We start from the raw sequence: 60,948 nt of genomic DNA, 5'->3' as shown, positions 1-60,948 counted from the left end.
GGGTCACAAAGCAGGGGTGATCGATCCAAGGGAACCCAGCCCACCAGGCTCCTGGACAACGTACACTTGCTAGGGAGCTGCTGGACAACACCACAGCGCTGCCCACCCCGTCTGAGTGTAGTCTGAGTCGGGGCACCTGTTTGGAAAGAAGTGCCAGTGGGATAGTGGGAGAAAATAACCTTTCATTTTGGCTTCTGCGGCTGCCAGCAGAGCCATCGCCAAGGCTTACACAATTGGGGAACCTCAAAACAAGGAAAGGGGGTACAGGAGCAGACTTATTGCAATCAACATTTACACCGGACCAAAGGGGAAGCACATTCAGTTATAGAAATTGGGTATGCAAACGAAACTGCCATGCCTTCTTTACCTTTTGGTACAGCCCGAGCCTCCTTCTAGATGCCAATTTCAGTATTCAACAGCCTTTCACAAGCACGTTACATGAAAAAACACCCCAAAAGTCAGTGGTACACAACAAGCATTCCAGGAGTAGGGAATGTTCCTCGCTGAGGCCTTGGCTCCCAGTCCATTGTGCCACATGATTCCTGGCTCCATCCTCTCAGAGGTCTTATTTTTCCATCATCTTCCTTTGTAGTTTCTGAAGAGATTATTGGAAAATATGTCCTTTTTGCTGACTGAGCAGTCTTCTCAACTTGTTGCCCACCTGGCCAGAGTTCTTTTTACTTCCCAGTCTCAGTGTCTTTTAGCCCGAGCTGTTGATGCTTTGTCAATAAAGCTTTCTCAAGAAATGTGTGGGTTTCTTATTTATTTTACTCCATGTATCAAAAGCCATGACCACAATTCTTTTTGACATATGCTCTCCCTCCAGCTCAGGCATAATTATTTAGACACATCACAGTTCTGTAAGATCACAACCCTAATCTTTCTAGGAACACTTTTGTCCAACTGAGAGGATATACTTGGCACCACCTTAATGCTTTTAGTGCTCTTAATAAAATGCATTAAAGCTATGAGAGCATTAAAGCTTGATTTGGTCTTAGACTATGTCTTACTGGAAGGCTCTGGATTTTGGCTTTTTCCTAAAATGATATAACAATGGCCTTACCTTTGTTTTGAAGAGGATGGTTTCATTTTTCCAACTACTCCATTTCTGAGCTATGTATATTGCCTCTAAATTCTAATTACAAACCACTAAGTTATCTTCTAAACTCAGATTTTTTTTTGTAGCATCTTATCAAAATCAGCCTGTGCCAAATAGCTCATGCATTCAACATTTTGCATTGAAATAGCTTATGCCCAACTCTACAATATCTCTGCTGCCTGCTAGGTTATCATGAGGCTGTTTTTCCTGTCCTTGCTATTTTCCCTGCTGACTAACAGCTTCCTTGCCACCCACTGCTTCATCATGAAGCCATTACATGTATTTTAGTATTTTTGTCACTTCAGGAGCCCCTTCTACATATCAATTTTAGTATTTATTAGTCTTATTCACAATAACATTGCATAATAAGCCACCCCCAAAACTGATGACACAACGATAAGCATTTGTTCTCATGCCCGTGGGTTTGCAGGTTGAATGGGAATCAGCTGATCTAGGTTGGGCTTGCCTGGGTGGGTCGGCTACAAGCTGCACGTCTAACTGGCCTTGGTTCCTCTTGGGGAGCTGGGCTCGGTTGAGCCATGTTCCAGGCTGAGGCCCCGGCTGAAGGACAGCAGCTTACAGGGTAAGCACATCTCATAGTAATGGTGGAAGTATGCAGAGCAAACCCAACTCTGCAAGTAGATCTCAACCCCCTGCTTGCATCACATCTGCTAACATCCTATTGGCCAAAACAAGTCACATGGTGTGCCAGTTTCAATGTATTGACTCGCCTCTCTAAGCTCACCCTTTCATTTTGGCTCTGGGATAACAGACTGATTCTTTCACTATTTCTCCTTTAAGAGAGCACAATGTTAACAGTTGTCAGTAGAGGGCGCTGGAGGGATGTTGCACAAAAGAGGGGGCTTCTCTCCCAGTTCTAGCTGCACGTTCTTGCCATCCTCCCTGGCTTCTGCTGTGTGCTTGGTCTGCCGTGCAGGTGTGTGAGGACACATGGTGATGCCCTGCCCCAGGCACACACCCGGAGAAGGAAGCCCCTTTGTGGCCTTGCAGCCCCACTGGAGTGCTGACCACCTCCATGCTCTCTACCCCAACTCCCACGTGTCAGCCTGGGCTTGCCTCTGCCAAGACCTGGTTCCCATGCCCTCCAGGTGTGGACACTGCACACTCCAGTCCTCACACTTCCAAGTGGCTCACCTGTGTCCCTGAAGGCTGCTTTTGCCTGGCAACTGTGAACAGGTCTGGGTGGGACAACCGGCAGGTGAGCAGCAACCACACCTCCCTGATGAGGTCTGAATCCTAGCTTTGGGGAAGGGTCACCCTCCTAAGTTTGTTCTTGCTTGGGGCCCTCACTTCAGAGGTTCCTTTAGAGTTTTCTTTGAACCTTTGTAATTACTCTCCTTTTATAGCACAATGATTATTTATATTAAACTTCCCCTGTTAAAATGTGGTTTCTGTCTCCTGATTGGCCCAGACTGATACGTATGGCCCAGCCCAGAGCAAAGGGGTGGCTCTGCACCCACTAAAGACATTGCTGTTTAGTAGAATGTAGTATCAAGGCCATTTATCTGTATTTGGCAATAAAGCAAGTTGCCATAGGGGGCACCCGGATTTGAACCGGGGACCTGTTGATCTGCAGTCAAATGCTCTACCCCTGAGCTACACCCCCTTGCATAGTAAAAAGTCCTCCTTACCTTACTTCACCTGTGTAACCCAAACATTCCATAGTGTACAGTAAGTTCTATTCATTCCTGGTTGGCTGATGAAACTGGCAGACCCATCGCAGACTGACTGGAGATCCCTCTCTGGCCATGATTTCACCTGTCCATTCCCCAAAGACCCCCTCCCTTTTCTCATAGACATGTTTTCACTCTAGCTCCTGTAGGGCAGCACCAGGTTTGAGAACCTGAGTCCCCAGATCCTGCCTTCCTTCCCTCCTCCCTCAGCTCTGCCCCATCCTCCCAGCCTCACCCCCTCCTCCTCCTCCTTGCTTCACCCCTTCCTTCTCCTCCCTCCTGGCTTCTTCACATCTTTCACTCTGCACTCCTGCCTCCTCTGCCTGGCCTAGTCCCTGCCGGGCTATCTCCTAGGGTCTTGGCTGAACCCAGGAGAGTCAGCACTAGAGTAGCAGAAACCCCTGAATCCTGGGAAAACAATCCAGGAACTAGGGTGAGGCCCACAGCCTCCTACCACCAGCCCATGGTCTGTGGTCAGAGGTCCTTCTTTCCCTCTGCCCCACAGCAGGGGAGTCCACGTGCCCATTTCTCTCCGCAGATCTTCATTCACATGGTGAGGACACACACCAGTCCTTCCTGAAAGGCAGCAGGCCCTAAAGACACCAAGGATTTGGAGGAAGGACAGTGTTCTCAGGGGTATGTTACATGGCATCCAAGACCCGTGATATTCACATTAGGGAGACCACAGAGGGCACTGAGCTACGCAATGGAAGACCAAGGCAAAAGGGGAGGCGGATTCTTTTCTCATTCCTGTGCAGTTTGCTTATCTCATTACTTTGTTATGCAGGGAACATATTTCACTTTAAAAATATAATCTAAATTCTAAATAAGTACTTATTCCAGTGAGAACCAATCGCTGCCCCCTCCGTCATGTTTCCAACATAATCAACCTGCTACCATGCTGCTGGCTGCTTGTCCAGCCTGTAAAACAACACCTTTTTATTAGGAGATGCGATAGTTTGTATGGAAGACAATACAGTAATTAATAAATAATAATTCAAGAATAAACTGTTTCAAATATTCACAGCTATAAACCTACTTTCCCCCCACCCTGTATATTACAGGAGAATAAGCACATCAACTCAGTAGGTAAGGATAAAGTTGATAAAATTCAATACCGAATCATGATTTTTTAAAAAACTCATAGCAAGTTAAGAATAGAAATAAATTTCCTTAACTCGATACGTAGGACCCACCATGAACCTCCAGCAAATACAATACATGAGAAGCAGTCCTGTTAGATTCAGAAACATGGAGGCCTATCACCACCCTTACTACTCAATATTGTATGGAGGGTCCTAGTCTCTATAAGAAAACAAGAAAATGAAAGTCCACCATCCAGAGATGAGGGGTCAGTGCTGACATGTACACATAAGGAACTGGTGGACATTGAAATTGGGTCTCTAAAGAACTGTTGGTCCAGAAAGAAACTCACTACAGACTGATTCATTTGCCTTCAGCATAACTATTATGCTCGTCTCACATTCAGTTCTTATAAGTATATCTCTAGTGACACATGATCTCGCTCTCTAGGGGAAATGATGAACAACATAGACTGAGAACAAGAACAGAACCAGAAACAAGGAGGCATTGATCAGACTATCGGGCCTCAGAGGGAGGATAGGGGAGGGTGGGGGGAGGGGGGAGAGATCAACCAAAGGACTTGTGTGCATGCATACGAGCCTATCCAATGGCTAAGTTCAACAGGGGGTTGAGGCATCCGTGGGGAGGGGTGTGGGATGGGAATGGGGGGATGAGGACAAATATGTGACACCTTACAATAAAGAAATTTAAAAAAAAAGAAAATGAAAAGACAGGAAGGAAGGATTGAAAAGAGACATACTGTCCTTATTGGTAGATACTATGATTGCCAATACTAAACGTAGAGAAAAATCATTAGAACCAAGATAGTTCAGCTAGATTGCTCAATGCAAAATCAAAATACAAAAATGAATGTCATTCCTCATAAACCAGCAGTAACCAGCTAGATAATGAATTAGGGTAAAAATCCTCTTAATAACAAAAACAAAAATCATAAGGTAACTAGAAATAAAGTAACCTAAGTTCTTTATTGACAAAATTATAAAATAATTTTGCTGAAGGCTATAAAGGAAACCTGAATTAATGGAGATGATTCCATAGTCATGGATGGGGAACTCAATATTGTAAGAATGCCAATACTCTTCAATTCAATCACGTGGTTCACTGTAATTTCAGCAAAGGTTGAAAAGGACTCTATTAGATCTTGAAAAAACAGAGGTTTAAGACCAGCGGTGACAATTTAAGATATGAAAACAAGGTCGGCCATGTTCTGCCACATGGCGAGACTCACAAAGTGAATGTAATTAAACTAGTGAGCATAGGAATAGATAGACAAATGAACGGAACAGGACATGTGGCCCATGCATATGTGGGAACTTGGTATATGAAAAGGGAAACTGTGATGATTAATTTTATGTGTCCACTTGAATGGAAGAAGGGATGCCCAGAGAGCTGGTAAAACATTCCTTCCAAGTGTGCCTGTGAGGGTGTTTCCGGAAGAGAGTAGCATAAAGAAGATGGACCTCACCAATGTGGGTGGGCGTCATCTGACCTGTTGAGGGGCCCAGAAGAAGAGAGGCTGAGGAAGGGTGAATCTGCTCTCTGTTGAGCTGGGACATATCCATTTTCTCCTGCCATGGGACATTAAGTGCTAAGTTTATGCTTGTGGTCCCAGCATAAATATGAATAGCATTTCCTTTCACCCTCAAAAGTTTCCTGGATGATAAATATATGTTCCCCCTATATATATTGAAAATGGAGTCACAAACTAGTGGGCAAAGTACCAAATTATTCAACATATGGTGCTGAAATAACTGGTTTTCCATATTGAAAATATTTTTGAACCCTCACCAAACAGAATGGTGGATTCCAGATGAATTAAAGACCTTAATATGAAAAATTTAAAACTATTTGAATTAAAAATACGAGTCTTTATATTCTCAGGGAAGGGAAGGATTTCTTAACACAAGAGGCACAAACAACATTTAGATTGATTTGTCTCCATCAGGATAAAAAGTAAAATGTTATTTTAAATGTGGTAACTAACAGTTGTCTCTCAATGATGAGAGATGTGTACACCTGAGATATTTTACTTGAGCCCTGCCTCTCAGTGTCATAGAAGAAATGCTTTATCTTCTCTTTCATTTCCAAAACTCATGCAAGCACTCCTAACAGCCAATACACGTCAGTGTGGAAATGCAGAATTATGGATTTGCTCCACATTTCTTTGGCCCGGATACTAAAATAATGTATATTTCGTGGCTGCCACTTATCAATGACAATTTTTGCTATTTCCTTCCACAGTGATTAAGAAACCTAATTTTCCTCCAACTGAAGCAGCATGTGGATTAGCGTTCAGCAGGAGCAGGCTCTGCTGTGTGGCACTGCCCATCCTTGCTGCATACAGTTGGGGGAGGCTGAGCCAACCCCGACACTCCCTTCCTCACATCTACATGGCTCATGAAATACAAGTTAATAAAATGGAATGTGTCTTCTCCCTTGGCAGAACTTGTCAGTGGTGAACAGAATAAAGATCTGTGCACACATATGCCAAGGGCTGATTTGCACTCTGCACACCAATAATTTCACCCAGAATTCATCGAGTGAGAAGGATCTGACTTAGCAGGTCTCTATGGAGAGGGAGAGACTGCAGACAGAGAGAGCTTGAAGGAGGTCTGATGACCACCCTGAGTGGGGCGGGAGTGAGAATGGAAGGGCTTTTCTTTAAGAAAGAAAGGATGATAGGGGGAGGAGATCTGGAGTGTGGATGGGTAAAGCCATGGAAACCTTTGGGAATGTGGGGCATTGAGGAAGCTGAGGCCAAGGGTAGGGGTTAATTTCTTTTTTTTTTAATTTTTTTTATTTTTTAAAATATATTTTATTGATTTATTACAGTGAGGAAGAGAGAGGGTAGAGAGTTAGAAACATTGAGAGAGAAACATCGACCAGCTGGGGATGTGCCCGCAACCAAGGTACAGCCCTTGACCGGAATCGAACCTGGACCTTTCAGTCCGCAGGCCGACGCTCTATCCACTGAGTCAAGCCAGTTTCGGCTCTTTCTTTCTTTCTTTTTTTTTTTTAGGGGTTAATTTCTTTATTGTTCTATCCCAGGGTATAGCACAGCCTGGTGCGTGAGAAATACTTGAGTGCTAGTTACAAAAATGAACGAGGTAAGGGCCATAGGCTCCGGGTTTTTTGAAGGCAAACTCAGGTGCTTCCTCTGTGTGAGTGAGGCGTGAAGGGAGAAGCTTATGGGTGAATCTGGAGGCTGGTGCAGGGAACTGGATGGTCTGGCACCTACTGGTGTTGCTGGAGATTTCTCCCTGCTCCACTATAACACTTCTCCCTTCAGTGACTGCACATCTGGGTCCCCTCAATTCAGTATTTCCTCCCAGGTAAGAGCTAGAAAAAACACTGATGACTTTCACTTCTGTACAGGAATGTGAAAGAGGAATAGGTGAAAACTAACTTTACGAGGCAATACTGTGTGCCAGGGATGTTACCAGTTACTTTGCTATCATTTCCCACTGATTTCCATGGGTTAATTTCACCTTGTGGGATGATCCACACTCACTGCTTCAGTTAGTCCCGCTGTGATGGCCATGTCTATATATGCCCCCAGCCACCTCAGTTCCACACCCACACTCCCCTCCTCCTCCTCCTCTTCCTCCTTTGTGTCAGTGAGTGGTACTGTCAGCTCTCCAAATCCCCAAGCCAGACACCTGAGCGTGAACGCAGCCCACCCTTACTCTCACATCTGATCAGTCACCCCAGGCCAGGCCCTGTGTCCTGTATATAGATGTCTTGGTCAACACTCCTAACACCTGGCCAAGCTCTGCTCTCCCCCATCCCTGTTCCCTCTCATACTCATCCCTCCTCTGGGGTGATCCCCCTCCAGCCAGGCCCACTCCTTCAGCCTCAGCTCACCTGTCCCTCACCTTTCCTTTGTGCTCTAGCAGGCCCCCCAACCCATCAGACAGAAGTTAGTTGTCTACTGGTTTGTCTGCCTACTAGGCTGTAAGATGCTTAAGGGCAGAGCTGGTATTATTCACCCTGTATCCTCACAACACAGTGCAGCTTCTAGCTCGTGGTAAATGCTCAAAGGTGTCTGTTTCATGAGCCTGTGCCCACTTAATCTCAGTCTGCACTGAATCTCAGCTTCTGCTCAGTGCCCCACAGTGCCCAGCAGGCCTTAAGAAAGGGAAGTTGAACAGAAGCTCTAAGAAACCTCCAAAAACCAAGGATATTCAAATGCACCTCTGAAGGAAAACATGTTCCAACCTGGATACTCTCCTTTGCGGGGACAAAGATGCCCTCTAGTCTTCTGTTTCCCTTCCTGTAACATTGGAATAACAATATAAACCCTCCAAGCTGGAGTTTTCTGAGACAAACTGGGCTTTTCAATTTACATTGGGCTGCTCTAGATGCAAAAGGTCCATGGATCCCCTTGACTCACTTGAACAAAGTTGTTCCACATTGGGGAGCAGGCAAAAGGCTTCTTGAGTTTTAGCTTCCTAAATGGTAAAATGGAAAGAGGACTAACTGAGGAGGAAGAAACCACCCCCATGATCCCAGGCAGGCCCTGGCCTTTGGTGGAGCCGGGGCCATGCAGAAGGGACAATGGTGAACAGGCACCTTCGGTGGAGCCCCCAGACACCAGTGTGAGTGTCTGGTCCCAGGTGTGTGAAGGTCTAGAGCAGTGGCTCTCCAGGTATGGCCCCGGACCAGCAGCATCAGCATTACCGGAAAACTTGTTCATCAGAAACTTTTAGGGTGCGACTGTCATCTTTGTTTTCGTAAGCCCTCCAGATGAATGTTAGGGTTCTGATGCACCATGAAATTAAGGATCACTCGTCTACCGCGGAGTTCAGAGTATGAGCAGTTGACTGTGGTTCTTGGTTTCAATCCTGGCTCTCCCCACCAGCTCGGGCTAGTCCTGAGACTGGTGCTAGAATTCTCAGCCTATCCCCTACTTGGGTATTTCAGTACTGGAGTCTTCCAGCAGGTGGCGAAAAAGGAAGCAGATGTAGATCCATGACAGGTGTTTCTCAAAGTGGGGTTTCCTGACCCTCCATAAGGAGCTTGTTCCAGATCATGTTTGACAAGTTCCCAATATGATTCCTGAGTACAGGAAATCTGAGGACAGGCCCCTTCCAGCTATGATTGTCAGAGCTCTTCCAGAAAGGGCAGGCGGGCGGCTACAGCAAGGGGAGCCTGGTGCTTGCTTTGTATCCGGAAGATGAATTGCAGTGAGGCAGGCTTGGTAGCTTTCAGGAGGCCCAACCTGAGTGAACTCTGGTGGCAGAATTTTATAGGACTATTGGGCATGACTGCATAGGTGGAAGGTATTACTTAGGTGTGTGTCTGTAGCTCAAGTGTGGAGTATTTGACTGCAGACCAAGAGGCCCCTGGTTCAAATTCAAATACCCCCTACTAGCTCTCACTTTTGCTCACGAGAGCTGATGTTGAAGATTTAACATCTTTCCCCAGTCCAGCCTTAGGATACTGAGCCCTCTCAAATCTGGAAAAAAGTCAGGGGTAACTTAAAACCCTGTCACTGAACACCACAGTCCAAGAATGATAGGCTGCTCCAACTCTGACTTTTTATTTCACTTATCACAGGTCTTGTTCTTCATAGGCTAGTTTAGGCTCACTTTTTCTTCTTCTTAATCCTTACCCAAGGATATTTTTCCATTGATTTTTTTTTTTTTAAAGAAAGCGTGGAAGAAAGAGGGAGAGAGAGAGAAGTGGATTGGTTGTCCTGCACAAGCCCTGACCAGGGACCGGGCTGGGGAGGAGCCTGCAACCGAGGTACGTGCCCTTGACTGAAACAGAACCAGGACTCTTCCGTCTGCAGGCTGACGATCTAACCACTGAGCAAACCAGCTAGGGCAGGTTCACTTTTTCTATATTTTTCCCCCCAAGGTTAAAATGAAGTTGTTGTTGTTTAAAAAACTGTTTGTGAAATAGCTATTTTATCCCCATTTCTACATGTTTTCACTGCCCCAAATCAGTGGTGTGCTGGTAAATGTTTAACAACCAGCTCTTGGGGGACGGGCATTGCTGATGTTTAATCTTTCCCAATTTCATGGTGTAAATAATCCCACCATGGCCCATTTTAAGCTACAAACCATAAAGTCATTGAATATGGAGTTGGGAAGATAATGCTCCCAAGTGACTCCCCGGTGCAAGCCAGCTCAAGCACACCACTGTCTCCAATCCATCTCCCTCACTCAGTCCTATCCAGAAAAGTCACCCAAGATACAATGACGCGCGGTCAATGCTGTGGTGAGCGAGGGAGCGGGGCGACGGGTGAGGATGCGCCAAGGTCTGGCAGCCACTACCGCCCGCCTACAACCGCATCCTGCGCCGCCCGCCCACGGCCCCTCTCCACCCCTGAAGGACCCGCTCTCCTCCCTCGCCCCCGCCAACGCCACCCCGGGGGGCTTCGGCCAAGGTCGGTTTAAGAGATGGGCCCTCTGGGAGAGGCGGGTCACGTTTCATCCGAGCGTCCTCACCTGGCACAGAGGATGCGCTCAGTAAATGTTGGATGCAAGAATGGATGGATGGACGGACGGATGGAAGCATACACGCAGGCAAGCCCACCATAAACTGGCCACCAGGCGGGTCCAAGCACCCAGCCCCTCCTGGCAGCTTCGCAGGGTGCGGGGTGCGGCAGTGAGGGGTTCAACCAGGCCGCCCGGGCCGCGGCGCCCTCTGGGAAGTGTAGTTCGCGCCTGCGCCCCGCAAGCCGCCGAGGCCGGGGTCTCCGGGCGGAAGCGGGACCACCCCTCCTGGGAAGCGAGGTTTGGGGCCGGCCGGGCGCGCCCTCTCCCGCCCCTCCTTCGGGTCCGCCCCGCCCGGTCCCGCCTTCTCCCGCGCCGACCCCTGGACCTCGGCCGCCCGCGTCGCAGAGAGTCGCGCCGCAACCTGCGGGCGGGGGGAGCGGGCGCCGGGGACCGCGGCCGGAAGCTGGAGCGGGGGCTGCGGCCAGGATGGCGCACCAGGTAAGGCGCGCGGGGACCCCGCGGGGAGGACGGACGGACGGACTGACGCACGCCTGAGCGGGTTGGCTGGCGGGGCAGGGCGCGGCCCCCGGGGCGGGGGGAGAGCCTGGGACCCTCCAACTTTGGGATCGGGCTGTACGGGCCGCGCGGGCCCGTGCGCAGGGTTGCGTGCGCTGTGTCCCTCCTCCGGCCACCCCAACCCACTCCCCGCCTTCAGTATACTCGTACGAGGGCTTCTCTCCCCCTTTGCCAAGTCGGCCCTTTGGGTTAACCATCGCTCTCCCTCGGCTTGGCTAGTTTTAATTAATTATGTTATCCTGGGAGCGGTAGGCATGAAGGCCTCAGGGGAATTAATACATCTGATACTTTTATTCTTGGTAGGGTGTTGGACGCACACCTCTCCCAGCCCCCCATCTGCCTTGGGGTGCGGCGGGGGAGACAGGAAACTAGGTTCATGCCCACCACTCCCAGGTTTTGTCCTCTAGGTAAGGTGTGTAGGCCGGGGAGAGCCTGGGTACAGTTCGGACGAGGGTGTGCAGGTACTTGGAAAACGTGATACCGGTGGGGAGTCCCCACACGTTCTTCGGCGTCTTTTGGAGCTAGTTCTGTAATTGGGATGGCTCACGAGCTTGGACCAGAATCAAGCAACAGTAGACTCCATTGTTGGGGTGGGGATTGGGTTGGAGCAGGCTGTGTCCAGGCAGAGCAGTCACTGTGCCAGGACCTTGGTGTCATCAATGCCTCACTAGCTCTTGGTAGGAAGGATCAGCCAGGCCTGTTGGACGTGTGGGGAGCAGGGGCAGCCTCTCTTGCCAGTTCTGGCTGTCTAGTTAGTAGCACTCTTACTCAGATATGCCCACTGGCCGCATTCTAGGGCCTCCTCATTCCAGAGTTTCCTCTTCTGTAAAATGAGAGGTTGGACCGCTGATCTTTCAGACCTGATGTTCTGGGATGTGTGTGTGCTTACATTGTGTAGCTTCATAGAGATGGTGGCCAGTAGTGGCCTTGGGGAGGAATAGGGTGAGCCTCCTGTCTTCCTGTCCAGTGCCAATCCCCAAAGCCCAGGGGCCTGTGAGCCCAGCCTACAGGTGAGGGGCAGCAGGGTGCAGGGTCTGATCTGGGAGCCCAAGCCTGAGGCATGCTGGGAGAATGGGTCAGGCTGAGAAGGACAGTGAAAGATGGATGCGTCTGATGGGTATTAACCCCGCGGTTTTCATGCTGGGCTAGTAACACCATGGAAGGAGTGTTTCAGGGGGACCAGCATGGCAGCAGTGAGCTAGTAGGCTGCTTAGTTACAGCAATCCTGGGTCAGCCGAGAAAGCTTTTCTCCCATTGGTTGAGGGAGGGTGGTGGTCTGAGAGCCACAAAGGGGATGACGTAGGACCCGGGGAGGGTGGTGGGTCCAGATTGTAAGCCAGAGGTGGGTTTCCCTCTCTTGAAGGTATTTGTGGCCTGCACATTTTCACACTCATTCTTTTTTTTTTTTTTTTAATATATTTTTATCGATTTCAGAGAGGAAGGGAGAGAGGTAGAAACATTGATGAGAGAGAATCACCGACCGGCCGCCTCCCGCTCGCCCCCTCGTGGAGATCGAGCCCATGACCCTTCATCCTCAGGCCGAGCTCTGTCCACTGAGCCAAACTGGCCAGGGCTTCACACTCATTCTTGCTCATTCCCTCACATACACACACTCCTCACTCTTCCTCTGCTTTTTTTGGGCAGGGGGACGCCACTGATGGGACTGCCTACCCTGGCCACAGTCAGTTTCATTCCTATTTTGTAAGAACTTAGTCATAGAAGAGTTTGTTTTGTGGTGAAAGGCCTGGGAACCATGTCTTCCAGGTGTCTAGAAGAGCTGGGTATATTAGCCAGGAGATAAACAGGCACGTGGAGTGTGTGGAAGAATCCGTTCATTCTGTGTAGCTGGAGATGGCAGGTTGTGATCTGCAGGTGGGTGTTATGCAGGCAGATTTGGCTGCAGTAACACTACAAATAGCACTTACAAGTTCCAGCATTTGTTCTGGGCACTTTTCCTGTATCAATCTACTTCGTCTTCACAGCATCCCTACAACGTAGGTTGTTATGATCCCAGTCTTATAGATGAATTTGGCGAGATGCCATAGCTAATATGAAGCAAAGCAGGGATTGGAATGCCAGCAGCCTGGTCGAGCCCTAACCCCCATGCTCTACCTTGTCTAAGTCCAGAACTTCTTAACTGCCAGATCAGACTAGCAATAGGACCAGCTGTTGGGAGTGTGATAGCACCCGTTACTGAAGGCACTGAAGTAGAAATTGATGAGCCACCCAGTTTTGGGTGGAAATTGGCATGAACTGTTCACTGCTCCTTAAAGGTCCACAGCAGTTGTCTGTGATTTCTAGTTCACCAACATGCTACCTTGGACAGCTGGTGCCTGGGGAGAAGGGAGGGACCAGGGGGCCTGTTTACCAGCATAGTTTCATATTCAGGGAGCCAGGCAGGTTCCATCCAGTCTCCAGCCTGTGATTGGACTGCATGTCAGAATCCCCTGGGATATTTGAAAATGTTGATTTCTGAACCCTGAAAGCACTAAATCGTGATTTAGTAGATCTAGGATGCGTGGGTAAATCAGCCCGATTAAAAGGAAACTGTGAAGCACATCCTTTGAACCTGAAAGCCCTTTTGTTCTGTCAGTTGTTATGTTGTAAGAGCTTCTGATGAGAGAAGCTGAGGATACAGAGTATTTTCCACCTGGTTTACTAAACAGATGCTGTCTGCTGGCTTGAACTAGCTCTCCGGCAGAACTACCGCTTGGCTCTGCTTGGGCCTTACGCCCCGTTCCCCCCTCCAGCCGGGTCATGCCATTTAGCAGTGGCTACAGGAGCATTTGTTGTAGTTAGGACTCGTACCCTCTCCCCATCACCAACTTGAACAAATCTGTTTCTTTTTTTTGTTTTTTTTTATTTATTTTATTTAATTTTCATTATTTATTTATTTATTTAATTTATCTTTTTTAAATTTTTTTATTGAGGTATTATATGTGTACATATCTTACCATTACCCCCCCCACCCCACGCCCACACATGCCCTCCCTCCCCAGAGTTTTGCGTCCATTGTTTATGCTTATATGCATGCATACAAGTCCTTCGTTTGATTTCACAACTCCCCCACCTCTCCCTAACTTTCCCCCTGTAATTTGAAAGACTGTTTGATGCTTTACTGTCTCTGTATCTATCTTTTTGTTCATCACTTTATAATGATCTTTACTATCCCTAAATGAGTGAGACATGTGGTATTTTTCTTTCATTGACTGGCTTATTTCCTTAGCATAATGTTCTCCAATTCCATCCAGGTTGCTGCAAATGATGAGATTCCTTCTTTTTTATGGCAGCATAGTATTCCATTGTGTAGATGTACCACAGTTTTCCAATCCAAATCTGTTTCAATGTTCAGCTTTTATTACGAGGTTACTGGGAATGGGACTGTCTGATACAGATACCCCCATGTCTATCCCTACAGACTTTACTGGGTAATAATAATTTTAAAAATTGGATGCTAGATGCTAGTTTCTTAAGGTTTACTGATCTTATTATTATTGGACTAGAGATCCAATGCACGAAATTCGTGCACTGGTAAGGTTCCTAGGGGCTGCTGGCGGGCTGGGGCCTCCCTCCCTTTCCCCGGCCAGCCCCGCCTCCTGGTCGAACTCCCGGGCGACCTCCCTGTCGAGGGGACAATTTGCATACTACACTTTTATTACATAGGATGTAGTCACAGTCAAGCACAGGGAAGGGACACCAAAATTTCAGTCCAGAGGCCTGAGCCCTAGACTTGGCCCTGAAGCTGTCTATTCACTCTGCATGCTGCTTCACTCCTCCTCACTTTGGAACCTCTGCCCCTCACACAGGATAAGTGTGTCACCAGCATAGGGCTGTTTTGTATCAACCAGGAGATCTGAAATGCTCTGAAACATGTAAGGATCATGCCTCTGCTGATCTGTGAGCCCCTCGAGAACAGAGCCTCTTTGTGACATATGCCACTTAGCAGCCAGCAGGGTGCCTTTAGTGTGTGGGTGTTAAAGTTAGAGAGGGCAGAGGAGAGAGGCAGATGGAGTGGAGAGGCTGGCTGGGTGGCTGGGGCACCTGGTACATGGAGATGGGTGTGTCGGGGCAGTCGTACATGCCTGCAATCCCAGCTCTTATCGTCAGATAGGTGTCCAGGCTGGCCGCTGTTCACAGCATGGCATGTGTTACCTAGAGAGGAGCCCAGGTCAGCTAATATCCCTGGTCCAGGGAGTGGCCTTGATAGAAAGGAGGACCCTCCATAACTCAGTATGTTCAGCATGTTCTTCCCTGGATCTAACTCGGACTTGCCGAGTCAGCTCTGTGTTGAGCTACCAGAAGTTGGAGAAGAAATGAGCATCCAAGGCCGTCCTGACTTGATTCTTCTTACTGGCCTCCGGACTGTGTGTCTGGGTGGAACTTGTTTTGCGGGGGCAGAGCCTGATGTTGATCATTACACCCCTAGGTTATGGTTCTCAGGGGAATTGACTTTTACTAACCAAACTCACAGAGGACAGATAGATAAATCAACTAGGCCAGTTCCTTAACACATTACAGATGGATCACGAGAATTCTCACTTCATATTACACAGTGTTTTACAAAGTATCATACTTTGAAAAGATATTAGCTTGTAAGAACATGTAATAAATAACTTCAACATGCAATGGGTATTTAATTTTAAAGCGTGCCTTTAACATTTATGTAAAACGTTTTTGTACTTGTTCAGTAGAAACTTATTTGGCCACTGGGTAAAGCCAGCAATACAACGACTGGTCCTCATTAATGTATAGTAATTTCCCCTTATCCACGGTTTTGCTTTTTGAGGATTCAGTTGCCCAGCCTCTGGTGGCCCCGACGTTCCTTGGCTTGTGGTTGCATCAATCCAATCTCTGCCTCTGTTGTCACATGGCCTTCTCTGTGTGTCTCTTCTTATAAGGACGCCAGTCAGACTGGGTTAAGGTCCTAACTTAATCCAGTATGACCTTATTTTAACTAATTACATCTGTAATGACCCTTTTTCCAAATAAGGCCACATTCACAGCAGAGCGTTTTGGGGACACAGTCGACACCCATCTGATTGCTGTTGCTCCTTTGCCTGCTCCCGTGTGCCAGATGCCCACCACATGCCTGCTGCTCCCCACTCCTTTGTGTGTACCTGACCTTGATGGGATGGAGCCAGCCAACTCCCCCGAGATTGTGCCCACAGGTGTCCATCGCCTTCCAGGACCTGGCCGTGCGGTTCTCTGAGGAGGAGTGGCAGCTCCTCGGGGAGAGGCAGAGGGAGCTCTACAGGGATGTGATGCAGGAGAACTACCAGGCGCTGGTCTCCCTGGGTAAGGAGCTGGCAGTGCCCTGGGGCCTTTCTGGGGAGGTGTAGCAAGAGCCTGAGCTGAAAGTGGAAGGGGGCTAGATCCAGCGCCCCAGGCCGAGGCCTTAACCTTCCTTTACAAAAGAAACACTGTTTGAGGTGGTGTTCTGAGAGCCTCAGCTGAGCTGGGGCCCTCACTGATACTTTACGCCATTGTTGCTCCTGTGGACTGCACCAAGGTTCTGGGTATGCTTTGGTGGGGGTGCTAAAAGGCTGGCAAAACACTGAGCAAGGTGGTTTCGTAGGTCCTAACACTCTTTGGTTCTTGGGGTTTGGGTGGTCACATGAACACATGGGTAAACAGATGCATGGATGCACGGGCATCAGGGCCGCCTGCATGCTTGGGCTTAGGGGGCGAAGGCAAGCTTCCATTCCAGGGGAACTGTCCCTCTTCTTTCTCAGGGACAGCTGACCTGCTCCCCCTCTCTGCCTTCCTGTCTCCCGCGGAGCCTGGAGGAGCCATGAGCTGTAGCAAAGCTGGTGAGGAACAGGAGCCTCCTAAGGGAGGTGCCCTAGGTGAGTAATCTTGGTAGACGAAGGCCAGGCCCCTTTGGGTATCCTGGTCCCCCTGGGCAGCTTGGGCCCGAGTGGACTCTCTTGTCCCTCCCACCATGTGGTCCTTAGCTCCCATCTCCACTTCTCATGAGACACCGTGACATCAATCCTCTCCTCCCCTCTCCACCTTGACCTTTCACCCCTCATCCCTCTGGGCTGGGAGCTTGGAACACTTGCCCATTGAGTGACCTACTCAGAAAAAACCTGGGGTCGCCCTTGGAGTGCCTCACCTCTGTGGGCCCCCTTCCTGCCACCACCCAAGCAGAGCCCACCTCAAGTTCCTGAAGGTGCTGCCACAGGGCTGGCATCCAGGACCCAGCCTGGGCAAGGCCGGGAGATTTAGGGGGGGTGCCAGGAAAGGCAGAGGGCTCCATGGTGAGAGGGGATGGGGATGCAAGCCTTGGCGTTCCCCTCGGAGGAGTAACAGGTAATGAAGACAGCATATAGAAGAGGCCAGTTACCCGGGGTCCCAGCTCCCAGTCCTGGCTGTGCGCATGGGCAAGTCACCAGCCTGAGCCCTGGTCCTCTTTATCTCATAGCCATCGGTCTCTCCTTTGCCGCTCCTTCTGTGGTTGAGGGACCACATGGAACGCGTATAGAAGCGTGAATGCTGAGCTGATGTAGGGGTGGGGATTCACTGTGGCCTCTCCAGCAGGAGGAGCACCCCAGCACAGCCTGCACCTCACCGCCCTGGTGCAGCTGGTGAAGGAGATTCCGGGGTTCCTGTTTGGTGAAATCGGCCCCGAGAGCGGGAGAGCCGGCCTGGATGGGGAACAGGCGAACCCCGAAGGTAAGTCGGACAGCAGGGCAGCCTTTGCACTCCACAAGGTGAAGTTTAAGCTGTGAGCAGTGCCATGTGTGTGCTGTGTGCCTGCCTAGCTGCTGCCAGACCCTAGGTGGAGTCTTCCCATTTCATGAATGCCCTGGCAGCGTGCCTGCCTCAGAGACATGATAGTTGATGAAACAGCAGCTTCTGACTTTTCTCACAGTGTTTTCTACACGGCTTCATCCACATCCTTGTGGCCACGTCACGTTGTGCCCTGCGTGGCAGGTGAGGCCAGTCCCTGTTCTAAGGTGAGGAAGGCTAAGCGGTAGCTTGTTTGAATGGCCAGTGGGAACAAAGGTCCCCTCCCAGCCTCTGCTCTTCCCACCTCACCAGTCTCTCCTTCTCACTGGCCCTTCTCAGCTCAGGCCTCACCTCCTCAGGGGGTCTGTCCCCATCAGCCGGAGCCTATAGGGTTCCTTTGCGTCCGCTCTGTTGATGGTAACTGAAATAGAAAGTGGGGGTGGGAGGGATCTAATCAGAACAAGACTGTGACTGTGAGTTGACATTTTAGAGCTCAGGAGTGACAAGGCAGAGCTTACTGATGTCCTGTTAGTGGAACACGGCAAGGAAGGGCCGGAATGGAGCACTTTACCTGCTGGGCTTAAATCTCGGCTTCCAGTGTCCTCTCCCTCCTCCCGACAGCAGCTGTGACGGTGGCAACTTGCCCTCTCCAAGGCCTGCCCAGCTGCCTTCCAGACACGCCTGTCCACCAGCCCAGCAGTAGCTCATCGTCCAGCAGTTCACCCGGAGCCAGGAGGCAGGAAAGCCCCCTCCCCATCAGTGAGTGTGACCCAGTGGGGGCAGGTTCCAACTCTGGATTCAGGAGAACGGGACCCCATGCCCTGTTCATTTCTCTAAGACTTGGTTTCCCTTGTTGCTAAATGGGGACAAGCTCCCTGGAGAACAGGGCAAGTGCTCAGCCTCTGTCTGTGAACCACAGAGGAGGTGTGATGCTCAGTGCCTGGGTGGCCGGTCACCCAGCCCTGCTCATGGAGTTCTGTGTGCTCATGCTGCTCATGCACATAAGTGAGGGCAGTTGCTGACATACAAGCCTATCATCAGGTAACATAGCTGCACACCTGACCTGATTCTCAGGCCTCATCAAGGCAACCCTAAGAGCAGAGGAGGGCAAGGGTAGTCATCAGAATTTCTCTGGGGAATCTCACTTTATTTTTTTAAATTCTTGCGAATTTTGCATTTGTCTGGATATCTGTTTTCATTAAAAATACTTTAAATTATGCCAAAACCGGTTTGGCTCAGTGGATAGAGCGTCAGCCTGCGGACTGAAAGGTCCCGGGTTCGATTTTGGTCAAGGGCATGTACCTTGGTTTCAGGCACATCCCCGGTGGGGGGTGTGCAAGAGGCAACTCTCTATCCCTCTCCCTTCCTCTCTGTAAAAAAATCAATAAAATATATTTTTAAAAAAAATACTTTAAATTAATATGGAATAAAATTAATTTTATTATTTTGAGTTTTCTTCTACTAGCTGCCTACATGCTATTCTAAAAAAGCCACCTGGCTCCAGAAATATGAGCCTGATGATATGGAGCAGCCAAGTCGAGAATGATCCTTCAGGAAGACACTCGATTTAAAGGGAAATAGCTCTGGAAAGCCAATTCGAGTTTTAGGGGCCCGTGGATTCAAGTGTTACCTGGTAGATTTGCTCTGGGGTTCCAAATCTCCACAGTTGACAAGCATGAGTGCAGAATGAGGGCCTGTATGTTGAGATTGCTGGTGTCACTTGCTGATCCAAAGTCAGAGGCTGGAGTTGGGGGAGAGTCCCAGGCATTTGGAGTGAACAGTCTTGGTATTTACAGTCATACCAGGAGGAAGCTGAGGTCTTCCCCAGGCAAGACCTCGGGGACAAGCCTTGCAGGAGCTGGCTCTATGACTAGTTCAGGTTGCCCCCTGGGAATTTGGGGGCTGGAGAGGCCTCTCCCTCTGTGGGTACCTGATATGGGCAATTCCCTGGGGTCAGGAGCCAGGGCTGCAAAGGCCTTCTTCTCTTGCTACAGAAACTGCAGACACCCAGGGGCCTATGGAGAAGGAAGGCCCTGGAGCCCCAGGTGGGAAGTGCAGTCCTCTCGCCTGTAGCCCCAGCAGAAGGAAGAGCCACAGAAAACAGCAGAGAGGGACTTCAGGAGCAGGTGAGAGGCTGGCTTTCCTGAGAGTGGGGTCTGTCCTGGAGCTGAGTGGGATAGGGAAATGGAGGCATGTTATCTCCCCTCTCAGCCTCTAGACAACCCAACAGAGCAGGGGCCATCCCATTCTCACAGGTGGGAGATCTCAGATGCCCTGTCATCTCACAGCTGCCACCATCCGGGCTGCACTGACCTTGGCCAATCTTTCAGGTCCCACAGGAACCTCTCCTGGGAGCAGCCCCTTGCAAGGCCTCATCAACTGCCTGAAGGAAATCCTTGTGCCTGGGCCCCAGCACCCTGAGGCATCCTCGAGCTTACCGCCTCCTGTCCCAGGCCTGGGCATGTCACGACTAACCCGGGTGGAGCTGAGACCTGGGAGCCCACCCTGGGGAGGTGAGTCCTATGGACCTGTCTCAGGCCAAGGTTTCTGAAGCCCCTAAAACTCGAATTGGCTTTCTAGAGCTATTTCCCTGTAAATTGAGTGTCTTCCCGAAGGATCATTCTCGACTTGGCTGCTCCATATCATCAGGCTCATGTTTCTGGAGCCAAGTGGCTTTCTTAGAATAGCATGTAGGCAGCTAGTAGAAGACAACTCAAAGCAGACCCTGGATTCTTTTGTGTTCTTTACTCGCCCACTTGTGGGATGTCAGAGGAGGAGGTGCGGAGTGAGTTGAACACTTACCGTGGAATTGGGGGATTAGGGCAGCATGGAGGGCCAGGAACGCCTGTCCTGGAGTCTGACATGTTAACTGTGCAGACTGAAGACTCCTGAAGCCTTGAGCCTCAGTTTCCCCATCTGTAAAAGAGGGTCATTGTTTCCACCTAAGAGGGCTATGTGAGGCTTAGGTACAGTAATGTGCGTGTGCGTGCGTGCGTGTGTGTAAAAGGCTTGGCCTCCTCGATGTAAGTCCTGTTTAGGGCCCAGAGACTGTCTACAAGCAGTGACCCATCAGCCCACTCCTCCATTTGTGTTCAGAGTCACACCGTGTGCTCTGCCTTTATCTTCCCTTCTCTTCTCTGTCCAGTTCTGGGAGGTATGGAGACAGATATTTTAAACCTGTCACTAAGACGACAGTGGCCTGTGCAAGACCAAATGAGTTACAGATGACCCACACCTCCAGATTTCTGGCCCTGAACTCTTTTACCTGCCTACCTGGATTGTCCACCTGTTGTTTTCACAAAGACTGAGGACACTGGGCTCAGGGTGGAAATGTGTTGCTTTTTCCAGTAGTGAAAACAGAGGCAGCGTCCGGGGATTGTCCCCTCCAGGGGCTGCTGAAGTGTCTGAAGGAGATCCCAATGGCCCAGGACACACACCCCAGCCCTTCAGGAGCAGGGGAACCACGGCTGCAGGAGGATCCGGGGGCCTGGAAAAGGAATTCTGGAGGTAAAGGCACTGGCTGGGCTGGGAGGGCCTTCGACGTCATCCATTCCTTCCTCTGCTCTAGGCAGGGCCGTGAGTGACCGTCCATTCTAAGACACTCAGGCCATGTTTCTGTGTGTTGGTTGGAGTGCCCAGATGTTGGGAATTGTCACCATAAATGGAGCTGGTCACGCAGGAGGTGCTTCATCAGTCCAGATCGGCTCTTAGAGTAGGAGCCAGGAATTCCAGAAGGAAGGAAGGGATGGTGTAGGGGAGGGAGACTGAGAACAGAGACAGAGCTCAGCCCAGCAGACATTTGGGGCATAATTTGGATGTGGGGGTTCTCATCATGTCCTTGTAGGCTGGGATAGTATTTCCACACTCTCAGCTCTCCTGTGCTCAGCTTCTCAGGACGTTGAGAAAGTCTAATTGAGACAGGTGTGCTAGCCTGGGAGGAAAGATTCTGATAGGTGCTTCCTGGGGAGAACTGACCTGGCGCCTCTGTGGAAACCTCTGGAGGTGCCCCTCTGGGGGACAGGGCGGTGAGGGGAGGCTGGCGGCAGGACAGGAAGTGTGAGTTGGTCCATCTGCTGGTGACTGAGTGTGACGACCTCAGAGGGGAGACTGCTGTGGAGGCCAGGGGCCTTGGAAGCCCTGTCCTAACCCATGAGGCCTCATGGAGGGCTTCCCGCAGGGCCCAAACCCCTCCAGACTCTTCCTTCCTGCTCCGGTGCTGGCGCTGGCCATGTGCTCTCTGTGAAGATGGAGGATGGCTGGGCCCAGAGCCCCCCAGTGCCTGCATCCTGTCGGCTCCGCAAGCGGACCCACAGACCGTCTGCCACCAGCAGTCCCAGGGGTGATGGAGACACCAGTGGGGACCAAGTACTCAGATGGGGCCCCGCAGCGCAAGGTGAGGCCTGGGTCCTTTGCTTGAGTCCTGATGGGGTTCTCAGCCCCCAATGAAGTTATGCCCGTCCACAGGGGAAGAGCCCACTGTCCTCAGGCAATTAATGCCCTCTCTTACCCACTCCCTCCTTAATCCAGCCTTGCCCAGGAGCCCTCCCTTTTAAGGACCTTCACTTGCAGAGATTTCCTGACTCTCAGGGAGCTGGCTACTCATACATATGGGTCTACCACCTGCCCCAGAGCCTGGGGGACAGTCTGTCATTCCCCATATGAACAGAGCAGATCTAAGTCCCCCACAGGAGGGTGTCCTGCCTGGCAAGCTCTCATACCTGGTGCAGGACTTCTCACCCCAGCAGAAGTGGGCGGGGCAGCCAGCCTGGGGCCAGGCCAGGGGCCCTGCCAGAGATGGTGATAGGGCCATCTCCCCTGTCCCAGCCAGCAGTGCCTCGAGCTCACCTCTGGAAGCCCTGGAGGCCTGTCTGAAGGGCATTCCCCTGAGTGGGTCGTTACCTCCCCAGCCACCGCCGCCGGCCACCTCTTGGTTCCAGAGCCCCCATCCAGGAGACCCCGGGTCTCAGAGGCCTGAGCTGAGCCCCCGAGGATCACACAGTCAAGGTAGACTTGGCCATGCCCTAGGGATGGCGTTTGACCCTGCACACGCACAGGGGTTGGGGTGGAGGGCTGCTGACGACACTGTTATGTTCTCCTCTCTGGGTCTCGTAAAGTGCAAGCTCTTCTCCCCTCCCACCCACCCCCACCCCCTTTCATGCCTGCCCCCAAACAGCTCCTGAATTGGATGGAAGTCAGTTAAACTGTTCCTGCCCACTGCCTTCTCTAAGAGCTCTTACTTACTCTAGCCCCATGAGACCAATGGCTGGGGTCATGTGGGTTAACATGCTGTGGTATTTTAATCAGTGCTGTGAGCTCCCTAACCAAAGAGAGACCACAGTGGAAGATCCTTGGGGCAGGGCTCCTGGGCATCTTCCCACAGCTCAGGCCCAGGGACCTCTTCCTAGTGGCTTTTCCGTGATGCCAGCTGTGCTGTTTCCTGCAGGACTGACTGTGGGGCCTCTTCCGGCTCTGGGCCTGCAGGGCTTCGTCAGAGATGGCCCTGCCCTCGCCCCAGGTCCCCACAGCACCCCCACCAGCTTCTCCTCATCCAGCAGTACTGATGGGGACCTGGATTTCCAGAACTCTGAGGGCAGCCAGGGACGTAGGCCTGGAAAAGGTGAGCTGGCTGGCCTAAGGCTCGGGATCAACCCCGGGAAAGGGCAGGAGGCGTCCCAGCCCACTGTGGTGTCCAACATATCCTAGTCAGGTCCCCGTGCCCATGCTGGCAGCAGACCTGGGGTGCCCTTATCACAGCCCACTGACCTGACTTCCAAGTAGGCGGCTAAGACACATTGGTCCACCCTGAGCAGGGCCACCCAGAGCCTGGACTGACACATGCTTGGGGCCAGGTCTCAGTTCAGATACCCTGCACTGCCATGACGGGTCCAGTGCTCTGTGCCTCCTCCCCTGGGCTCAGCTGCCCTGGACACAGGGTGCAGGCAAGGTCCCTGGGGTTCGCAGAAACTGAGCTCTGACTGTCTGACAACTACAAATGTTGGGTTTTCACAGGAATTCCAGTCCGTAGCGCCCCACTCCAGGGCCTGGAGAATTGTCTCAGAGAGATATCTGTGCCCAGGTCACAGCCTACCTGGTCCTGGTCCTTGGCAGGGGACAGAGAACCACAGAGAGTGGAGCCCAAGAACTGGATGGCAGACAAGGAAGGTAAAGCATGGTTGTCAGGGGGTCTAGGAGTAGGAAAAGGGCCACATCCACCCCTGAGATGAAAAGACACTCTGGCCCTAGCCAGTTTGGCTCAGTGGATAAAGCGTCAGCCTGCAGACTGAAGGGTCCTGGGTTTGATCTTGGTCAAGGGCACATGCCTAGGTTGCAAGCTTGATCCCCAGTAGGGGGCATGCAGGAGGCAGCCGATAAATGATTCTCTCTCATCATTGATGTTTCTATCTCTCCCTCTCCCTTCCTCTCTGAAGTCAATAAAAATATTTTTTAAAAAAAGAAAAGACTCTGGAAACGACCTGGGCAGAGGCTAATGTGAGGCCAGAAAGCCAGAGAGCACTGCCCACCTCTGCGTGGCGGGTGCAGTCGGGGCAGGGCTCTCTGCTGCTGAGTTCAGGCCTGAGCCGGGCCTTAGCCCAGGAGGAGTGTCTTTCGATTGTGGCTGTTCTGGCCCCATGTGCTTGGTCTCCGGCATAGTCACTGCGCTGGGGCTCCCAGGAGTCCATGTAGCTGGGTCTGAAGAGATCCCAGAGGATTTAGGCGCCCCTGGGAACATCTGCAGGGCTGGTGAGTGTTCCACCCGAGAACACAACGATGACAGTTTTCTGTCCACTAACTTCCTTTCCTTGGTGCCAACACAGAGCCCTGGGGCAGACAGGCCTCTGGGCCTCTCATTAAAACAGGACTGAGGAGAGAGGCGTGTGAACCAGTCCACCTCAGGGGGGACGTGCCCACCAGGAGCCTGCAGCCAGCCAGCCCACAGGCACTCACCTCCAGCAGTGTCCCTGCCTGCTGCCAGCGAGGGCTCAAAGACCACGTGGCCACCAGGCCAGGACCATGGAGGTGGCTCCAGGACGGTGAGCTGACATCTGCCCTCAGCACTTCCTGGGAAGTTTTTGCTCCAAACAAAGTCTTTGATGAGGGAATAGATTTCCCTTCCCTCTCTGTTCCTCTGTTCCTTCCCTGTCAGACACCCATTCATTCCCCAGGCTGCCAGCTGAGCACGTGAGTGAGTGCAGGGGGCTCCCTCTGCTGCTGTGGCCACTAGTTTAACTTGCAGCAGAATTCTGTTCTTGACCTGCCGAAGTGCTGTAGGCTCTGACTTGTTTGAATAAATATGGTGTGTCTAACACTCCCACCAGGCAAGAGCTGGTTCTGGGGGCCTCCTGTGAGCTTAACTGAGTCTCTGCTGTTGGACACTGGTCCTGAGGGAGTGAGTAGGAGGACCCAGGGCCTGGCTGGAACCGACTACTAGTGGCTTCAGTGACTTGAGTCTTCCAGAAAGTTCCCCAGCTGGATTTCCACAGGGGCGGGGGCCTAGCCAGGCTCTGGCTTCACTCCTGTCCACCATCATGGCAGAGAGGATGTTCAGGTCCACCGGAGCTTGTCTGGGGCCATTGACTGGGCTGTGTGCCTGTTCATTCAGGCAGAGGGTCCTCCTACCTGTCAAGCTGATGGACCGAAGGTTCTTCTGTCATTTGCCCAGGGACAGCCAGCACGCCCTCCCCACTTCACTGCCTGGAGAACTCTCTGAAGGGGATCTTGCCGGGGAGGCCCCTGCGCTTCACATGCTTGGCCCGCCCTGGCCCTGGCCCCGGCCCCAGCCCCGGCACCGGCACCGTCACTGGCTCCAGCTCCAGCTCCAGCCTCAGCAGCTCAGAAGGGGAAGACCCAAGGCTGGAGCCTGAGCTTTGGCAGCCACTCCTGCAGGGTAAGCTTATGGGGGAGAGGGAGACAGGAAGCTATGCTCCAGGCTGGGACCCCCACCTTGATACCAGCTTTGTGATGCAGAGAGGGACCCTCTTCCCAGCAGCAAGAGTCCTGGCCCTCCGACCCCAAGCCCTGGTGAAGGCCCAAGGAGAACAGAGCCCAGGGACCACTTCGGTCTCAGGACAGGTGAGCCTGGAGTCTCCTGAGTGGGGCATGGCCCCAGGAGGACCACCGTCCAGAGGCTGGGTTGTCTGAGTCCCACCTGTCACTTTGTCTAACGCTTGCCAGAAAATTCTCTACTTTTGTCATGCTTGAGTTCCCTGTAGGATGAGCTGTATCCGAGAGAGAAGGTGGGGCTTTTGAGGCACTCAGAGTTCCAGGAGTGTTAAATGAGTATGTTTGATTAGAAAGCCTAGCAATGAGCTTAATATATATATATATGTTATAATCTATATGTATAAAAGCGTAAGCGACCGTTATGACAGGAACGACTGGGCCACCAGTTGCTATGATGCACACTGACCACCAGAGGGCAGATGCTCAATGCAGGAGCTGCCCCCTGGTGGTCAGTGCGCTCCCACAGCCAACCTCCTGCGGCTGGCCAATTGCCTGAGGCCCCTCCCCGTCTCCCCTACCTCCCCTCCCCGTCTCTCCTACCCCCTCCTCCCCCCTCCATGGTTTAGCATCTGCCCCTGCTGCTAAACCATTCCAACGACCTACTTCTGGGTTGGGGTTTCGAAGTAGCAGAGCAGCTCCCTCTGCGATCTATTGAAAGTCAGCCCTCGACACAAGGACACAAGGGTTTGTCTCACTTCCATCAGTCCTCTCTCTTCCCCAGGGCCCATTTGCCCACAGTGGTAGCAGCAAGGGAAGGAGGAGGGGGGAAGTGGGAGGCAGGGAACTGCATGGTGGCAGGGCAGCGTAGGTGTCAGCAGCTGGTGACTATTGTCTCCTCTCCCGACCCACCCCGGGCTGGGACGAGGAACTGGGGGTGGGTGGCGGCAGATGCGGCCCCTTTCCCAGGGGGAGTCGAGGGCTGGCTCCCTCCCTGGAGCCTGTGGCCAACCTCCTTCGGTCCCTCCTCCCCACTCCCGTGCACGGATTTGTGCACCGGGCCTCTAGTGTTATAATATGTATGCATTGTATACACTTAATGTGTGTACAGATGCATACACACACACACACACACACACACACACACACACACACACACATGCTGTTGTGTGGGTCCAGCCTGTGGATAGTGATACTCTCACTAGGAATGCCTGAGGCACTCACCCAGCCTTATTTCTCAGTACAAGCCCCACGGACATTCCTCCATATGGGTGAGTGTTCTGGCTGGGCCACCCTGTGCTTCTTACGATCATAGGACACACTTCAGCAAAACCATCAGAGAACTTTAAGGAGCAGGATTTATTACTCAGGTCACAGGAGAGAGGAAAGAGCACGAGGGCCTGGTGCTCTGTCTTGGTCACCGTCGTGGTGGGCGTCTAGGGTTTGGTGGGTTCACTCTTTGTTGGCTAATTTGAAACATGAGAGTGGGAATCAGGACACAAGAAGGGAGAAGCAGGGTCTCTCAGATGGTCAGTTATCTAGGTCACCCAGGGCTTTCGGAAAGAGGGACCTTCCTGGGGGTGGGGCAGCCTGGCTGCTTACCTGGTTGTTGGCTAGGAGCTGTCATACCCCTCACAGTATGTTTATGTAAGATGGACGTCTTCTGAAATGGACGCCTCCGCAATCCAAAGCTTAATGTCAGGGTCTTACACTACATGTAAATAATAAACATTTTAAAAATTTGGCAATAAACATAAAAGTGTCAAAAGTGGGACTCCATATATGAGCCTAACCAATGGTTAAGTTCAACAGGGGGTTGGGGCATTTGTGGGGAGGGGTGTGGGATGGGAATGGGGGGATGAGGACAAATATGTGACACCTTAATCAATAAAGAAATTAAAAAAAAAAAAAAGTGGGACTCCACCTGGGAGAACTTCGAGATTGTCCTGCCAAGAAAGCTGGAAACACTGCCTGCTACCCCAGGCCACCACGCTTCTCAGTCCAAGCCTGACCCAGTGTTTGACCAGCAGGAAAAGCAGAGGAGAAGACGGGAGGCAGGTCCCAGGTTCCCCGGACAGAAGTGTGCTTGGAGACCCTGGGCCGGCCTAGCCCCCTGGGCAGCACCCAAGGAGGTACGGGTGGGGTGATTGGTTGGGGAAGGCGGCAGGGGGAGGGGGTGGGTGTTGGGGACACTGAATCGTTCCAATTCAGGCTGGTGGCCCCAGGAAGTCTTTGGCCTTTCTCAGCCCAGGCTGTCCCCACATTCCTCACTGCCCAGTAGGGCTGGTGGGAAAGAGCACAGTGGGCTGGGCGTGGGCCATAGTCTCCTATGGCCCACAGGGTGCCCCCAGCATGTCCCTGGTGGAGTCTCACTGGTGGTGGGACCTGCAGATCATGTCGTTTCCACCTGCTCTCCCCGGCCCCCACCCCCCGGTGGAGCCAGAGGTGTCATGCCCAAGCAGCAGAGGACCCCAGACAGTCCGGTTCCCAACCCCAGTCACACAGGCCCCAGCAAGCCATTAGACCAGAGTTGGGCTCCCTGGTGGGCCAAGTGTGTCCATCTTGCATCTCATTTAATCAATATTTGAGAGTTGAAAGCTTGATTTTTTTAAGTCGTGTCCAAATATTCCCATGTTGGAATGGCCCTGTCAAAATGATACATGTGCACCCCAAGTGTTTTGTGCTCTTTCTGCAGGGGCAGCTGGGAGTATCTGCCCTGCCCCTCGGCCAGAGAAAAGGCCCGGGCCGGGGCCCTGCCAGCCTCCTGGGTCACCCGCTCAGCCCCTGTCCTGGAAGCTCAGGGTTAGTGAAGAATCCAGGGGGCTGGTGCCTGGACACAGAGGACCAAGTGTTGCAGGTGAAATGGTGGGCATGGGTCAGCATCTGTACAGCCACCCAGCCCCTTTCTGCAGGGTCACGGGGGGAAAGTTTTCTTAACACTCTTCCATGATGGATTGGGTCACAGGTAGGAAGAGTCTCACCTTGAACTCACTTCAGGTTGCTTATTTCATTTTAGTATTTTCTTACAGAAATAGCTGGCTTTTTCATAAAAGCATAGATACCTTTCGGAGGCAAAACAGAAATCAAACATACCAGAATGGATACACCCAGAGTCAAAGTTCGGAGTTTGAGTGGACTTTAGAGAATAGATGAGGAAACAGGCCTAGTCACATTGTGTGATCTGGCCGTGGGCATCCTGAGAGAGAGCAGATGTGGTTCCACATCACACCTGGCCCAGAGGAAGCGCCTCCCTAACCACGTTAAGACATGGGCTGCGTTTCCTGATTCTAGGATTTGCACGGAGATCCTCGCACCAGACTGGAAGTGTGGCCCATGGTGGTTCCATTGCTGGGGCGATGGGGTCCTGCAGCCACTCCAGCTTCACTCTTTCTTCTGATTGAAGCCCTGGAGGTGCTGATAAGAGGAAGGAGCCAGGCTAGGGCTCAGGGGGCTGGGGAATAGCAGGTAACAGGGCTTTCTTGTGAGGTTTGCCTGAGGTGGAGACCAGTTCTAAGAGAACTTAGGGTGAAAAAAAAAAAAAAAAAAGACTTAAGACCTTCTGAATCTGTAACTTGTGAATATGAAAGACAAAAGTTGGGATTGGGGGATCCCTGGTGGTTTGCTTATGACCATTCGCACTGGGTCACCCCACTGGAAGCACCAGGTCCCAGGTGGAACCGGCCCTCCTGGGCCCTCTTCCAGATGCTGCCTGTGGCCTTGGCCTCATGCTGTCTGCTGAGGCTTCTCCAGGCCTTTGCCTCTGACTCCCTAGGGCATGGTTAGGTGCCCTCAGGGGCCATTTGGTCCCAAAGATGGCACAAGAGCCTATTGATCCTTTTCCTAGAAAGTCCTATATCCTAAGAAATCTTAGTTACCATGGAGACCCAATCTGTGGTTTATCCTGTTCATGATTTGGGAATCAGCCTGGGGATGTGGCCCTGTTGATGTCACGAACATTGTCATCGATGTTCTCAAGCCTGAGTCACTTCCTTCCCATCTAAAGCCAGGCCGTAGTGGGGCAGGATGCTGAATACACTGATCCAGGGGACGGCTAGTGGGAGAGAGAGGTCCTGATAGCCTGAGAACTCTCACCCTGCATTCCTGCTCTGGTTTTAGCCAGGACCGAAGGGAGGCCACTTACCAGAGGCCTGCCTGAACCGCCCCCCACGGCCACCGTCCCGCCTGCTTTGCCACCTGCCTCCCCACGGCTACCGTGTCCCTGTGGAAGTTCTCTGCAGCAGGAGCTCCACAGCCTCAGCGCCACCCTCTCGGAGAAGCTGGATCAGCTCGCCTCGGCCCTGGCAGGCCTGTCTCAGGAAGTGGCCACCATGAGGACCCAAGTGGATCGGCTAGGGAGGTGCCCTAGGGGCCCTGGACCAAAGGGCCGGGCTTCCTGGCCGTGGGCCCTCCCCCGGGGACCTCCCTGGGCTCATGGCCCTGCTCGAAGACGCCTGCCCTACTGGAGACAGAAGGGCCCTACCAGGCCAAAACCAAAGATCCTGCGTGGCCAGACGGAAGGCTGCAGGGCTGGCGAGGCCTCAGGCCTCTCCCTTGGGACGCTCCACCTGGTGCCTCAGCTGCCTCCAGGCGCCCCCCAGGCAGAACCTTCTGGAACCAGCTCCAGCCCTTCCCAGCACCCACCATCCTCAGCATGCAGCCGTGCTGTGCTCACTGTGCGTCCCCTGCTTGGACACATTGGGGGCCCCCAGACTCCCCCTGCCCCTTCAGTGCCTGCTGCCTTCCCCCCGCAGATGGCCTCTCCTGCCACCAGTGCAGATGCAGAGCCACCAGCTGCAGCAGCTGCTCCAACTGGGCCCCGAAACTGGCCCAAGGACCCAAACCGCTTATTGGTGGGAGTCCAGAGAGGCTTTGAGGAGGAACTCTGGGATGGTGGAGAGCATAGGGACCTGAGGTGGGAGGCCTCTAACCACCTTCATCAGCTCCGCCCTGAGGATGCCCTGCCCCTGGCTGCCTCTCCTAGGGGCCAGTCAGCCCCTGCACATCGTTCAAACCAAACTTTCCCCATCTCTGGGCTGTGAAGAGCTAGGCATCTCTCTTGGCCTGACTGCCCCAGACTCCAGGATGTGTTTGCTCAGGGGGGGCATTGCTTGGGATGCACTCCTCAGCCACGCCTCTGTCCTCCTTGGTTCAGGTTCATTCAGATGTTGCTCCCTCCCGTCTTTGCCATCATAACTGCCACAACTCAGGCAGATGGTGGCATATGCACCTGTGCACAGCACGTGTGCCCGGGCGCTCCAAGTGGCTGCAGAGAGGCTAGGAGAGCCCTTCTGTCTAACACCTTCCTGCGCTCAGTGCTGGGAAAGCAGTGGCTCTCACTTTCCTGCTAAATACGCAGAGATTTCATTTGGAGAGAATGCCACTCCTTGGTCTAAGTTAGATTCTAAAACTACAAAGTTAATTGCTGAGGGAAAGGCCCTTGGCGCCTACAGAAGGGGGCTAGGTGGGTCCACACCAGGGCGTGGCTGACTGGTTTGTGTCAGTACTGGGACAGGTGAGCTTGGCAGACAAGAATGCTTGTACCCAGACCAGTCTAGGTGGTCCATGTCCAATCAGAACCTACAGGAAGTTCAAATATTTTTGTGTGTGGAAAATAAGTAATAAAGTGAATGGTAAGATGCTTCATCATCTGCAATTACATTTGTCCCACAGGTCCACTGCCATACCAGAAACTTTCAGTTCACTGAAAGCCTTCTAGAATCTACATTGGTAAAAAATCTGTGCGCAGTTCAGGATTTTGGGAGTGTGTTCAACCCTTTCACCTACTTTATGGGGAAATGTCACTTTGGTGGGAGAAACTGAGGGGCCTTTTTTAACTCAGGAATTCCAGAGGTCTGGAGGTGGGGGGCAAAGAAGGCTCTAGCTTGGCCTGTCACCATCCTGGCAAGTAGCCTGGAGGATGGCTCCTGGCTGACCTGGGCTTGAACTTCCCTTCATCCTTGCTCCATCAGCCATTTGCCAGCATGAGTCCACTGTAAGGCAGGAAAGGGAAGGTCCTGTTTCAACCTGTCAGAATCAGAGTGGGATCCCCAGGGGCTCCAGGCTAGCCCAGAGTGGTCCAGTGGAAGAGAAGCTGCAATGGGGGTGGGAGGTTGCCACAGTCTTCTGCCTATGATACTCCATGTCATTGCTGCCTCCATAAGGAGCTTGGTTCATTGGCAGACCAGACTTGATTCAACTGTGTGTGTCTTTGTGATTTAGATGTGGCTTCTGTAAACAGCCTATAGTTGGATTTTATTTTTTAATCCAGCTTGACAAAATTTCTGTTCTTTCATTGGAGCCCTGAATCCATTTACATGTAATAAAATTTCTAACATTTGAATATACCATTATTTTCTCATGTTTGTCCCACTTGTTCTGGAGATTTCCCCCTTCGTTTCTGCCTTCTGTTGTGTTGACAGTGTTGTGGGTTTTGTTTGTTTTTATACATTCCATTTTCCTTCTGCTGGCCTCAATGTTTAAAGAACTTAAAGCATCCAAATTTACAGTCATATTTGGGAGATTTTGGCTTGCCTTTTCCAGAAGTTCATAGAATAATAAATTAGGAAGGATACAGAAAATTTGGACAAGCTAATTAAAGTTGTCTCAGTTGATGAATATATACAACAGTGGGCCACAAGCTACAGAATATATATTCTCAATTATATGCAGGACAACAGCCACAAAAATTGACCATATAGTAAGCCCTGGAGCAAGATTAAACAAATTTGACAGTATTATACTGATTATATTCTCTTGACCATACTAAACCAGAAGCCAATAAAAAATGAGAAATTGCCGGAACCGGTTTGGCTCAGTGGATAGAGCGTCGGCCTGCGGACTCAAGGGTCTCGGGTTCGATTCCGGTCAAGGGCATGTGCCTTGGTTGCGGGCACATCCCCAGTGGGGGGTGTGCAGGAGGCAGCTGATCGATGTTTCTCTCTCATCGATGTTTCTAGCTCTCTATCCCTCTCTCTTCCTCTCTGTAAAAAATCAATAAAATATATTTTTTTAAAAATGAGAAATTCTTATATATTGGAAAAATAAGAATTATGTTCCTGCCCTGGCTGGCTTGGCTCAGTGGATAGAGCATCAGCCTGCGGACTGAGGGGTCCCGGGTTCGATTCCGGCCAAGGGCACATGCCCGGGTTGCGGGCTCGATCCCCAGTGGGGGGTGTGCAGGAGGCAGCCAGTCAATGATTCTCTCTCATGATTGATGTTTCTATCTCTCCTTCTTCCTTCCTCTCTGAAATCAATAAAGAAATATATTTTGGGGAAAAAAAAGAAAAGAAAAAGTAGGCACACCTTTTGGCTAAGATCAAGTGTAAAAAGGCACAAATAACCAATCTCAGGAATGAAGAAAGTGACATCATTGTAGATGCTGCTATGGACTATGTAAAAAAAAGATATTTCAAGCAACTTGGCCAAAAATTTGAAAATTCGATTGAACTTTACAACTCTCAGAAGACAAAACATTCAAGAAGAAGTAGAAAAATTGCACAGAATGGGACATCTTCCCATAAAGAAAACTGCAGACCCAGAGAGCTTCCCTGATAAGTTCTACCTTGTATTTAAGGAGATCATTTCAGTAATACACAAAGTACTCCAGAGGACAGAAAAATATTGAACACCCTGACTCATGAGACTAATATGTGAAACCAAAAGTTGAGAAGGACAGTACAAGAAGACAACCTCCAAAAATGTGCAAAGAAGCAAAAATCCTAAATAAATATTTTCAAACAACCTGGCAATTTATAAAGAGAAATAAAACAGCATGACCAAATTGGGTTTATCTCAGAGATTCAAGGCTGGTTTTTACATTTGAAAATCACTAGTAGTCACCCACCACAATAATAAAGGAGAAAAGTCATCTGATCATCTCAATAGCCACAGAAAGATGGCTTGATAAGAGCCAACATCCATAAGTACTCTAAATTTGGGTTAGAAAGGGAACTTCTTTTTTCTTTTTTTGTTAATCCTCACCTGAGGATATTTTTCCATTGATTTTTAGACTGGAAGGGAGGGGGAAAGAAGGAGAGAAACATCAATGTGAGAGACACATTGATTGGTTGCCTTCTGCATGCACCCCAACAGACCGGGGCTGGGGCTGAGCCTGCAACTGAGGTACATGCCCTTGACTGGAATCAAACCCAGTACCCTTCAGTCCACAGGCTGACACTATTCACTGAGCCAAACCGGCTAGGATGATAGGAAATGTCTTAATTTGATAGATATTACCAAAAAAATAACTTAGAGCAAACGTGATACTTAGTGGTGACATATGAATGTTTCTTCAGATCAGGAACAAGGAGAGGAAATACACTTTCACTATTATTCAGCATTAGCATGGATGTTCTAGCCAGGACAGTAAGGCAAGGGAAAGAGAAGGCATGAAAATTCAAAAGGAGGAAAGGAATCATTACAACTGATATGACCATACACATAGACAGCTGAAAGGAATCTATAATCTATCAAAATAAGAAATTTTTAAAAATAAAAAACTGTCATTTATGGTAAAAAATATTCAATAATCTAGGAATAAATCAGAAAATATTTATATAGAGAAAGCTATTGAGCACTTTTTAATAGTTTCCTTCACTCCTTATTTCTCATAACTGTTAAGGTAGATGTTAATACTATTGTTATAATTCTTATTTTACAAATGAGGAAAGTGAAGCACAGAGCATAATAAGCTTCCTCCAGGTCACACAGCCTGTAGGGGATTGAACTGCACTTGGGACTGGGGCAATTGGCTTCAGAGCAAAGTGAGGCCCTTAAACACGCAGAGCAAGAGGACACTGAAAGCTGCACCCTCAAAGTAGGTGTGTGCAGTCTGAGGCAGAAAAAAAATTATTTTTAAATTTACTTACCTGCAACAATCACTTGTAAGCTCTGAGTAAGGGCAGATACATATTGTATCTGTGCACTGGGTCAGGGACAGAGGGGCGGCGTTCAACAAACATGAACTGAATATCTGAATGAATGGTGCATTTATTTGGATTTGAGACACCAAAGAGTGAGTGAGGCTGTTCGAATAAATTTATTGAAATTTCCCAAGTGTTCATAGAACCCTTGGAGTCTCATTGAAACTGTGTGCATTGACATCCGGGGCTCAGCGCTGTGCCTGTTTCTCTTGGGCTAATAGGCTGCTCAGACATTACTACAGGAAGGAAGTTAGAAAAGTGTTCTTTCTTATTCTCGAGCATCTGTGTCTGCCCAGCATGTCCTCAGACACTCCATCCTTCCCATTTTAAATGTTTCTGGCTTGGTGGTAACCTGAACCTGGACTTTAAGGTGATGGACCAGACCCTTCAGCCGTGGTCCTCATCCCTGGGTGCACATTGGGAATCACTTGGGGCAAGTTTTGAAAATCAGGTTCGGGCCCCATTTATGCAGATTCTAATTGGCGTCTGTCATCTGTCTATCTGTCTGTCTATATCTATCTATCTATCTATCCATCCATCCATCCATCCATCCATCCATCCATCCATCTTTATATCTACCTATCTAGACATATATAAACTCTTTGTTGAAATATAACAAATATACAGAAAAGTGCACATGTCTATTGGGTATATTTTTACATTTCCAGGAGATTCTAATGTGTTGCGAACCATTCTTGTTGGCAAAACTGTAGAACAAACAGTGGGCCTTTCCCTTCAACCTTTCTCTCTACTTACCACAAAGAGCTTCTGCATCGACCCACAACTGGCAGCATCTCATGTATTTAATTCCAAATTGATATACAGTGTCATTGCTGTGCCGGGAGCCCCAGGTGGGCCCATGCACCTTCATCAGATATCAGAAGTTCACTGTAATGAGTGGAACAGGGAGAGGGATGACAGACCCCTAAAGAAAGGGAGGTGGGGACCTCAGGGGAGGGAGTGGCGGGTGAGGGGTGGAAGCCCCCTCCAGTTGGGGGTCAGTGTCCCTTGGTTGAATGAGGCCAATTTCTGCTCAGCCCCAGTCATGAGCTGCCAGATGGTCTGACTTTTCATGAGAGAAGCTGGAAGTCCAGATTTTTATGTGAAATATCCCAAGTATGTAAAATGCTGCTGTGGCAACGCAATGGCCCCTATTTATAGCCACACTGTCATATTTACTGTGACCACCTACTCCTACGCGTGACCAGGAAACTTAAAACTCACTGCGTTCAAACCCCCCTTTCCTTCTCCCTTGCCCCTCATCAACATCAGCAATCTTATTGTAATGAGAAAGCAGAGGCCCAGGAAAAGGAATGTGCTGCCCCAAGTCTACAAGAGGCACAGGAGGGGTCAAACCCAAGACTCCTCACTCCAGGTTCAACCTGTTCCCCATCACCCCACCCCTTCCCTTTACTGACAGCCAGCTCTCCTAGCTGCCTGGGCTGGGGAGGCACAGCTACAGAGACCTCTGGATCAAGCATCCATCATAAAGACAGAACTTAAAGGTATGATGGGAAAGAAATTTCATATGCCATTAAGGTCCTTCCTCATGGTGCCAGGCAGGGTGGAGGGTGGGACTGCTTTTCTGAGAGCCCCTTGGGAGAGCTGCAGACAGAGCAGAAGTTCTAGAGCTCCAGAGGCCAGGGTTACGTGTCTCCAGGGGAACAGCCCAGCCAAAGGGCACCTGCCCCCTCTCTGTGTATCCCCCACGTTCTAGCCTTCAACACCTGGCATGGGAAATGTATGCTAACGTTTCTTCCTCGTCACATTTCTGAGCTAGAAGCAGGGAGCCGGGGAGTGGTTTGGAAATGAGCTGTATTATATTTTGATTTGGTAGAGCGATTACCAGCAGCTGGATAAGTGGAACTCACCCAGGGTAGGTAAAGGAAGGTCCTCTGTGTGTGGATTAGTCAGGGGTTCCCTCCCCCAGCTCATTTAAAAGTCCTAGAAACTTCAGATTTAAATTTTAATGACACTGTAAGTACTCAGATAACCATTCTTTCTCTCCCCCTGTAGAGGTTCCCGCCTTGGCGGCGGGGGGGTGGGGGGTGGGGGGCGGCGTCCAGGAAACTTCAGCTTTCCAGGGCTTCCCTCGGTGGGGCCTTCCAAGGACTCAGGCAGGAATTATTCCCAGCAAGGGTTCACTCAGCACTGTCTTTGTTACAGAATGTTAAAGCCGGTTATCCTTTCCAGCCGTCTCCCCAGCAAGATGGAGAAGGAAGAAAAACAGCCGTCAGGGGCCTAGGCCATCCTGCCACAGTGCTCACCCGATTGGACTTGGGTCTCTCCAACCAGGAAGCAAGAGAAGGCAAAGGAAGGGCCTGGACAAGAAGGAGGCTCAGAAGAAGAGTGGGGGCGCTGCCACCTCCGTGGGAGTGGGCCAGGCTGGGGCCGGGAGGTCAGCGTCGGAGGCCAGGGGGGCCGCTTCGCCGTGGATGCGCTGGTGCCGCACCAGGTGCGTCTTGCGGCTGAAGCTCTTGCCGCACTGCGGGCAGGAGAAGGGGCGAGAGCCCGTGTGGATGGCTTGATGGCGGACCAGGTTGGTTTTGGAGCTGAAGCTACGGGCGCAGACGGTACAAGCGTGGGGCCGACTGCCCGTGTGCACCGCTTGATGGCGGCCCAAGTGAGACTTGCGGCTGAAGCGGCGGCCGCACTGCGCACAGGCGAAAGGCCTGGCGCCGCTATGGGCCCTGGAATGGGCGACCAGGTTTGGCCGCGAGCCGAAGCGACGGCCACACTGCGCGCAGGCGAAGGGGCGTTCGCCCGTGTGCACCCTCCGATGCCGCGCTAGGTGCTGCCCGTGGGCAAAGCCGCGTCCACAGTCTGGGCAGGAAAAGGACCGCTCGCTGGCGGGAGCGCCCTGGGGCGCCTGTGTGCAGCGATGCCCGCAGGCCAGGGGTTCGGTGGCACCGCCCAGAGCGCACTCGTCACATCCGAAGGGGCGCCCCTCGCTGCCGTGCAGACGCTGGTGCGTGGCGAGGTTCTTCTTCCAGCCGAAGCTCAGTCCGCAATCAGAGCAGACGAAAGGCTTAGGTCCCGGAGGGGAGGGCGTCAGGGTCTGGGCAGGAGAACCTGGAGAGGCGGGCACATCGGAAGCCAGCGGGGCTCGGCAGGCCGCCTCGTGCACCCTTTGGTGCCGCGCCAAGTGCTGCTTGTGCGTGAAGCTGCGTGAGCACTGCGCGCACTGGTAGGGCCTCTCGCCCGTGTGGATGCGCTGGTGGCGGATCAAGTGCGTCTTTTTGCGAAAGCGTTTCTCGCACTCGGGGCAGGGGAAGGGCCGCTCGCCCGTGTGCGTCTTCTGGTGCGAGCCCAGGTGTATCTTCTGGCTGAAGCACTTGCCGCACTCGGTGCAAGGGTAGGGCCGCTCGCCCGTGTGCGTGCGCAGGTGGCGGGTCAGGTGGGCCTTCTTGCTGAAGCGCTTGTCGCACTCGGAGCACGGGAACGGCCGCTCGCCGCGGTGGCTGCGCTGGTGCAGCAGCATGTGCGCGCGCTGCGTGAAGCTGCGGCCGCAGTCGGGGCACGCGGACGGGCCCTCGCCGCGGTGCAGCCGCTGATGCAGCCGCAAGGTCAGCTGGTCCCGGAATCGTCGCTCGCACTCGGTGCAGCCGTAGGGCTTCTCTGAGGCTGGAGTCCACGCGGCCAGCGAGAGCCCAGCCAGTGCCCCTGGGATCCCCGGCTCCAGCTTATAGGCGGCGGCCAGAGGCCCCAGGTCAGGCGCGGGAAAGGGGCCGGGCAGTAATGACAGGTGCTGGGGCCATTCGACTTTGTCTTCTGCCTCCTGGTCCTCCTCCTCCACCTTCACCTTCCGAATCATCCACTCCTCTCCTGAAAAGTCAAAACAAGACACGTCTCTTAAGCCCCACGTTTATTTATGCAACGTTCACTTGCCAGTAGACCACCACCTCCTGGAGCCCCGCATGCTGGCTTCCGTTCTGTCCACTGGGGAATGACCAATCCGAATATCTTCCCCTCTCTGCAGACAGGACGCCTGGTAACGCCCCCTCCCGCCTCCCCTTACAGGGGGCTTTCTCCCACGTCGATAAGAGCGCTGATAAGAGCACTTTCCCTCCCTCTGAACATGAATGTTGTTCAAGGTTCAGACCTCAGGCATCACTCTGGGTGCATATGCCCATGGCCGCGGTCCCAGACCTTCCTGTCTGGCAGGCTCCTTTCTGGAACCACAGTCTCTCAACTTGGGTTGAGCAGCTCCGCTCCCGAGTCCTGAAAATTGGCTGTTGCTCCAAACAGCTCCTCTTTCTAGACCAGTGATGGGCAACCTTTTGAGCCTGGTATATCAAACTTCGCCAAAAAACTGAGCATAACTCGGGTAGTGTGTCACTTTGAGGAAAAAAACATTATTTCGCGATATTTACAGTTTAAATAACATAAATGTATAATTGTTATATATAATTGTATTTAATAAACCAAAATATTTAGTGCTGACACGCGTGTCATAGGTTCGCCATCACTGTTAGACTGACCCGCTTATTTTGATGTGAGAGCTGCAGCTTCCTTCTCCCAAATGCTGGGCCCAGAACCTTGAGACCTTGACTCTCACCTTTGAGCTTCCCCTACTCTCAGCTTTCCACAGTGGACTTTGTATTCCTTCCTGCTGTCTCTCAAGTCCCCTTCCCTCCAACTCCCTTCATTCTTGCTTCTACAGCCAGGTGGGAAGTCCCAGTTTAGAAAGAGGGTTGTGTGTACAGGGAACCACTGAATGGTGCTAACCTCTGGAGAAGCAGGAGGGCCTCTTGGGGAGCAGATTTGAGGTGGGTTTTCCTGGAGCTTGGCCCCTCTTGGGAAATGGAATGGCCCAGTCGAGAGGAAGGAGCTGAAGGCCCAAGACCCAGTGTCCCCTTGGGTTCTCCTCTGCCATTAACCAGCACTGTAACCCTGGTTAACTTACCTCTTTGAGCTAAGTTTGTTAGTTTGCTTAGGTGGAAGGGTTGGACTAGTCCATAGTTCCTAAACCTGGTGCCACATCGTAATCTCTTGGGGAACTTTTACAGAATGCATCTATGGGAGCAGAGCACATGAATCTGTTCTCTCTCTCTCTTTTTTTCTTTAAATATTTTTATTGATTTATTTTTATTTATTTATTTTTTTTACAGAGAGGAAGGGAGAGGGATAGAGAGTCAGAAACATTGATGAGAGAGAAACATTGATCAGCTGCCTCCTGCACACCCCCACCTGGGGATGCGCCTGCAACCAAGGTACATGCCCCTGACTGGAATCGAACCTGGGACCCTTGAGTCCGAAGGCCGACGCCCTATCCACTGAGCCACACTGGTGAGGGCGAATCTGTTCTCTTTAAAGCTCCTGAAGTGATTCTTGTTTGAGAACCATTGAACCAGATTATCTGAGTTCCTGTCTCGCTCTAAAAGTCTGTAATAGCCTGAGCCTTGGTTACATTACACATGGACTGTCACAATTACATTTATTCCCAGTCTCTTTTATCCACCCCTCAATTCCAAACAACTATTTTTCCTGTTGTGATATTGCTTTCTTTTTTTATTGTGCCACTCTTCTACTCAAGAACCAGCAGTGGCTCCCTATTAACAGGATAAAGTAAGTTCTAGCTGCCTCTGAGGTGCAACTTTCTTACTACTCCCAGGCATAAGCCCTTTACTGTAGCCAGGCTGGTCTGCTCTAACTCTAGTCACACATCAACTTTCTTGCCTTGAAGTCTTTTCTCAGTCTAGAATGTTTTCCCATCCTCCACCCACCCTCATCAGAGCTGAAGGCTACACCTTTCTCAAAATGCAGCACAAATCAAAATCTTCCACAAATCCACTGCGTGAGGATCCCATATAAATGCCTGTAGCACTTACTGTTAATATTCATTGTGACATGGCTTTATTGTTATGTTAATTCTTTACTCTAGCTCATATTAGTGTCAACTAGGTTTAAGCTTCTGGAGGGCAGACACCTTGTGTTCTACTTCCTATGTATCTAATAAAAATGTGTTTTTCTGTGTCTAATAAAAATGAGGATGGCCACCATTTATTGAATGCCAATTATAGATGTACTGTGTATGCATGATCACAAGCCTTCACAACAAACATGAAATTACCCTGTTTACAGATGAACAAACTGAGGCTCCTAGAGGTGAGATAGCCAATCCAAGATTACTCAGCTAGGGGATGTGGAACAAGGATTCAAACAGGTCTGCATCGCTTTAGAGCCCATCTCTTTCCACTCTACCTAACAGCCTAGACCTAGTAGACATTAAATAAATCCTTGTGGAATAAATGACATCACTCAGGCAAATGATGATAAGGTTGATGCTAGTGGAAGGAAGTGATGGGCTGGATTGTAGAGAGAGAACCAGCTGTTCCATCGCCCTAGGTATGGGGGAGATGAGTCAAACACAACAGATTTGGAGCATTTGGGTACCACTGAGATCAGTGGAGATGTGGGGGAGGAAGCATGTCTGGGCAGAGACAATGAAAAAGTTGATCAACGCACCGTATGTTTTCATGGAAATTATAATTCAAGCCATCTACAAGTCTGTACTTAGACTGGGGCAGAGATGGGGGAAGCTAGGACTCCTAGAGTACGTTGACATGATGGTGTGTTTCTCTTGGATCGGCCTCTCTGATTCCTGTTGTCTATGGATGCAGAGTTCCCTCTGGGTGCTGAAGCTCTACCAGCAGTGCCAGGGCCTGATTCATCTTGTGTTGGAAGGGCCTGGAGTGGCTGCCACATCAGATAGTAGCTCTGGAGCTTGCAGGGCTCCCTGTTCCCTCCACCTGGTCCCCTTCACATGGAAGACTCACCTGGGCAGGAGCCCACAGGCTCAGCCTTCCGTGGTGTGTGTGCCTGGCTTCCTCTGCAGGGAGCCTCAGCCTGTTCAGGGTGGGCATCTTCCTCCGGTCTGGGGGCCTTGTGCCCTGGCAGAGAACAAGCTACCTCAAGCCACTGCCGACATCACAGATGGACAGAGAGCCCCACTGATGCTAGGAAGCAGGGGAGTTTGAAACCCCAGTCCCAGCCCTATAGGCAGGGACTGCACCCAGCCCATCTCATACCTGCAGGGGCTGAGTTCACAGCGGCCTGGAGCAGCTTCAGGCTTTTTCAAGCAGGGCAGCTGCTTAGGTACTGCATGGCTGCTAAAGCCACAACTGAGAGGAGTTTCGGGAATATATGTGTGTGTGTGCAAGTACAGGCCCTGCCCTTCAGCTTACATGAGGCTCCATGAGGTTCCTCGGAGGAGGGCTGGGGACCTCCCTGCCACCAGATGGACCCTGTTCCATGGCAAATCATTGGAGAAGATAGTGGTGTCAAAAAGCCAGGCACATCCCTTTCTTAGGTATCTTCTCTTGGTATCTGTTTAGCCACTTCCCTGTTTCAAATCTTGCTCAAAATTTAGCTTCCCAAGGAGGCCTACTGTCACCACCCTATTTAGGTTTATTCTGCCCCACCCACCTATAGTAGTCTCAGTTCTCCTCACTCTGCTTTATCCCCTCCTGGCACGCATCCTCTTCTAACAGGGTTTGTAAGTGCACTTGCTTTTACGTTGGTTGGACTCCCTGCCCTCACTAGGACTAAGCTCCTGGAAGGTAGGGGTCTTTGTCCATTTGGTCACTGAGGTATGCCAAATATCTAGAATGACACTTGGCATTAAGGAGGTGCTCCTTACGCATATTTGATGAAGAAAGGAAGATGAAGGACAATTCCCCCCCTGAGCTCCATCCAAGGTCCCCACTTACTTACCCGAACATGAAGAGGAGCCCAGCGCTCTCTCTTCCCTGGGAGGGCACATCTGCTCCTGGGCATTATGGGACCCTTCCCCAGGCTCACTTTGGGGGGCCATCTCCGGCTGTCCCACAGAGAATCCTGTTACAGGTAGAAGGATGGGTCCAAGTAAGCATCCAGTAGAGAGCAGCGACCAAAGGCAGGGCTCTTCCCCTTCCCCCCAGCCCACCCAAGGGACTTTCCCCAACCTGCTCCAGAAGGGAGGGTCCCTAGTCAGCATGGGCAAGGGACAGCCAGGCTCCCAGCAGTCTGGCCAGGTGTCAACCTGAGCCCCTTTGTGTTGAGTAAAGCACAGGTGAAGGAAGGATACAGTGGATTCAATATCCTGACGCTCTGTGAGTACACATGTGCACGTACAGTCTAGCACAACCTCCAGCGTAGGCAGGTATTCACAAACACCCTGAAGAAACCCAGAAGGATACTGCCCTAAAGGTTCCAGGGGCCTCAGGAGTCTTGGGGTTGCAGTCTCTGAGGATGGCTCTCCTTTCTTTATTGTAGAGAAGCAACAAGCCCAACAGGCTTCTGAATCCCCACCCCCACCCCAGGTTCCTCCCAGGTTCTGCTGGCTCACCCAGGGAGCTGAGGGCCTCCAAGGTCTCTCTCATGGCAACCCCAGGTAGCTTCTTCTGGGGCTCGGGCCACACACCCTAAGGAGAAAATACATCCTTGCTCACATTCTTCTCATGGCAGCTTCTACCTGGGCCCTGGCTCTGCCCAACCTCTCCCCATCAGCTATCCCCAGGAGCTACTCATGTGATGTCCCCAGCCAGGCACAGGTGAGGGAAAGAGGGGAGGTGGATTTCAGACAGTAAAGAGATCTCTACAGGGGGCCCAAGGAGAAGATCTTGAAGCCATTGCTGCAAGCTCTGGTCAGTTCCAGAAGTCAGCAGCACCCCCTCACCTGGCGGGTCTCTCAAGGCCAGCCTCAGCCCCTCAGTGATCCTGCCCCGGGAGGAGGGGTGTCAGAGACAAGTCGATTCTCTGGGTAGAGAGTGGAGGGTGGATGGTGGGAGACCAGACTGGGGAGCAAGAACACACCCCCTAGCCCTCCAGCTGTCACTGCGGGAGCTGGTGGAATGGGAGCCAGCGGAGGGGCGGAGGTGAGTGTCATATTGGACAGCTGGTGGGGAGGCCCTCGAGGAGGGTCCTCGCTGAAAGCAGGAAATGGCTCTTGCTTCCTCTCCCAAAACCCTACCTCAAACCATTTCCCCTCCCCCCCAGGGTTCCCCCCCTCCCCCAGGGCCACCCCGCCCTAGTGCCCCCAGCCCTGCTCCTCCGCCTGCGGGTGCCCTGCCCCCTCCCAACAGACTGCCCTCCCCCGAAATCTTTCTGGCAGCCATCCCTCTCCCCTCCCTTCTCCGGTTCCCTCTGCCTTCCGCCCTCTCTCCCCACAGAATCTGGCTGGCTTCCCAGCTCCGCCCCCGGCCTCGCCCCTCCGGCTCCTCCCCCTGCACACAGCCTGCGGGCCAACCCCTCCCCGCCCCTCCTCCGCCCCACGACCCTCGACTCCGCTCCGCAGGGCTCCCCTCCCCCTCCCCCGGCCGCCTTTCCCTTCCCTCCGGCTCTCCCCGACTCCATCCCCCTCCCCGGTGCACACCCTCTCCCTTCCTCTACCCCTCCTCTTTCCTTCCTCCCTACACTGCCCTTCTCCCCGCGGCTCTCCGCCACTCCGCTCCCCCCTCCTCCTCCCTCTCCTCCCCCACTCTGGTCTCCCTTCCTTCTCCTTTCCTCTCTTCACCTCAGTTCCCTCCCTCCTCCTGTCTCCCCAGCCCCCCTTCCCCTCTCCCCATACCCGCTCCTCCCTCCTCCCCTCCCCCCTCCCTCCCTCCCTCCCGCCGCTCTCCTTCCTTTCCGAGGCCCCCGGCTCCCCTCCCCCTCTGCCTCCCCAGCAGGCTCTCGCTCCTCCTCCCTCCCGGTCCCCAGTCCCCAGACCCGCTCTTCCCCTCCCCCTCCCAGTCCAGTCCCCAAGCTTACCCCGTGTCCCCCGCCCCGCCCCCCCAGCCCCCGTCCCCTGGCCACTCACTCCGGACCTTCTGCTCGGCCCTGCCCTGCCCACCGCTGCCTCCAGCACACCTCCGTCCCCCCTCCCCTCCCATCAGTGGCTCCCTTCCCCATTTCTGCACCCCAATGACTTCTCCACCCCCTCCCAAGTTTGCCTCCCGACCAGGCCCCTCCCGTCCCACCTCCCCGCTTCCTTCGTTCCCCGAGCCTCTGCACCCTGACCTCGCTCCACGTCCCTACTTCTCCCCAGTTCCCGGCTCACCTGTCAGCACCCTCCTGCCCCCTCCCACCCCCCCCACAACCCGATCCCCGAGCCGGGTGTTCCTTCCCCCGCCCCCTCCCTCACTCCCTCTCCCTCTTAGGATCCTCCCCTCGGAGCCTTGCACCCCTTCCCACCTGAGTCCTCCCCCCCCCCCCGCCCCTCTCCTGGCCCCTGCCCTTCCCTCCAGGGTCCGGTCACTTCTCTCCTCTCGACAACCGACTCCCCGGACAAGTCCTCCCTCCCCAGTGCCACCTCCTCCCTCCCCTGCCCTTCCATTCCCTTCCACCCTCCCCACCCCCTGCCGCGCGCCCCCACCCCCGGGGCTATCACCTGCGGGGAGCGGGCTGGGACCGAGCCCGTGCGGGGGGAGGGGGGGCGGGCGGAGTCGCCGGCTGTGGGGCGCCTCCAGGGCTGGTACCTGGCGGCCGGCCGGCCGGGTCTCCCCGCTGCTGCCGGGACCCCGGCGTCCTGGCCTCCGGTCCCGGGCGGCTCTGCTCTCAGTGGCGTCCGCTGCCCGCAGCTCGGGCGCGGACTGACTGACAGACTGACAGCCCCGAAACTTCGCGGGGAGGGGAGAGGAAAAGACGCGGGGCGGGGGGAGCGGGAGGAGGAACCGCGCCCGGCAGGGGAAGGGGAGCGAGGACGCTGCGGGGAGCGGCGGGACACCGGTGGGGAGGCCGGGCAGGGGTGTCCTGGAGTGAGGTCGCGGGGGGCGGGGGGGCGCGCAGCAGCGGCAGGTGGGCAGGTGAAGGTTGGAGGGACGTCGGCAGGAGTAGGTGCTGGGAATGGGGAGCTTAGGAACGGGGAAGGGGAGAGGGGGGAGGGGAGAGGGGAGGGGAGATGGAGGAGGGAGAGGAGGCCGGGAGGACGGGCACTCGGGCTGCCGGGGAGGGTGCTCGCGGGCGCCGTGGGCGGAGCCAGGGGAAAGGTGGAGCTCGGGGCGGGGGTTGGGGGTGGGTGAGGAGTTGGGGGGACGGGGAGGGGTGTCAGGGTTTGGGCTGCTTTCTTTGAATGGCGAGTGCCCGCGGGAGCGTGTCTGCCCCACGTTCCCGCGGTGGGATCCAGCCTCCACTCGGGGTCGGTGAGGTCGGCCTCGGAAACTCCAGCCCCGCCCCGCTCTCCACCTCGACCCCACCGGGATCGACCCCGGCCCACACCCTGCGGCCCTAAGTCGGGCGACCTGAGACCTGCTTCTGGGGCCGGGTCCCTTGGGACCGTGGGGCGAGGCCGGAGGAGCCAGGACGGGGCCTCGGCGTCTGCTGAGAAGGGGCCCTCCCCGGAGGAAATGGGGTGGGGGCTTTGGGTCCAGTCACTAGAAAGAAGGCAGGGCTGGCGGGGGTGGGGGTGGGGTGGGGAGGCTTGAGGGGAACTGGGCGGAGCCTGAGGGCGGGGTCCAGGTGAGGGGGCTGCGGGGCGGGGAGTTCCCTGGGCCCGGGGAGGGGCGGGTTCTCCGACAGCTCCGGAGAGCTCTCCCAGTCTGGCTGCTCTCAGCCCTCAAGTCCGGCTTCTCCCTGTCCCTGTCCGGGGTTATGATGTTTCTCTTCCGCTTTACCACCTGGGCACCTGTGAGCTCCCCACATCCTGTCCTGAGCTGAAATGTGGGCTGGTTATTCCAGGCCCCTCTCCCTAATCTCTTCCTCCAATCTCCCCTGGTTCCAGCTTCCTCCCTCCTGCCCCCTTTAGGGGAAAGGGCGCCTGTGACTCCAGTTTCTCCCAGTCCAAGCGCTGCCTTATCTGCAGTGGTTGAATCCAGAGCTGGGGCCAGGTGGATGGCCCGTGGAGAGCAGAGCAAGGAGCCTTTGCACATACCTCATCCCAAGGGGCACACAGCGGGGTGCCATCCACATTTGCTGATATTTAGGACGGGAGGAGAGACACTGGATGGAACAGGTGGTACCTGGAAGAGGGGGCATGGTGTTCCTAGGAATCATCTGTGAACGGCTTTTCTACGTCCTGGATGGGCTTCTGGTGGCCTGGGAGCAGAGCGTGTCGCTGTGTGCTGGGGTGGGACGCCAGCACCTGTGTGTCTCCTCGTGAGACCTGCAGTGGAAGTGTGAGGTGTGCGGGAGAGAGAGTCCGGGTGTGTGTGTGAGACTGGGACTGGGAGAGTGTCCATGCCCTTTCCGAGGACCCCTTTGGGGAGCTCCCTGAGGAACTCACAGCACCCTCTGTTGGTCCCAGGACCAGCGGTGGGCCCAGAAGAAATGCCCAGTGAGACTCTGGTTCCCCAGGTCAGGGGGACTATGTGGGATGCACTAGGGACATCAGGTTTAGAGGGTGGAGGCCACATTCCAGCCTGGGTGTCCTCGGAGCTGGTAACCAGGATGCAACCAGGATTCCCCTGGAACACCTGCTGCTGCCCCCTCCCAACCAGACGGATGCTGGGATTATTCCATCCGGCTGCCTTGCCCCCAGGGCCCCTCTGTCTCCTGCCACGCCCCCCTCCCTTACTTCCCCCCCCAGGCACTCCTCCCTGAGCTTACTCTCATCCCCTGGCCAGGGCTTCCTGGTTCTGGACCCCAGGAACCCTAGGAGACCCAGAAGGAAACTAGAGTGGATCCAAGCAGCCATACAGAACCAGCCCCAGTAAGAAGTGGGACCACAGAGGGGAGGGCACAGGTCGTTCCTCTGTCCCCACAGCATCCAACCTCCCTGGAAATGGCTCCACCTGCTTACTGACCCTCACTTGCATAGTTCCTGGTGAGAGAGGGGCTGGAGGAGGCAGGAAAGGGAACAGGAGACAATCATGAAGTCAGAATTTTAGGGCTGGAAAACCATATCCCTCATTTGGTCCTGTAAACATTTTGTGGGGCCATGGCCCCCCTGGGAATCTAATAGAAGTTATGGAACTGTCCTCAGAAAAATGTGCGCACACACAATTTCATACCATTCATGCAGCCCCTGAGTTTCACCTGAGCATCCCTGGGAGGCCCCTGGAGTTTTTACTGGTAAGGAAATCAAGGCCTAGAGAGGGAGGGTGGCTTGCCAGAGTTCATGTTAATTTGTGGTAGGGCCTGAGAGTGTGGAAATATCAGAGGCTCAGAGTGTTTTTTTAAAAATATATTTTATTGATTTTTTACAGAGAGGGAGGGAGAGAGAAAGAGAGTTAGAAACATCGATGAGAGAGAAACATCGATCAGCTGCCTCCTGCACACTCCCTACTGGGGATGTACCTGAAACCAAGGTACGTGCCCTTGACAGGAATCAAACCTGGGACCCTTCAGTCCGCAGGCTGACGCTCTATCCATTGAGCCAAACTGGTTTCGGCAAGACTCAGAGTGTTTGACTGTGGCTTGGGACACATGCATTCCCCTTCTCCCCCCATTACTTACACACACACACACACACACACACACACACACACACACACACACTAGACAGAGGCAGGAAGGGGACTGTTTCCAGGGAGAGTGAGCCTCTGAGGGGATTGTGAGATGTGCAGGCAGGTCCAATCCAGTTCCAAGCAGCTGGTGCCTGGGGGCATGGAGATGAGATAAAGCCTCCCAGCTCCAGCGCTCTGAAGCTGGCTGGACACACTGAGGCTGGGCTGCAGTCCACTGCCCTGTGGTGGGGGAGGCCAGTCCTGGCCCCTCTGCTCACCTGCTGCACACTGCCTCCCATCAGCCCAAGCCTCGAAGTCCCCCCAAGTTGAGCTGTGGAGGCACCATGCTGCTCCGTGCCCTCCTCTTTGGGATGGCATGGGCACTTACTAATGGGTAAGCCGCCCACCCCAGGGACCCTCCCACTAAGGTCCTTTTCCTCCTGCCCCATGACTGGGACCCCCTGGAGCAGCCAGACCTCCTCCCCACCTCAGCCTCCTCCTCAGTTCACTAACTTGCCTGGGAGTTGGCTCTTTCAGGAACGGGATCTCAGGACAGGGCTTCTTGGTGACAAGGGACAGTGGAGGCTGCTCTCTCATTCCCCATCCTGGGGCAGGCGAGGGTGTGAGCACGGGGACACCATTCTGGTGGAGGAGGCAGTGGCCCCACGTCAGGAGGACCTGGTGCCTTGCACCAGCCTCTATCATTACCGGCGCCTGGGCTGGCGGCTGGACCTGTCCTGGAGTGGACGTGCAGGGCTCTGTCCCATCTACAAGTGAGTGACGGTCGGAGTCTGGGCTGGCTGCCCAGCAGGAGAGAGCGAAGGGGCCACATCTGGAGACTGGGGGAGGGTTGGTGGTGATCTGGAGAAGCAGGCATTTGGGAAGTAGGTCTGGGTGGGCTCTCAAAGGGCAGAGCGTGAGAGATGGGGGTAGTGGATGAGTGGACACCACTAAGAACAGCCCATGGAGATGCTTGATGCCTCCTGCCCGTGTCTACCCTCCAGTTGGCCTCCCCAAGGTCATCTTATGGGGAAATGAAGACCAAGAAGGGAAATCACATGATAAGTTCACTCAGAGAGTAGGTGACTAGATTGAATGACCATCCAGGCCATTCCCAGGGATGGGGATGGGCTGAACACTAACATCTCCTCCTTCTGCCTGCTCCATGGACCCAGGCCCAGGGAAACACGACCTATGGCATGGAACAGGACAGTGAGGGCCTGCTGCCCAGGCTGGGGAGGCACCCAGTGCACCCTGGGTAAGTGCCTGAGATTAGCCCAGATCTGTAGTGTCATGGAGGTAGCAGGCTGCTTGGGGAGAGAAGCTGGGTCCAGACTGAGTGGGTCCACCCCATTCTCTCCCTGTATCCACCACAGCCCTTGCAGAAGCCAGCCCCAAGGGCTACTGCTTTGCCACATGGCAGTGCCAGCCTTGGGCAGGCTCAGCTAATGCATCTGCAGGAAGCCTGGAGGAATGCTGTGCCCAGCCTTGGGGACACGGCTGGTGGGATGAACGCTCCCAGGCCTGCCTCAGCTGCTCCAGCCAACCGCTTCCAGGTGGGTCCCAAGCCTGTCAACAGCACAGTCCCGGCTGTCACCCGCTCCCTAGGCACTCCCACATGGAGTTCTTGAGCTCTGGACCTTTCCACAGGGCCCAAGTCCACTCCTCTGTCCTCTCAGATGAGTCACCTCTCATCCCCTGCCCACCAGAGTGACCATGACTGTCCACCTGCTTCCTCCACCCCCACATTTAGAGGTTCACGGTGGTGCCTCTCCCCCAGGCAGCACCCAGTCTCCAGCCCTGCTGCAGCCCTTGGCAGGGGCTGTGGCCCAACTCTGGAGCTGGAGCCAGCGTCCCTCGGCCACCTGTGCCACCTGGTCCGGCTTCCACTACTGCACCTTTGACAGGTGCCATTACCACTTCCTGGGCCACTGCACTTACCTGCTGGCAGGTGCTGCTGACTCCACTTGGGCTGTCCACATCTGGCCCAGGGGCCATTGTCCCCAGCCTGGGCACTGTCAGCAGGTGAGGGAGGGAGATGGGGATGGAGACAGGGAGGGATCTGGGTGTGGGAGGAGGAGAGCTGCTGACCACCTCACCCATTACTGGTCTCCTCCCAGGTCCGGGTGATGATGGGACCAGAGGAAGTGCTGATTCAGGGTGGAAATGTCTCTGTGAATGGGCAGCTGGTACCTGATGGGGAGTCTCAGCTGCTCTCCGGTGAGGGACAGTCTGCCCACCCTTAGGGTGGGGCTCAGAAGGGGCAGCTGGGGACTGAGCTTGCTGCTGCCTCCCCGACCCCCACTGCTGTTGGGAGGCATTTGGAAATGAGGGAGCCAGCTGAGGAGCCAGGTGTTAAGGACCTAGTCTCCGCCCCCACACCTTCGACCAACCTCCACCAGCTCCCTCACAAGGTGACCTGGGGCGAGTCCTTCTACTTAACCACTTAACCTCTCTGAGCCTCAGTTTCCCCCACCTGCCTCCCACAGTGTTGTGAGGAAGGCTCTGGTGCTAGGAGATGGGACACACACACACACACACACACACACACACAACCCCACTCCCACCTCACTCCATGGACCCCAACCAGGACAAAAATTCTGGTAAGAAACTGTCCCATCTCCTAGCACCAAAGCCAGCATTCATGAACTCCAGGAGGGCTGTGATGGGAAACCAGTGGGGTTTCTTTAAAGAATATAAAGTGCAGAACTCTCCAGAATGGTGAGAATCCCTCATTTCTCCCTTCCCTGGGCAGTCTGAGCCCTAGTGTGATGGTGGGAGGGGTGGGCAGTGTGACCCCCACTTTCCCTGCCCAGGGCTGAGCTTGCAGTGGCAAGGGGACTGGCTGGTGCTGTCAGGGGGCCTGGGGGTCGTCGTGCGGCTGGATAGGTCCAGTTCGATCTCCGTTTCTGTGGACCACGAGCTCCAGGGACAGACTCAAGGCCTCTGTGGGCTCTACCATGGTCGGCATGAAGGTAAGTGGGTGTGGTGTTGTGGCTGGTGTAGGAGGGAAGGAGAGACCTGAGGCCTCAGACCTCTGCTTTCTCCCTCCCCCAGATGACTTCTTGGGAGCCAGGAGCGGTGCTGGCTGCATTCGCTGCCACCTTTGGGAATTCCTGGAAGCTGCCTGACTCAGAGGTGAGATGCAGCCCTCAGGGAGCCTGGGCTCCCTTGCTCCCCACCTGCCCAGCTCCCCACGCCCAGCTTCTCTGACACCTTCAAGCCTGTTCTGTCTCCTGCAAGAGACAGTTCCTGGGCCTCTCCCAGACCCTCAGGGAAGGAAAGGCAGGCTCAGGGTCCCACAGGAGCTCAGTGTAAGGTGCTGTCCACAGCCCCGGCTGCCTACACCCAGGGGACACACTCACTGACCTGATTACCAACAGTTTTGGTTAATTAGCTAGTCATGGAACCTCCTGCCTGTGGGTTGACAGTGACGCCAGCTTCCCTGCCCCGACCCCTGGCTTGCCACTTTGCTGCCCCTCCCGTCATAACCAGGATGGTGTCTGGGTTGCGTGTCATGACAGTGGAGCTCTGAAGCAGCTATGAAAGCAGTGTTCCTGGCTATTTTCCTGGTGTCCTTGTTAATGTGCCTCATCCCTGCCCCCTGTCCTGACTCCAGTTGTCCCCAGCCTGGGTGTCTGGATGCGGCGGAGGCAGCCCAGGGCTGCGAGGAGCCTCTGAGGGGCACCGAGGTGGGCATGGAGGCTGGCCAGGTGCGGGCCGAAGCCCAAGATGTATGCCACCAGCTGCTGGATGGCCCATTCAGAGAATGCCATGTCCAGGTATAGGTGGGGGTGGAGACAGTGTCTGGCATCAGAGGGGCCGAAAAGAGGGGGTGCTGGGGAGGTGCCAAATGGGGAATCCGGTCCTGCCTTTAGATTGCTTTGGGCCATTGGTCAAGCCATCCTACTCTCTGTCCTGGGTTTTACCTCTGGGAAATGAGAGAGCTCATATGTATGATCTGTGCGGTCCTTTACAGCCCTCATCTGTTTGGCTCTAAACCAGGGTGGGCGAGATAGAGGCAAGAGGAGGGGGATGCTGGTTGGCCGAGGGGCTGTCCTTTCTTGGAAGGTGCCCCCTGCTGAGTACCATGAGGCCTGCCTCTTTGCCTTCTGTGCTGGGGCCCCAGCAGGCCCTGGCAGAGAGGGCCGCCAGGAGGCTGTGTGTGCCACCTTGGCCAGCTATGCCCAGGACTGTGCCAAGCGTCACATCCACGTGTTCTGGAGGAAGCCCGGCTTCTGTGGTAGGGCTCCTGCCTGTGCCTCCAGGCCTCCCCGCCCTGCAGGATTGGGAATTGAGGGAGGGCCCTCGTGTGACCCCTACTTCTGAGTGCTCTGGCACCCGCTGAGCCCCCAGCGTGGCCTCCAGGCTCCTCAGCCCAGCGGTGTCTGGCGGGAGGAGGGGGGCTCCTGGGCCTCACAGCCCCCTCCTGTGCCTGCAGAGCGCCTGTGCCCCTGAGACCCACTGTGCTCCGACTGCGCCTCGGGCCTGCCCGCCCAGCGGCTCCACGGTGGGCGAGGGAGGGGCGGGGTCTGGCGGAGAATGCTTGAGCCGCTGCGAGTGCCCGCCCGGCCTCTTCGGGGACGGCGCCCCCTGTCTGCCTGCCTCCCGATGTCCCTGCTATGACCGACGCCAGCGCTACGCCCCTGGGGACACCGTGCGCCAGCTGTGCAACCCGTGGTGGGTCTGCAGGTGTTGCTGGCCCTTCCGCTGGGGTTGGAGACCGCCCGATCCACTCTGCTCCCTCCCATATGCTATCTCCTCAACCTGCTTTTCCTTCTGGGGACCTCTCACCAGTGACCTGCGCCCTCTCTTGGCATCAGTGGTGGCCCTGCTTCAAGACCTAGCAGGCGACCTCCCCCAGCTGACTCTAAGTCTGATGGGAGGAGGAGGTGCCGGGGGAGGGAGACACCTGGGTGTTGGGGGACCGGAGGTCGTCTCCAGCTCCCCCGGGGCTGATCCAGAGGGGGCCCTCTCACCCCTTGTGCTCACAGCGTGCGCCAGGACGGCCGCTGGCTCTGCGCGCGGGCTCCGTGCCCTTCCGAGTGCGCAGTGGGCGGGGACGGGCACTACCACACCTTTGATGGGCGGAGCTTCTCTTTCCGGCCACCCAGGTTGCCGCTCCCTCCCGGTGCAGGTGAGAGGGGGACTAACTGGGGGCGGGGGAGGGGGGTAGGCGAATCTGACTAGAGCAGGGCCCTTCCTAGGGCTGCTGTGAGGGAGAAGTGACCATGCAAGGGTGGGGCTGTGGCCGTATAGGGCCCGCTAAACCATTTAGCCTGGCCCTGCCAGGGCATTAGAGGTGAGTTAATTAAATGTTTGAACAAACATAGCAGGCTAATTTTTAAAAATATATTTTTAGGAGATAGATGATAGATAGATAGATAGATAGATAGAGAGAGGAGAGAGAAACATCAATGATGAGAGAATCATTGATTGGCTGCCTCCTGCACGCCCCCTACTGGGGATCAAGTCTGCAATCCGGGCATATGCCATTGACAGGAATCGAACCCCGGAACCTTCAGTCACAGGCCGACGCTCTATCCACTGAGCCAAACCGGCTAGGGCAGCAGGCTAATTTTAAAACTGATAATTTTGTATGGCCCCCGAATGATGTTGTAAATACCCAAATGGCCCTGGGCAGAAAAAAGGTTCCCCACCCCTGAAAGAAACCACGAAATAAGTGAACCAAACGCACACAGTTGTCCAGGGAAAAGCTGAGGGAGAACCGATTCTGGAGGGAGGATGGCTGCAGCAGACACCAGGAAGCCTCCCCTTTGGGTTCTCGCCTCCTCCTGAGGTTCCTGTGAACGTACTGCTGTCATCGCCACCACAATCCGGGGGCACAAAGCAAAATCCATGCTACGGCCCTTTCTCACAGATTGGACAGGGCGGGTTTGTCACAAGCTACTTCGTGCAAAATAATCGTAGGGCCAATAAGGGCCCTTCTTGGTGCCCTAGTAAAACTGAGTGACATCTCAAGTTCAGGCTTAGGCATGTTCTTACACACACAAGCACAAACAGGTGTACACAGATGACATGTGCTCATGCATATGCATATAGATTGATTTAGCATGTGTATACACATAGACACACATAGACATGAGCATACATACCCAGGGGGAGTAAAGAAGGGAGCCATCTCACCCCAACATGCAGACATATGTATAACACGTATGTGTGTACACACACACATTCACATGTGCCAATGGAAAGTGGTCAGCACACATTAGTGGGATCTACCTCCAGGTGCGTACTGGAGGTGTCCTGTAGAACACCTGTTCTCAGGTGTGCCCCTCCCCGCATTCCTCACCATCTGCCCCAGGACTTGGCCAAGGAGCAGCTGTTGATGGTGCTGGAGCATGGAGCCTGCGACTCTGGGAGCTGCCTCCACGCCATCTCTGTCTCCCTGGGGGACGCCCACATCCAGCTCAGGGACTCAGGTAGCCTCGGCTCACAGGGTACCTACCTACTAGGCCTTCTCTCCCGACAGCCCTCAGAACGGTGGCTCAGGCGCTAGCAGGCTCCTGTTACTGCTCCTCTCCCTGCAGACTCTGGCTCATTCCAGCACTTTCTGTCCACACTGCCCTGTGGTTTCTGAATCCCAAACCACCCCTCAGGTTCCCCAAACCAAACTCATTGCTTCCGTTTCCCCTAAACTCCCCATCTCTGAAGCAGACACAGTCCTTTGGGAAACTTCCAAGGCATCTTCCGCTCCATCCTTGGGGGTGGGGAGTGCAAGTTCTGAGCAGCCGGACACCAGGCCAGATAGGTCCCTCTCAGTTCGGATGCTGAGCCAACAGTCTCTCCATCTCCCTTCCCAGCATCTGCTCCTCCTATGAACTGACTTCAAAGGCAAAGTAGGTGTTGAGGGTGGTCCTCAGCGCACGCGGGGGGTGCTCAGGGGGGATGGGTGATCGCCCAGGGCTCCCCTCACTCAGTGTGGGCAGCCCTCCCATCTCCTGCCCAGTCCTTTCTCTTTTTACAGCCCCATCCTGCCATATGTTGTCCCCTTAACCTCATCAGCCCAGCCCAGCCCTGCGTGGCAGCCCCCTCACAGGCCCCCTATTCCAGGAGCTGTCCTGGCCAATGGGCAGGACGTGGGCCTGCTCTGGAGCAGCCCCGAGAGCCTCAGTGTCTCCCAAGCCTCCTCCACCTTCCTGCTGCTGCGCTGGCCTGGAGCCCAGGTCCTCTGGGGGGTGTCTGACCCTGCAGCCTACATCACCCTGGACCCCCGCCATGCCCACCAGGTGTGCCAGGGGGCAGGTGAGTGGCTGGGCGAGGCCACAGTGGGCCGGATTTGACCATTTCTGCCTACTCGGGTGACCTAGGTGCAGGGGCTATGCGGCACCTTCACCTGGAACCAGCAGGACAACGTCCTGACACCTGCCGGTGACGTGGAGACCAGCATTGCTGCCTTTGCTAGCAAGTTCCAGCTGGCAGGCAAGGGAAGGTGCCCCTCAGAGGACAGCACCCCTCTTTCCCCCTGCAGCACCCACACTGAGTGCCACGTTTTCGCAGAGGCAGCTTGTGCCATCCTGCATGGCCCAGTCTTCCAGGTAGCTGGTTGGGGCTCTCCTCCTGTTCACACCTGTAAGATGGGGTCACTACCTTCCCTGCCCTCCTCCTGGGCCATTGGGAAGGCCCTGCTGTGACAGGGCTTCTGAGCGCAGGGAGGTGACAGTGGGGACAAGAGGGAACGGGGAATCTGGGGGGGAGAAGCTGATCCATTTCCTCTCCTTCCCCCAAGGAGTGCCACAGGCTGGTGGACAGGGAGCCCTTCCACGTGCGCTGCTTGGCAGCCGTGTGTGGCTGTGCCCCTGGCAGAGACTGCCCGTGCCCAGGAGGATGCCCCATCTCCCTGGAGGAACCAGACCCTCTGCCCTGAGTCAGCTCAGCCAGCCCCCAACTTCCAGTCTCCTCCTCCCAGCTAGAAGGGATCCAAGGGCTTTGAGGGGAGTTGGGGGTGGGGCCTCAGGAGGACCTCTGACCTTGGCAGACTGCTGGCTTACCTTCTTTCAGAGGCACAGGAGGTGGTGGTGGGGTCCAGGGGGGGGAGTGGGCAGAGCAGCAGTGGCTATGCCCCTGACCTTCTTGTGTCTCTGTGCCCAGCTGTCCTGTGTCCTGGGGGCCAGGAGTACCAGGAGTGTGCCCCAGTGTGCGGTCAGAAATGTGGGGAGCCAGAGGACGGTGGGGAGCTGGGCGGCTGTGTGGCTGGCTGTAACTGCCCCTTGGGGCTGCTGTGGGACCCCGAGGGCCAGTGTGTGCCCCCCAGCTTGTGCCCCTGCCAGCTTGAAGCCCATCGTTATGCCCCTGGCAGTGCCACCATGAAGGACTGCAACTGCTGGTGAGGGCAGCAACCTTTGTGGGGGGTGAAGGTTTGGGGGTGAGGAGATGGAACTTAGAGAAAAGGGCTTGTAGCCCGGTGGGTTTCAGCATGGCATGCACGTGGGGATGACATAGCACTGGTAACTGTTACTCAGTAGTGGAGCACTTTAATGTACATGATCTTATTCATTTGTCCTTAATTCCTACAATAACCTAGTGAAGTAGGAAGTAGAAGAATTGTTCCCATTTTGCAGGCGAGCAAACTGAGGCTCAGATAGGGTAAATGGCTTACAGAGTCACACAGCTTGTTCATGATGAAGGTCTAGAACCCAGACCTCTGAATTCCAGCTGAGTGTGGTCCAGAGGCTCTTCCAAGGGTTAGGGAGAAGTAAAAGCAAGTTACATAGCTATGGAGGTGGGGCCAGGGGCCAGGGCTTGGTGGGTGAATGTGAGACTTCAGTGAAATCCCCCTCCTACCTGGGCTGGGAGTGGGTAGTTCACTATCTCTGCCCCTCCCCAGAGCCCAGAGAATGGCCCCATTGGATCTGGGGCAGGAAAGGGTGACAATATCCAGCCCAGGTATGGCTGGGAACTGGGAACAGCCCCAATCCCTGTGCTTGTAACAACTGGGGTGTTGGGGGAGGACACTCAGATCTCCGGAGTAGATGTTAGGGGCTGGGGACCCCTGGGTTCCTGAGCCTCTCCTAGGTCAGACCGGGCCCCTGGAGATGAGGCCAGCCTTGGACTGCCTCTCACTTCCTTCTGTGTCCGCAGTGTGTGCCAGCACAGGGGCCTCGGGGACTGCAGCGATCGCCGCTGCACCCCCAGCGGGCATGCTGTCCCCACGAGCTTGTCTACGCCCCTGGTGCCTGCCTCCTCACCTGTGACGGCCCCAGTACCAACCACTCCTGCCCCCAGGCAGCACAGGGGACTGGGTCTGTCCCCCAGGCACCATGTTGCTGTAAGTCTGGGGGGAGCTGCATAGGGCACTGCCCTGCTCCCCTGGCTGTCGGAAAGAGTGGGCGGGGCATTGGGTTGTCCTCTAAGGTGCCCCTTTGCCCCTGGCCTCTGCCCAGGACGAGCGCTGTGTGCCTCCTGAGCTCTGTCCCTGCCGTCACGGCGGCAGGTGGTATCCACCCAATGCTACCATCCACGAGGACTGCCACATTTGGTATGCCCAGCCCTGTGACCTGTAGCCTTTGACCTTGTGACCCCTGGCTGGGGCTGGAGCAATGGGTGGGGTGGGAGAACCAGACTGCCTGGGCAATGGGAGTCCTCCAGGATCCCCACGCTGAGGGTCTTTCTGGAGTTGCTTGGAACCTGACCAGTTGTCTCCCCTGGATACAGCTGCCGATCCCTGTCCTCGTGACTGTTTCCCCTCTTCCCCTTGCCCACGGCGTGTCAGGCAGGCGGTGGCACTGCGCGGGCCAGCGGTGTGGTGGACGGTGCCAGGCATCGGGTGCCCCCCATTATGTGACATTCGGGGGGCTAGCCCTCACCTTCCCCGGGGCCTGCAAATACCTGCCGGTGCGAGAGGCCAGTGGCCAGTTCACAGTCTCGGCCCAGAGCCTGCCCTGCGGGGCCAGCGGCCTCCCCTGCACCAAGGCACCGACCGTGCGGCTGCAGAGCACCGGTGTCCACATGCTCAGAGGTGACGGTGACACTGAAGGGTGGCATTGCCAGGGAGGGGCACGCTGATGGCCTCACAGCTCTACAGGGGTAGCTGAGGCCCCGGGCTCTCCATGTCTCCCCTGCTTGTATCAGTGCCCTGCACCTGGCGCCTCCTCTCTTGGCTGGGAATCATCATTCTGGAAGGCTCTAAGAAATTAAGGCCCAGACAGGGCTAATGGCTTGCCCGAGGTCATGTAGCTAGAGAAGCAAAAGGAAGGTTGGAGGGGAGGCTGGCACGACCCCATGGGGATCTGGGAGGCCCCTTACTCCAAGGCCCAGCCTGATGGCCTCCCTCTTCCTCCTCAGGCAGGGCAGTGAGAGTGAATGGGGTGCGCGTAACACCCCCCACGGTCTACACAGGCCCTGGGCTGAGCCTTGGCCGGGCCGGCCTCTTCCTGCTGCTCACCACCCGCCTGGGCCTCACTCTGCTCTGGGATGGAGGTCAGGCCCCATCCCAACCCTCTGACCCTCCCCTGCCTTTCCCAGGGGTCTAACTCCCCCGGACTCCTCCTCCCTACAAGTGGTTGGAGTTTTCAGTGGTCAGAGTTGTGTTTCTGTTACTTATGAAACCAGTACCTCCTCACTGAAGAAACATTTAGAAAATACCAAATTTCCTAACAGTCCACCACCCAAACAAAGTGGTTGGTGTTTTAGAAATGACTGTTGCTGAGAAATTGGAAACCAAAATAACCCCTCATGTGGGAGGGAGTCTGGTGGTCAGCACAGCGGGGTGACATCTGACCTCCAGCCACTGAGTCCCCTAAGGCTGGAGGGTGTCACAGTCTGCCCTGGAGCCTGGCTGGAATCTGCCCATTTGGAGAATTTTCCTGTCCCCGAACCTGGGTGTAGTTAGGGAAGTAGGCTCCCACTTCCCCCCACCGAAAAGAGAGTGAAGCAGCGCCTCCTGTTGGCTGGCGGTACTCACGCAGATGGTCAGGCCGCCCAAACAATAGCGTCCTTGGTCCTTCCCTGCTCTGGGCCCCCACGAAGGCCAGCGGGTCATTTCTTTGCACAATCGGCGCCCCTGCTGCCTTTTTTCAGGCACCCGGGTCCTGGTGCAGCTGTCCCCGCAGCTCCGCGGCCGTATGGCCGGGCTGTGTGGAGACTTTGATGGAGATGCCCGTAAGGACCTGCGGAGCCGCCAGGGAGTCCTGGAGCCCACTGCCGAGCTGGCCGCCCACTCCTGGCGCCTCAGTCCTCTGTGCCCTGGGCCAGGGGACCTGCCACACCCCTGCACCGTGAGCAAGGGCGGGAGACGGGAACGGGAGCGGGTGCAGCTGCAGAAACCTGGGGGAAACGGAGGCTGGGCGCTGCGGAGGGATCTGGCCCACAGTGCTGTACCCACAGGTGAATGCCCCCCGGGCCGCCTGGGCTCGCTCCACTGCAGGGTGCTGCTGCAGCCACTCTGTGCCCGGTGCCACGCGGAGGGTGAGAGCGCCAGGCCTGGGGACAGGGTGCGAGGGGTGTGTGGCGGCGGAGGGCGGCTGCTGAGGCTGACCCCTCCCTCCCACAGCTGTGATTCAGGAGGCGACTGTGAGTGTCTCTGCTCGGCCACTGCCACCTACGCAGACGAATGCTCCCACACGGGCTCCAGGTGCGCTGGCGCAGCCAGGAGCTCTGCCGTGAGTGTGCCCTGCCCTCAGTCCCTGATGCCCAGTCCCACCACGCCCAGCCAAACGTGCTGTGTTTGCTGCCCTGCAGAACCCGTATGTTGTAAGCAGCGGCTGGTCCCTGCCACCGCTCCTGTGGCTCCGGAGTGAGGGCCAGGTTCAGGTGTGCCGGGCAGAGAGGGAGGAAAAGGGAGAAGGAAGGGAAGGGGTGTGGCAGGGAAGAGTGCGGTGGTGGGAGGGTGGATGGATAGATGAAGAAGGCAGGAGTGAGGGGCAGGGACAGGAGAGCAGCTGCCCAGGCGGGCCTTCTCCCCAGGTCTCCCTTCCACCCTCCGGCTGCTTCCGGGGGTTCCCCTTGTGAGGGCGACACGCAGGAGCTGCAGGCCTGCCACCCGAGTGCAGGACGGGTAAGGTCAGGGGCCACCCCCTCCCAATGCCGACCTTTCTCTCCCAATTCCTGTCCTGGGAACATGGCGGGATTGGCATGGGCATCAGCGAAGGCTCCCCATCCACCCCAGAGGCAGCCCTGGAACTTACTGGCCTTGATGTGTGGGCTTGGGTGGGAGGCCAGGGCCCAGCAGCGACCTTCTGCCACACAGCCCAGGGGCCACGAGCAGCTCTGCCTGGGGGAGCAGGGCGTGGGGGTGAGACTGAACCCTCTCAGGCAAAGCTGGGCCAGCAGAGGTCTCTGTGCCTCGCTGTGTACAGAGTCGATGGGGCAGAGGAGAGGGCAGGAGAGTGAGGGGGCAGGCATGGGTGGGGGGGGGGGGGGGGGGTTTGGGCCAGGCTCTCACAGCGGGAGAGGGAGGAGGCGGTGGAAAGTGGCTGCTGGTGAACTGATGGGTCTGTGGGGAGGCTACAGTTTCCAACGTGGAAGCCAAATGAAGGACAGTGGGTTAGAAGGCTCTGGAAGAGTTGATGGGGGGAATAAGAGGATGGGGCGCAGACACGTTGAGGTGGGGGTCTCAGAAGAGCAGCCCTTGTCTGACCTTGTAGCTTCTCAGACCTGACCCAGGCCCCCAAGCCTCCCCAGCCCTGCCAGGACCTCTCTGCAGCAGCCCCTCCCCCTCCAGAGGTGCTGGGCTGGGCTGGGCACCCTGGGCGCCCTGGTCCGCCTGCTCCCAGAGCTGCCGTGCCCCTGGAGGGAGCCCAGGCTGGCGTAGTCGGTCCCGGCTCTGCCCAGCCTGGGGAACACATCCTGCCCAGGAGAGGCCACTCAGGAGGAGCCCTGCAGTCCCCCATGTGCCCAGGTATGTCCTGCCCCGGGGGTGGCCTGGGGGTCAGGGCGGGGTGAGGAGCAAAGGAGAAGAATGACCCTGTGGGCAGGGTGTAAGCACCTGGAGCGGGAGGGGGCAAACCTGGGAGGGGACAGTCCCAAAGCTTCTCCCCCCCCCCCCCCAGCCTCCCCAGAAGACCAGCATGAGATTAACAGGGTGGGCCTGGCCTGAAACAGAGTTCGGGGCAGCCTGGGAGGTGTGGGTGTTTG

At 54.4% G+C, this 60,948-nt stretch overlaps 2 protein-coding genes across 5 annotated transcripts; one reads left to right on the top strand and one right to left on the bottom strand.

Annotated features, from left to right (window-relative positions):
* The first annotated feature begins 16,042 nt into the window (after positions 1–16,042).
* On the top strand, positions 16,043–31,921 carry KRBA1 (KRAB-A domain containing 1). Its single transcript, XM_054726324.1, is given in 19 exon segments — positions 16,043–16,214; positions 16,652–16,765; positions 17,460–17,594; positions 18,184–18,261; positions 18,264–18,410; positions 19,646–19,777; positions 19,982–20,164; positions 21,003–21,158; positions 21,829–22,044; positions 22,476–22,655; positions 23,095–23,268; positions 23,661–23,813; positions 24,509–24,682; positions 25,312–25,536; positions 25,617–25,721; positions 27,573–27,608; positions 27,611–27,721; positions 28,285–28,446; positions 29,706–31,921. Coding segments are annotated over 19 exon segments (3,573 nt in total). The 5' UTR covers positions 16,043–16,045; the 3' UTR covers positions 30,629–31,921.
* A 3,950-nt stretch (positions 31,922–35,871) lies between these two features.
* On the bottom strand, positions 35,872–45,221 carry ZNF467 (zinc finger protein 467). 4 transcript variants are annotated; one of them, XM_028128929.2, is made up of 5 exons: positions 44,950–45,221; positions 42,840–42,915; positions 42,227–42,349; positions 41,290–41,403; positions 35,872–38,335 (listed from the first exon to the last, which is right to left on the bottom strand). In XM_028128929.2, the coding sequence occupies exons 2-5, from the start codon at positions 42,871–42,873 to the stop codon at positions 36,849–36,851; spliced, it is 1,758 nt and encodes a 585-aa protein (XP_027984730.1). In that variant the 5' UTR covers positions 42,874–42,915; positions 44,950–45,221; the 3' UTR covers positions 35,872–36,848. The 4 variants fall into 4 exon arrangements, with proteins under 4 accessions (XP_027984730.1, XP_054582300.1, XP_027984740.1 ...); XM_054726325.1 differs by lacking the exon at positions 44,950–45,221 and adding an exon at positions 44,862–44,895; XM_028128939.2 differs by lacking the exons at positions 41,290–41,403; positions 44,950–45,221 and adding an exon at positions 43,170–43,439.
* Positions 45,222–60,948: the final 15,727 nt, after the last annotated feature.

The sequence above is a fragment of the Eptesicus fuscus genome, chromosome 14 (genome assembly GCF_027574615.1).
Source record: "Eptesicus fuscus isolate TK198812 chromosome 14, DD_ASM_mEF_20220401, whole genome shotgun sequence".
NCBI classification, from domain to species: domain Eukaryota; kingdom Metazoa; phylum Chordata; class Mammalia; order Chiroptera; family Vespertilionidae; genus Eptesicus; species Eptesicus fuscus.
This window is presented reverse-complemented; position numbering and strand designations above follow the sequence as displayed.

Excerpts from the sequence above, each read along its gene's own strand:
- ZNF467 (XM_028128929.2), bottom strand. The coding sequence starts at position 42,873 with ATGAGAGAGACCTTGGAGGCCCTCAGCTCCCTGG. Across the intron at positions 42,350-42,839 it reads GGAGGCCCTCAGCTCCCTGG|GATTCTCTGTGGGACAGCCG; the intron begins GTGAGCCAGCAG and ends TACCTGTAACAG. Across the intron at positions 38,336-41,289 it reads GCCTGTGGGCTCCTGCCCAG|GAGAGGAGTGGATGATTCGG; the intron begins GTGAGTCTTCCA and ends TTGACTTTTCAG.